Consider the following 72,089-nt stretch of genomic DNA (forward strand, 5'->3'; position numbering starts at 1 on the left):
GATTTTGATGGCGTCTTAAATATATTAGATTTATCATGATTTTTAGCATATATATTTTACAATCATTTGACACAAAATATACTGCACCAGTTACAAAAATATTTGATTATATTGTGCATTTTTTAAATATATTATATATTAAATACATGTAATTTAAAAGAAAAAGAGATACATACTTAAGTGGTGTCTCATGACAAATCATACTTTTTATGTTTGAATGTATGCGTGCATTGCATATATGCATATTGGCATATGATTTTGCAAAAATATATTCATGTGGCGGTGGGCATCTCTTAAAAGTACACTTATATTATATTTATATATATAATATTAGTCAAAACCCACATGGTGGTGGATTTGTTTGATTCAAATCTCTAACTGCAAATTTTGACAAAAGAAAATGGTGCCGCGTGCTGCAAATGTTAAAAGAGATGCCTCGTGATCTGTCAGAGAAGCATTTGCCTCTTCCAACGAGTATGTTTTTGGGTATAAATAGAAGCATTTTGCTTGGAAAAATATTAAGGAACTTAAAGAGAGAACATCTGTGCATTCAGAAATTTTGATTGTATTTTGCACTCTGCTCTTACACTTTGAAATCTGAGTGTTGTCCTTATTCTTACATTTTCATACTTACTCTTTGAGAGACAATCATTGTAAAAGATGGCTGAAATACCTCTTATTTGTATTAAATATTTTGTGAGATAATTTTATGAATGAGGGACATTTATTGTTGAGTGAGACTCAACAGATAAGAGTAAGACATGTGTAAAATCTACAAGCTTGGTGAAGTTTTGGTGGTGTATTGATTCATTTCATGGTGAAGAAATTCTCGAGAATGATCCTTGAGGAGTGGACATAGGCCTGGTGTGCTAAACCACTATAAATCGCTATGTTTGATTTTCTCTCCCAATCTCTTTTATTTTTATATTTATTATTATTGTTTTGTTCTTTGTTTATTTAAATTCTGATATTTCGATTATTATATTTAATATTGTGAAATTATTTTTAATAATCCAATTTACCCTCTTCTTGGTTTGCCTACCTGAGATAACAATTGGTATCAGAGCAAGGACTCTAGTTTTTGTGTGACTTAATCGGCTTAGAGTAGATTATGGCAACTCCTAGTTATTCATTACCTGAGGGACAAGTATCCAATAGACCACCATTGTTTAGCAACACAAACTTTAGTTATTGGAAAACTAGGATGACCATACACATACAATCTAATGATTATGAGTGCTAAAAAATCATTTGTAATGGTCCAAAATCCCTTACCAAAAGCATAGATGGCCAAAAGATACCAAAACCTGAAGATGAGTGGACGAAAGCTAATACGATAATTGCTTAAGCCAATATTAAAGCTACAAATATGTTGTATTGTACCTTAGATGCCAATGAGTTCAATAGAATTTTCACTTGTAAGACTGTAAAAGAAATTTGGGACAAACTCATTGTGACTCATGAGGGAACAAACCAAGTTAAAGAGTCTAAAGTTAGCTTGCTAGTTCATAAGTATGAGCTTTTTAAAATCAAATATGATGAAACTATTACTCAAATGTTTACTCATTTTACCGATATTATAAATGGTTTAACATCTCTTGGTAAAATGTATACTAATGCTGAAATTGTAAGAAAAGTACTCGGGTATTACCTAAGAGTTGGGAGACAAAAGTCATTGCCATCACAGAAACCAAGTACTTATCAAAATTAAGTCTAGACGAACTGATGGGTTCTCTTCTCACACATGAGCTCATCATGAAAGAAATAGATGAAGAAGAAGAAGAAGAAGATAATAAGAAAAAGAAGGGAATAGCTTTTAAAACCACTGCTACTCGTGAAGAGGAGGATGGAGATAATTCAAAATTTGATGATGAAGAAATGGCCTTCTTTACAAGGAGGTTCCATAAATTTATGAAAAAGGAACAAAGAGGAAGAATATTTTTTAAAAGAGATTTTAACAAAGGAAAAAATAATAAAAAAGCTGAAATCACTTGTTATGAATGTAACAAACCCGGTCACATCAAGGCTGATTGTCCGGAAATCAAGAAACAATACAAAAAAGAGAAAAAAAAGAGCCATGATTACTGCATGGGGAGATAGCGACAAAAGTGACTTAGAAATGATGACAACAATAATGAAGTTGCCAACCTATGCCAGATGATTAGAAAATATGGGTACCAAGAGAAAAATCAATTTTTTGTAGGTATGTTTCAAAACAAAATCCAGTAATGATAGATGGTATCTCAACAGTGCATATTCGAGGCACATAACCGGAAACAAAGCTACGTTCGCCACACTTCAGTCAAAGGATGGCGGCTATGTAACCTTTGGCGACAATAATAAAGGAAAAATCATTGGTGTAGGTAGTAATGGTAAAAATCATTTCCCTATTATAGAAAATGTTTTACTTGTTGAAGGTTTAAACATAACTTTCTTTGCATTAGTAAATTATGTGATAAATATAATAGAGTTATTTTTTAGAAAACTCACTTACAGTTGAGAACACCAAAGATAATAAAACTTTGTTTGTAGGACATAAGCATGAAAATGTGTATGTGTTTGATTTACATAACTTATCTTCTCATTTTAATGTTAAATGCTTATCTGCTATAAATGAAATTGGTTGATTATGACATAAAAGATTAGGACATGCTCATTTAGATTTAATTTCAAAACTTTTAAAAAATAAGTTAGTCATTGGTTTACCTAAAATTAGTTTTGAAAAAGACAAATATTGTGATGCATGCCAACTTGGTAAACAAATTAGAATTTCTTTTAAATTTAAAAATGTTGTTTCAACTAACCGCTGCAACTCTTGCATATTGATTTATTTGAACCATCTAGAACATTAAGTTTATGAGGTAAATTGTATGATCTTGTTTGTGTTGATGATTATACCAGATATACATGGGTATTATTTTTAGCACACAAAATGAAAAAAGTCTTAATATTTGTAGTATTAGAAGTGATCATGGTAGAGAATTTGATAATGATGATTTTATTATGTTTTGTGATGACCTAGGAATAGATCATAACTTCTCAGCTCTTAGGACTCCTCAACAAAACAGTGTGGTTGAAAAAGAAAAATAGAACTCTTGAAGAAATGACCCGTACTGTGCTTTGTGAGAACAATTTACCTAAATATTTTTGGGCTGAAACCGTTAACACTGCATGCTATGTTGCAAACCGTACCATGATTAGACCTATTCTTAAGAAAACCTCTTATAAACTTTGGAAATGTAGAAAACCTAATATTAGCCATTTGTGTACTTTTTATTGTAAATGTTTTGTATTAAATAACAATGAAGATAACTTAGGAAAATTTGACGCCAAATTGAATGAAACTGTATTCATTGGTTATTCGAATTTTAGTAAAGCTTATAGAGTATTCAATAAAAGAAATTTACTTGTTGAAGAATTTGTACACGTTGCCTTTGATGAATCTAACAATGTTGTTTCCAAGAATTGTGTAAGTGATGATACTACAGAAACACATCCAAAAACGAAGAGCATTTACACAATAGAAAATGAAGAAAACCCATCTCTTGAACATAAAAAGGAAATCACAATGGAGAATCTTCAAGAAAAATATGCTTGTCTAGAAAATAAATCAAATCTACCAAAGGATTGGAAGTATGTCAGTGGTCACCCTAAAGATCTTATTATAGGTGATGCAGCAGAAGGTATAAAAACTTGTTTCTCTATTAGAAATGTTTGTGGTAATCTAGCATTTGTTTCACAAATTGAACCAAAATCGTTTTTAGAAGCTGAAAATAATGAAAATTGGATTTTAGTAATGCAAGACAAATTAAATCAGTTTGAAATAAATGAAGTTTGGTTTTTGACCCCTCGACATAAGGATCATCCAGTTATTGGTACAAAATGGATTTTTCAAAATAAAATAGATGAATCCAGAATTGTTACTAGAAACAAAGCTAGACTGGTAGCCCAATGTTATAATCAAGAAGAGTGCATTGATTTTGATGAAACTTTGGCACTGGTTGCTAGACTCGAAGCTATTAGAATGTTACTTGCTTTTCCTTGTTTTAAATTTTTTTAATTATATCAAATGGATGTTAAAAGTGCTTTATTAAATGGGTACATTTCGGAGGAAGTTTATATTGAACAACCTCCTAGTTTTGAAAATCATAAATACTCGGATCATTTTTTCAAATTTTCAAAAACTTTATATGGCTTAAAAAAAGCTCCTAGAGCATGATATGAAAGATACGTAATTTTCTTATTGATAAAGGTTTTTCTCGAGGAAAAATTGATACAACTTTTTTTATAAAAACCAAAAAGGAAAACATGCTAATTGTTCAAATTTATGTTGATGACGTTATTTCCAGTGCTATTAATGAAATTTTGTGCAAAGAATTTGCTAAGGATATACAAGACTAATTCAAAATGAGTATGATGAGGGAGTTAAATTACTTTATCAGACTGCAAATTAAACAAACCAAGGATGAGATCCATTTAAATCAAACAAAATATATCAAGGATCTACTCAAAAGTTTGAAATGAAATCATCAAAGCCTGCAGCAACTCCAATAAGCACATGAATACAAAGATAAACAAAGTAAATCGGTAGATGAAAATAAATATCGAGGTATGATCGGTTCTTATTATATCTTACTGCCAGTAGACCTAACATAATGTTTAGTGTATATATGTGTGCACATTTTCAATTCGCTCCTAAAGAGTCACACATCATCGCAGTCAAACTTATTTTTAAATATCTTGTTGACACTCCAAATTTAGGTTTATGGTATCCTAAGGGAACCACTTTTGAACTTTTCGATTACTCAGATGTCGACTTTGTGGGATAGAGACTTAACCGTAAAAGCACTAGTGGCACTTGTCATTTTCTTGGATACTCACCCACTTCTTGGTTTTCCAAAAAACAAAAATCAGTGGCTCTATCAATTGCTGAAGCGGAATACATTGATGCCGCTAGTTGTTGCACACAATTACTTTAGATGAAGTAACAACTTCAAGATTTTGGACTTCACTATGATCATATTCCTATAAAATACGACAACTCAAGTGTCATTAACCTTTCTAAAAATCCTATTCAGCACTCACGCACTAAACATGTTGAAATAATGCATTATTTTCTAAGATATCATGTACTCAAAGGTGATATAGAACTCGAATTTGTGCCTACACATCGTCAATTAGCTAACATATTTACCAAGCCTTTTAATGAAAAACAATTTTGTTATATAAGAACTGAACTTGGTATGATGAATATTCCTATGTGATCTTATACATTTTTTAAAATTTACTCTTTTTTTTAAAAAATCTAGTTGCTTGCTTATTGTCAAATGCATAAGTTGATATGATTACATCTTTTAAAATGCATTATAATTGGATATTTAAAAAAAATATGGAGTTGTAGTAATCTTAATAAATATATATATATTCTCCAACATTTTTTTGTGATCTTTTTCGTTATAAATTCCTTCTCTCTCTCTCTCTTTCTTTCTCTCTCTCACTCACTCTTCATCTCTCTTGCTCTCACTCTTTATTTCTCTATCTCTCATCCACTCTCGCTCATTCTCATTCTCTGACACCATCTCCATCACCACCATCATCCATCCAAATTCATCTCCAATCCACATAAATCCATCTATGATCTACACCATCATCACATATCTACACCATCATCGTCAATCCTTACATCCACCAACATCATTTCTCTATCAAAATCCTAAATTTGTTTTTGCAATTTGTAATATTCCTGTTATGATTATATGTGCTACAAACTCTTTTTTCTTTTATACCAACTGCTTCTACTTGGTATGAAGCATTTGGTCTTATTTGTCATTTCTCTTTCTATGCTAGGGCACTTGTTATTGTGTTTGGCCGGATTTTGATGGCCCTATGTATTATAAATTTGTAATCTGTTTATTTATTTACTTATTTATCTATTTTTTTGTGTAACTTTTACTACATGAATTTTAGGGGAGATTCTTATTATGTGATATTTGAGATTGAAACAGACATCCTAAGGGGTGTTTGTATATTCTATGCTTAATTTTATGAGGAGTTTCTATATTCTAATTATATGCATAAATACATAAATAAATAAATGCTTGCATTTTTATTATAGAAGAAGAAAATATTTCTAGATTACATAAGAGTCCTGAGAAGGCTTTACAGATTTTTTGTGTTTAACCTCTCTCAATAGCTTTTCAAGAGCCTCTCTAACTTGAATCTCTCTATTTTCGACCTTTGTAAGTCCTGGCATTATCTAGACCATAAGGTCTCCTTTTTTGTTCCTTCTTCTAATTCGTTCTATAGCAATTTTGTAGCATCTGAGAATAAAAGAGAAGGTCCTGTGACCGATCGTGAGCTCTTTTCTTTTATCCTCTACTGGCTTTGTAAATTTCTTTTCTATGTTTCTTCTTAAACGATAATGCTTGAATTCGTTTCCCTTGCCAAGGCTCTGGCTTCAAGGAAGAGGATAGCCCTGGCCCCTTATGTTCTTGGCCATGTATACAGGGTTTGTTCTCAATTTTGTGAGAGGCCTCTAGAGCCTAATCAAGGGGGTCCCATTTGGATCCTCCAAATTTGGTTTTTTGCCTACTTCACAGACTTTCACTCTTAAAGTTTAAGATTTTTGGTATAGGAACCCACCATCTATGGAGAGAAATATGCTAGAGTTTCCCTATATCCCTCCAGTTTTGCTTATTACTTCTCTTACTTCCGTCACCTACCAATATCCATTCGTCCCTCCTTCTTCTACCTCTTCGATGCTATTGTGAGGCGAGCTTGGTTAAGGGCCTCATTGGCTGATACTACTTGTTCTAGGCCTGCTTATAAGGCGATGTGGGCCTCCATTCTGTTGCCAAAGGAGCTTTTCATCGGCACCCTAAATCCTAGGGCTTACAAGTGTATTTCTGAGGCCTACTACCCCTCCCAATTTGCAAGGCAATTCGGGCTTAGCCAGGGGATTCCTGTCCCTCTCTGCAGCCTCTCCAATTCTAACCTTAACACCAGAAACCTGAAGGTACCAAAATCTAGGCTGGATGATGCAGTAGCCAAGTTCATAAAAGATTCATTCCGCTTCAAATTTGTGCCTTTTACTGGCTACAGTAGGGCCATGACGAGGTTTAAAAACTGGTGGTCAACCAACTTGGAGGTGCAGCTTGCCACCCATACCCTGGATTTATTGAAGGAGTTAAATCCGTCATCCCAGGGTGGGCAAGTTAAAGCCAAGGAGGCTGGTATTACTATTGCCTCCATCCCTATTACAGCCTCTTCACTCATAATTACCAGGGCTACTGTCAAAAAAGGTACATGATTTGCCCTTTCTCTTGTCTTTCTTTTCCTTTCTTTATACTGTTCTTCTACTCAGTGTTTCTTTTACTGGTATAAGAGCCTCGCAGGAAGCCTCACCTCAGAGAGCACAAACCCTAGAAGCACTGAAGGGCAAACAGCAGAAAAGAAAGGCCTAAATCAAGCTCGAGCCTATGGAAAAGGCACCTAAGGTCCCCTCAAAGGAAGAAGAAGAAGAAGGAGAAGAGGCCCGTTTGAAAAGAAAGAAGAAACTAGCTTCTCTTATTTCCTAACTTAACATGGACTTGGTTCACAAAGCATCTGTCAAGGCAGTAGAATAGGAACAAGTCAACGAGGTCATTGTATTCTAAAGATCTAAGAAAAGAGGCAATAAAAAATTCTAAAAGAAGAGGCTGCTACTGTTGAGGCTGCACAACAAGAGGCTGTAAGAAAGAGCAAAGCTGCTGAATATCATACTCTTTGTAATTCTCCAACTATTACTACTACTACAGTTGTTGGTAATTCTTCTTGTCATGTCACAATACCTTTGGTTTTGGTATATTCCTTCAGCATTGTCTTTATACCTCTTTTGTTTCGATATACAACAATAGCTAGCCTGTCTATACCTTCTTTATTACCTTCTTCACAAAGAACTGAAAGGTCATTCTTGATCCCTGCAGATTTGAAAGAGGCTATAAAAGGAAAAGGAAAAGTGGACATTAATTTCCCAATGAGTGTAGAGCCTCTGCAAATGATATTTCCAACCCCTGCCTCTACACTCCTTATGGCCTCTTCCTTAATTCCCTTAAGGCTTGATCTACCAATCATCCTTTCCTCACCCACTCATAATCCTGTCAAGTTCCTAAGCTGGCCCTGATGACCATCACCTCACCTCTGCCTGCTTCCACACCTCCAAGAGTCTTGGTCACCCCTTTACCTTCTAAGAGTACCCCTGCTACCACACATTCTTCATTAGCATTTAGTACCACTAGAGATGGTACTGGTAGCGTATTAACACTTCCTTCAATCTCCTACTTCAGTCCCCCTTCCTTGGACCTACTGGTGGCCAGGACTATGGATGCTATTGAAACATCTTCCTCTCCTTCTTCTGCACCAATTTTTTCAGTACTACCTTCCATAAGTAGCTCATCCACACTTCCCTTGTCAGAAGAAGAGATGGACATTTTCGAAACTCAACTGGTAAGCTTATTTGGTATATCCTCACCAGTGCTTCCACCTGGCAGTGAGACTAAGCCACTGGACTTAGTTGACTCCTTCTTGAAGATAATTAAGGGCTCTTCTGCTGCTGAGTCCACCATCCCTCTTCCTCAACTAAACTTAGGCACCTGTCTGGAGCTGATGAGGACTTTCTCGAGGATTCCATTTGAGGCTTTACAAAAACCAATAATCAAGAATGGGTTCCTTAAGTGCTACCAAGTCTTTGAGCAAACCAGTGTTGTCTTCAGAGGTCACCTATCCCAGGCCGCAGCAACCATTGATTTTTACATCAACATTCATCAAATAACTAGGTTGCAGAGAAATAATTTTAAAAGACAAGGAGTTTGTCTCTCATGTCCATTGTAGGGTTTCAATACTAAAGGGACAACACTCCTCTGCCACACAGCTTCAGACCTAACTTCAGCACAAGAAGGCAGAGTTAGAGAAAGAATTAGCAACAATCAACCTAGCTTTGGAGCAAAATGCAGAAAAGCTACATTCTTCACACCAGGGGCTAACCAACCGTAGACAAGAGATGACCACCGACATTCAACTGTTCCCAGTACTTAGAAGTAGACAACTCATTGTTAGGGAACAGTTAAAACACTGTAATGAATTTTGGGCCAAGTTGTGGCAAAATGTACTTGACTTATTATGAAATGAAACATTGTCATTTACACAAGTGTCTATTGCTTTTTCTTGATGTTTCCACGTGGTGCCCCTATATTCCTTGTGCTTTCCACACAGTTGGGTTATAATGCTTCAAATATCTACCATTAATTTTCTTGGGATGCACATACCCATTTAGATTCTTCAAATGGTAAGCTCCTCCAAGCAAGACTCTATGGACTTGGTATGGTCCTTCCTCATTAGGTGACCATTTGCCAAACTTGTGGTTTTTTACTCTTATTGGAAGTATTGTTTTCCATACCAAATCCCCTTATCAAAGATGATATGTTGAACCCTCTTATTATAGCTTTTGGCTGCCTTTTTCTTTTGCAAAAGGATATTATTTAATGCCAAAATTCTAGATTCATCCACATCCTCTAACTCCAAATGCATGCTTTGATGATACTGATCAGTATTTAGATGGTCCTAGCATTTGACCCTTAAGGACTTTATATTGATCTCAACAGATAATACTGTATCCTGCCCATATACCAAGGCATAAGGAGTAACTCCAGTATTTGATCTTTAGGAAGTCCTATAAGCCTATAATACATCTAACAATAAGTTATGTCAATCTCTAGGATTGTCCTCAACAACCCTCTATATTCCCTTGTTCAAAGATTTGTTAGATGATTCTGCTTGGCCATTTGCTTGTACATAATAGGGGGTGGAATTAACAAGACAAATTCCAAATTCTGCTGTGAAGGTTTTTACTAGCTTTCCATCAAACACAGTCCTGTTATTCACTGTTATGGTCTGTGGCACACCAAACCTATGAATTAATTCCTTAATAAAGTCAATCACCTTTGTCTGATCAACAGTCTTATAGAGCTTAGCCTCAACCCACTTAGTAAAATAGTTTGTAGCCATTAGAATGAAACAGTGTTGTTTCAAAGAAGGTGGCTAAATTTTTCCTATCATGTCTATTGCCTATACTTTAAATGGCCAAGGCTTCACCACTGCATGTAGATCAGTTATTGGAACATGTCTTATCATACTGTGCTTCTGGCATGCCTGGAAATCTCTTGCATATTAGGAATGCCTTCGAAGCAACCATCTCATCTTAACCCCAGGCTAATGAGCACCACAAATGCCTTTATGCACTTCATCCATAGTAGTTAATACTGTTTTTGGTCCCAAACACTCTAATAGAAGACCATCTGTCCCCCTTTTATAAAGAGCATTCCCATACATTATGTACTGCATTGACTGTAGTTTAAGCTTTTTGCTGGCCTTAGAAAAAGAACTAGTCAAATATTGAATGATTGGATGTCGCCAATCCTGCTCTTCCAAGTCATTTTGATTGGCTTCTACCAATATACCTCATTTTGCTAGATGGGGTATCAGTTTCTGGTATGTTGTTTGGTTCATGTCTATTTGAGCATTATTCATTCTTATGAAATTCGAAGCTTTCTAGGCCACATCATTGACCTTATGATTCATGAATCTTGGAATGTAAGTTACATTTGTCACTTGAAAATAGGAAAGCAAATGTACAGCAGCCACGTAGTATGGCAATATGCTTGTACTTTGACATTTAAAATTTCCTTTTACTTGATTAGTTACCAATTGAGAATCTCCAAATATACCAACTGCATGAGCCTGTAAACCAATAAGTATTTCAAGTCTCATAATCAAGGCCCCGTACTCAGCTTGATTATTGGAACAAGCAGTCTCATCAATTCTGAAACCATGTGTGGTTTCTGCCCCTTGGGGTGATTTAATCACAACACCAATTCCCACTAGGCCATTAGCCTTTGATCCATCGAACCGCATCTGCCATGGCTCCAAATCTGTTGTCTCAAGTTCCATTATTTCTTGATTCTCTGTTTGGCATGGATGATTAGCTAAGAAGTTGGCCAATACCTGACCTTTTACTACCTTTTGGGGAACATATTCCAAATGAAATTCCGACAAAACTAAAATCCATTTGCCCATTCTTCCTCTTAATATAGGTCTAGATAACATATACTTAACCAAATCTGTGGTTGTAATTACCAAGACAACAGTAGGCAAAAGATAATATCTTAATTTTATTGATGCAAAGTACAAGGCTAAACACAATTTTTTAATAGCTCAGTATTTACATTCACAAGAGTTTAAAAACCTACTAAGGTAATAGACTGTTTGCTCCTTGCTTTCTTCATTGTCCTGAGCCAAAAAGACTCCTAATGATTCTTCAGCTGCAACTATATATAACTTCAATGGCATGTCCTTCCTTGGTGGCATTAACACTGGAGGCTTAGCCAAATAGGCTTTTATTCCTTCGAAAACAGCTTGATGCTTTGCTGCCCACCTAAATTATTCTTCATTGTTTGACTTCAATAAAGAAGAAAAAAACTTTAGTTTTCCCAGCAGTGTTAGAAATAAATCTTCGAAGAAAGTTAACTTGACCAAGAATTTTTGCAAGTCTTTCTTACTTGATAGAGGTTTGGCCTCAATGATGGCTTTCGCTTTGTTCTGATCAATCTATATTCCCTTCTTGTGTGCTATATATCCCAAGAAGGTTCAAGTTGATACACCAAAAGCACATTTAAGTGGATTGAGCTTTAACTTGAATTTCCTCATTCTTTCGAAGGCTACTGTCAAGTGGACAAGATGCTCTTCCATAGACTGAGACTTTACCACAATGTCATCGATGTAACATTCCAAGTATCCTCCAATGAGATCATGGAAGATGGTGTTCATTACTCTCTGATATGTTGCCCCAGCATTTTTCAATCCAAATGGCATATTAATCCATTCGAAGGTCCTAATGTTCCTAGGGCACCTGAAAAGCTGTCTTGTGAACATCCTCTTTTGCTATGCATATCTGGTTGTAGCCAAAGTACCCATCCATCATAGACAAGACCTTGTGCCCTGCTGAACTGTCCACCAGCAGATCCACTATAGGCATAGGGTACTTATCCTTTGGAGTTGCCAAATTTAGATTTCTGAAATCAATGCATACTCTTAATTTGCCATTTTTCTTGATCATAGGCATGATATTGGACAGCCACTCAACATACTTGGCTGTTCTGATAAAGCCTGCTTTGAGAAGCCTGGCAATCTCTTCATTCACCTTCTGAACCATCTCAGGACTCATCCGTTTAGGTTTCTGCTTGTATGGTTTAAAATTTGGCTTGACTGAAAGTCTATATTCCACTAATGACCTATCCAATCCAGGAAGATCATTATAAGACCACGCAAAGCAATCCTTATATTTCTTTAGGAGAGTCAATAATCCAACCAACATTGATGTAGGTGGGTTGTTGTATTGATGCTTCTCCTAGATTGACTTCTTCCAATGGATCTTGCATCTAAGTACTTACTAATGCTTCTCTTTCAGCTTTTTGAACCTTCGAAGCCATTTTTTTTATCTCGATCAACTACAAACCTTCCTGGTTCATCATCTTTACTTTCTTCTTCATAGACGAAATCCGTCCACAAAGCCTCTTCTTCTTATATTTCCTAGACTTTGGTTCAATGTCCAATATACAATACTTACTTAGAGCCAATGATTTGGCTTCCTGTTGCTTATGTTTGTAGCCAATCCTCATGGCTTTTCTCTTTTCTTCCTAAGCTTTCTAGACTATTGTTTCAATGTCCAATGTAAAGAACTTCACCAAAGCCAATGGTCTGGCTTCTTGATCCTCCTGCTTATAACCAGGCATCAATGTTGGTATCTTTGATGATGTAGTCATATTAATCATCCACACTTTCTTGTACCAAATGTTTCAGGTGTGCCATCTCCTCATCAGCCGTTACTTCGGCCATTGCATCAAGCTTCCTCAGCGCGCTTAGTGGAACCACTCCTTCGGTATACAACTTTGCTTCTGCAAAATCTATACAGGCAATGAAGGGCTGTGGGTCTTCATTTATTTCCTGTCTCCCCTTGCTTAAAAGCATTGTACTTGGCATTGCTATCTATAACAAAAAAGTCAGTCATACAATCCCTTGTCCCCACACTCAAATTAATAGATAGTATGCCTTGGGCCATCTGCTTGTCCCCAGCAAAACCAGTAATGGTCATGCTTGTTGGGATCAATCTGGGGTTCCTTTTGCCCAATTTTCTCAAAGATGAACGAAGGTTTACTACTGCTCCATTGTCCACTAACACAATGTTCATCTCTATTCCATTGAAGTATGCATTAATGTACAAACGTTTAACATTTTGAATCATTGATGATGTGGAATATTCAAAGGGGTATGATAGGGTAACTATGCTTATCTCTTCATTTTTGTCATCAGTCTCCATAGGTTTGGCTACTTCAGACTCATCCTGGACTATGCTGGCTTGTGAGACCTCACTAGAAACTTTTATAAGCTCACCCTCCTGACCCTCCTGATTTTGTTCTTCAGCTTGAAATTCTAGAGGCAACACGTAGACCATATTGATTAGCATTTGAGAGAATGAGCCAAACTGTCTATTGGTTGTATTTGCTCCCCTTTTGTGTTGGCCTGGCTTGATGCCTGGGATGCATCTTCCATGTTACACTCTAGAACTTCTGAGTTGGTAGGCTCCTTAATAGCAGTCTTTTGTTGGCTTGTCTTGAACACGGATATTGCTTGCTCAGCCATGAAGGCTTCAAACATATCTTCTTCAGCCAATACCTGTTCTTGGCCTGGTTTAATTTCTTCGTTTGTCTCATTGTCATCATCACTTTCCATTAAGGCCTTTTCGAGGCCTGCCAAACTTGATCTCTCTTTAGTTTTCAATTCAGTATGGACCTTAGCTAGTTTCTCTCTGCTGGCACTTCTGTTAATCCTAGGACTAGGCTTCGAATTCTTTCCTTCTCCCATTTGACCTCTTGATTGCACCAAAGAGGTGCCCTCACCAGCTTCCTTAAGATCCCTCTGGTATTGAGTGAACCTTCGTTGAATTTTCCTCCTCTGAGATCTAGAGATCACAAGAACCATATGGTTCCTGTGTCTTCGAGTTTTTAAGTAGGACCCAATTATTGGGAGCCACCAAAGGAGGTTTGATCATTATGTCCCTGCCCACAAAGCTCTTTCCCTAGGTTGGTATCATTTTAGATTTGTTTTGTATGACAAACCAGTCTGGTACTCCTAGTACTCGTAAACCCACTGTGTTGGCTGTTGGGTCTGCTGCTTTTGTCTTCGAAGGCCCATCATTGGCCTTGGTTCCCTCTGTTGAGTCGAGCTCAGGCTTATTTACAGGCTTGCTGACCATCCTATAGTAGTTTGGTGAACTAGTTTCATACAGAGGTTTCTTATCTCTTAACAGATTCCTAGCGTCTGGTGGCCCAACCAAGAATGGCTGCTCGTTAGGACCACTTAGGTATGCTCTCTTGTTGTGGATACTGACTGGCCTACGATCTTTCTGCATATCTCTGTAATATTGTCTTCTATCAACTGGAAGCCCTTTCGGCCATTCGTAACTCAGCCTGTACCTGGGACACATTCGCTGCATAACAGCTGCTTCGAGCGAGTCATCATCTAAAAGTTCTTCACTAGAACCATCTTCTTGTCCTGCAAAGCTTTGCCTACTTGCTAGTGAACCCTATGCGTTTCTTCTAAAGGTAGTTTGGCTGACCACATGTATCTGCACATTGACCTCATCCAATTCCTTTAGGGATAGGCTCTTCTCCACTTTTTGAGCAAGGAAGTCTGGTATGAAAACATTGGCTACTACTTCTCTGATCTCTGGAAATGGGTCGATGTCAATCCCCATTGCCTTTTCTACTTTGGCTGGGAATTTCAGTCTTTTTTTCCGAATTTGCTCTTGAATCCTATCTCAAAAAACAATACAGCTTTTAGTTGAGTGCGACCAAGAGTTATGCCATTTACAGTACATTTTGCCTTTTATTTCTTTTGAGGTTGGGATTTTAACTCCCTTGGGCAATTTCAGAAAATGTGTTAGTAAATGGTCAAATATGTCATCTGCTTTTGATATATCAAAAGAATATTTCTTGTGAAGATTTTTCTTTTTAAACTGCTGATTGATGGTAGTATCCTTCTGAATTAATGCTTCACGGATCATAGGCTCTTGTTCTATAATCTCTGCTGCATCAATTTCAAAATTAGGGTTCTTGTAATAGGTCCTATAGGACGCATTGCTTTGATCCTTTTCTTTCTCAAGGAGAGTCTCATATCTAGTAACTTTATAAGTTAATTCTACTAGATCTCGAAATTCTGTTGAGTCAAACTTCTTTCGAAGCCTAAACTCTAGCCCATTTTGGGCCAACCTCATACACTCAGGTTTAGGTAATATGACCCTACATTTGTTTCGTGCCCTTTTGAATCTAGCAATGAATTGAGCAACCTTCTCATCAGGTCTTTGGTTCACCCTTGCCAAGTCAACCATAGATACTTCAGGTTCTGTTTGGAAAAACTGGGCACGAAACACTTTTCCATTTGTTGTCAAGTCTGAATAGAACCATGTGTAAGGTTTATGTACCATACAAAGGCTGCCCCAGTTAAAGAATTTGGAAAAAGTCCTAATTTCATGTAATCATTGTTAGTAAATTCACCACATTGGCCTGTAAATTTAACAATGTGTTCAACAGTTGATTGGTTCCCATTCCATAAAAGAGGGCAAAATCTGGCATCTTATATCCCCTTGAGTATTCATGTAACCTATCTACCCATTCTGGGTAAGGCTATCTATAAACAGGGGTCTGGACCCTCTAGGCCATAGGTCCACAAATCTCTCTAACAATGTCAACAATTTGGTCCCTAGGTACAACATTCTGTGCTGGTTGGGCCACTATTGGAGGAACAAACATAGGGTTTGAAGAAACTCCTTGTGCTGGAAGTCCTCTTGGTTCATGTAAAGATATATTTGGGACTGGTTATCCCTGTTGTGCTGGTTGATGTAGAGGGTATGGCTACCCTCTTGGGGCAGGCATTTGTCCTACAAAAGGTGTTGCGAAGGGAACTATGAGAGGAAGAATAGGTATTGTTTCTCTTCCAACCATAGAAATTCCTTCCAACCCCTCGGGTGTGAGTTCACTCATAGGGTTAGTGAGCACTCGTATGCCAGGCATAGATTCAAACATAGGATTTGAAAATACTCGTATGCCATGTCCTTGTATTAGCCTAGACCCACCAATGTGTATGGTTTCGCAGGTAGGCAAAGGTGCATTCTGACTTATTAGTGATTTAGGAGGAGCTTTCGTACCATGATTGAGGCACATGTGATGGTCACTTATGATTTTGACTATTAGTTTGACCACTAGTTTGCCCATTATTTTGTCCATTAATTTGCATAGGCTGTTTATTTCAAGTCAATCTCTACAGAAGAAAATTTATGTTCTCTTCAGGCTACTTTATGACAGGTGGTTGATAAGAGCTCACTCGATCCAAAAATGATGTTGTCCATTTTTCCATCGTATACATTAATTGTTGTCCCATAACGTTGACCAATCCTCCCTATGGATTCATTAGTTGGGTAGAGGGAACAGTTGAAGGTCCAGTTTCATGGCTTTGTCCAATATTTTGGACATGTGTTGCATATCCTGAAGTGCTGGTCTTTTCGACCACTTGTGTAGGATCACTTGAAGTAAGCACATCTATAGGATGTGATACTATATTATCCTCTGGGCTTTGTATGTCTAAGTCTCATTCGACACATTTTTTGAGACGTTCATTTTCTTCTTGTCTCCTACATCTAGCCATTAACAAGGTCTCACTGGGCGTGCCAAAAATATATGTTGGCTTTTGAATGTTAGAAATGTAATTTGAGCGTGCCAGTAAGAATCAATGAGTCCTTACAAAAGTATTAAATGCCAACCAATTAACCAGACAATTGCTTCAAAATTCTTTTAGTCTCAATGAAGAGGACTTTTACTAGTGGCTTGTTTTTAGGAGAAAACTCAAAACGCTAATCATAAAAATAAAAGAAAAAAGGAGAAATAGTTGTCAGAAATCAAATTTTATTAAGTAAACAAGAGTTTACAATTGTACATTCGCACTTTCACAGTTTCGAAGGGGATTACAACAACAGACTAATTTAGAATTACTCCGAAGAATTTGAAGTGTAGTACAGGAAAGTAAAAGACTGGAATTTAAAGGACTGAAAAATGTAAAGTAAATTAATTGATTTCTGGATCTGGTTCTAGGTCCCTCATTATCAGCATCCCCCTCTATTTATAGGCTCTGATAATAACCGTTGAAGTGGCTAATAACCGTTGAAATAAATGATAATTGCCGAAATGATCTCTATGATCACTGGTCATGGTTTTGAACAATTTTCTTCCACTATACCACTCTTACAGTTAAGCTTTCCTCATGAATTTGAATTTAAATTGTGAGAAACCGTTTGTCCACGTCACCTTGTGTACTTTGACTGTTCCTATGTTATGTAGATCCATCGTCATTAATACAAGTTGCCACGTGTCTGTTGATGATTGGAGATCTTCACTGATTTTCCAAATTATCCCTTATAATTCATGTGTCAAGCTGTGATTAATTTGCACAAAATATACCGCCAACAATATTATATCCAAATAGTCTCACATTTATCAGCTCAAACCAGGAAAGGCAGTTGTACGCCTAAAACATACACTTTCCATGGATATAGTACATATTAAGGGATTGTTTGGGATGTTCTAAATAAGTATATTTTTTGTCTTTTTGGACTAAAAAATTGAGGATAAAAAATTGGATGTTTGGGTTAACTTTTTGATTTTTATGGAAAAATGTGTATTAAAAAATTGTATAAATTAATGTGTAGAGAAAAATTAAGATTGAGAGTTGTACAGCTGTAATTTTTGGCTTTTGATTAATAGTAATAACTTTTTAACTTTTTAAATAACTTTTAATTTTTTGATTTTTTTTTAACTTATCAAACTTGACCTAAGTCTTTGTGCATACATACATATACATGTATGTATATCCATGGACACGGAAAACCCCAAGCAGGTAGGATTACGTTAGCAACAAAAAGGAAATCTATTCTAAGCTGAGGCGCGTGGGTGGCCCAACCAGGGGCATGAGGGTCTTGGTTGTTATTTTCCAATTCTCCATAAATACATCAATATATATCTATCTGTATAAGAATAACTTTGGTGTTGGTGTCTTGTCTTTTTCTTCTTTGTTTTGAAAATTCCTATCGTTGCTTTAGGGAATTTGATTATGCATTGGATTTGTTGCTAAATTCAATTGGATTTGTTGATCATATTAAACCAAAATAAAACCCCAAAACAAAAAAAATCCACCCAAACTTGACTTTCACATTTTCCACTTAAATGAAAGTCTACATTCTATCTAAACAAGCAAAACCTATCGGAACAGTTCTACACCCCCCCCCCCCCCCAAAAAAACTTGAAGCCGGTGTATTTTGTCGGGACTTTTTTCAAATTAAGATAAAATAGTAACTTATTTTTAGACATAGTTTAAACGAAATTCTTAAACTAAGCTAAAATGCGGATACAAATCATGCTTTCATCGTTTTTGTAGCCCTCTCGTGGAAAATTTATAAAATTTTAAAAGCGTGGTTACAAACTACGTTTTTAATTAAGAAAATGTGATTACAAACTACGTTTTTAAAGAAATTTGATTTATACATAAAGCGTGGTTAGAAACCACACTTTTAAGTAATTTTTTTTTTTTTTTTTAAGAAAACGTGATTGCAAACAACGCTTTTACTGTTGACCAAAGAAAGTGTGGATGATAACCACGCTTTTAACTAAAATATAAAAACGTGTTTTCAAAACACATTTTCAATAAAAAATCAAAACCAGCACTCACACTCTTCTTTCTCTCTCTCCCTCTCTCTCTCTCTTTGACACACACACAACACCCACACACTCACATCAAACGTATATAATTTTTAATATATATAAATTTTATTTTATAAAATTGAGACCAATATTAAATATATATAAATATATAATAATAATTTATAATAGCAAATAATAATTTTTATATAATTTTTGTAAATATAAATCATTTTTATATAATTTTTATCTTTCGAGTGGTTAAAACTAATTTATTATAAATTAAATTGAAACAACCATACATACCTATATAACCTGCCCAAAAGTTAAAATGATAATTATTTTTTATCCTTAAATGATAATTATTTTTTATTTTTTATTTCTTAACCAAATTAATTTTTAATTTTTTTAAAAAAAATTCTAAAATCAAACCATACATAGCCTAAAAATCTTTTGATAAGTCATTTCTTACGTTGGTAACTTATTTAATTATTTGTTAATTTTATGATGTTTTTACCATCTAAGGCATGTTTGGTAATCATTTCGTTTTCAGTTTTCAATTTTTAATTTATATTTACAAAAATTTAAAAACTATCATAAAAACTTGTTTGGTAGTTTTTTTGGTTTATAAATGGTTGTCTCAATTTGTAAATTTGAGAAAAAAACGTAAATTCAAAAAATGAGTTTACGTTGGTTTTTAAACAAAAATTTAAAAATTTTACTAACAAATTTTTTTTTCAATTAATTTTTTTTTCAAATAACTTTTTTCCAATTAATTTTATTTATTTTTCAATGATTTTTTTTTTTCAAAGGTGAGGGGGGAACTGTCATAAACATAAATCTCAGGGGGTGCCAGTGTAATTTACCTAAATAAAAATAAATAAATTTTAAGAATTAAAGTAAAAAAGTAATCATTTTATATAGTTGATTATTATTTGCTATTATAAATTATTATTATATATTTAATATTGGTCTCAATTTTATAAAATAAAATTTATATATATTAAAAATTATATATGTTTAATGTGAGTGTGTGAGTGTTGTGGGTGTGTATCAGAGAGAGAGAGAGAAGACTGTGAGTGCTGGTTTTGATTTTTTATTGAAAACATGTTTGAAAACATGTTTTTACATTTTGGCTAAAAGTGTGGTTGTCATCCACTTTTTCTTTGGTCAACAGTAAAAGCGTGGTTTGCAATCACATTTTTTGAAATTTTTTTTTTTTACTTAAAAGCGTGATTTATAACTACGTTTTCTTAATTAAAAACGTGGTTTGTAACCACACTTTTAAGATTTTACAAATTTTCTGCAGGAGGCCACAAAAACGGTGAAAGCATGGTTTGTATCTGCATTTTAGCTTAGTTTGGAAATTTCGTCCAAACTAGGCCTACTTTGGGAAAATTCGCAATTTGTTAGAAGATTCGCAATTTGAAAATTTGAGGCTGTGTTTAGTTTAAGTGTGGAATCATAATTCCATCCTCTCATTTCAGTGCTATGTTTGGATATAGTTTTTAAAAATTGATTCTACACCCGAGTTTGAAAAATATTTTCAAAACATGTTTGGCAGAGTGAGTTTTTAAATTTTGAATTTTAAAATTGAGTCTACCTAGTCGTTCGCTTGGACATCTTCCCGGATACTTTAAATATATACTTTCCATATTTTAAATACAAAAAAATCCCTAGGATTTCCTGAATTTTTAAAATAAAAATTTATTTTTTTCAATAATTAGTTTTTTTAATTGAATTTTAAAAAGATTTTGGTTGTGAGTTTTGAATAAAATTTTTATTAGAGTTTTGAATTGTGTGTTGGATTATGAGTTATGAGTTTTTGAATTAAGTTTTAAAAACTTTTTTCCAAATTTATAACCAAACAACTTTTCTTATTTCAAAAATCATTTCAAACATTCAAAATTCAATTCAAAACTCTTTTCAAAACTTATAACCAAACAAATTTTCTCTTCTCAAATCATAATTCAACAACTCACAAACTCAAATTACAACTCTATTTTTAAATAATGATTCTAAAACTAAACTAAACGCTACTTAAATTTATCACAATAATAATCCTTGATTAGTATGGGTCTAAAAATAATTTAATTAAAATCAAACCAAAAGTATAACGGTGATATCACATAATTATTGGTGTGTTATATCCACCATTCAATTATTCCATCATAATCAAACTTAATATAAAATATATATATATATATATAAGGCAGTGGCTTTGGTCCAGTCTAAGATCGGACTGGACCGTGCTGTTGGGTCCATGGGGGCCCACCACGGGTCCCGTTTTGATAATCTGAACCGTTCAATGTGTAGAACTCGTCAAGTACTATATACTTGTAAAAAATCACGTTGATCGGATATCGATAGCTATGTGAACAAAATAGTTTTTATCAACCGTTAATTGTTTCGCCGTCCATTTTTTTTAATACAAAACTAATTTGATCACATAGCTATTTATATCCGATAAACGTGATTTTTTACAGGCATGTAGTACTCGACGAGTTCTGCACATTGAACGATTCGGATTATCAAAACGGGCCCAAAAAATAAATCCCATGAGCCAAACTGGATGGATCCAGTCTTGATCTCAACTTGAGACATGCTGGACCCTATATATAATTACAGATGTAATTAACCCCCAAAAAATTATCAGCAGAACTTATCCATAGTGCCTTAAATTCATTGCATATAATTACATTAAGGCAGTGGTTTTGGTCCAGTCTAAGATCGGATTGGACCGTGCTATTGGACCCGTGGGAGCCTATCACGGGTCCCGTTTTGATAATTTCAACCATTCAATGTGTAGAACTCGTCGAGTACTATATGTTTATAAAAAATCACGTTGATCGGATATCGATAGCTATCTGAACAAAACAGTTTTTTTATCAATCGTTAATTGTTTCACCATCTATTTTTCCTTATACAAAACTGATTTGATCACATAACTATTGATATCCGATTAACTTAATTTTTTACAGGCATGTAATACTCGACGAGTTCTATATATTGAACAATTCAAATTATTAAAACAAATCCAAGAAATGAACCCCATAGAACGAACTGAACGGACCCAATCTTAATCTCAACTTGAGACAAGCTGGACCCTTTTATTAAACCAAGAACCCCGTCAAAACAAAAACAAATCCCGGCCAAACATGACCTTAACATTTTGCACTTAAACAACTCTAGCTAAACATAAAACAAAGGTTAGGGTTTTATAAGAACTGTGCTGTCAACGCTCTGCAATTTGTGTTCTTGCTGAACAAATCTACTCCTTATATATTCAGCTCTTCCATCAGCGTAAGTTATTATATTACTCTGATTTGTTTCCTATTAATTTCTTAGAATCTCAAACGCGAATTATGTGTCCAGTCGCATTTTCTCATTTCTATGATTTCTGTGTTTGTTCGCAATTTCTGATTTGTTTGTTTGCGATTTCTGTGTACTCTCTTCCTCCATTCATATATTCTGGTTACTTTACAATTTCAGTACACAATTGATACAATTTTCTTCATGTTAATTCTATCCAAGGAATTTTTGCGAGTAAATTGTATGTAACAAAAAAATCCAGTATACTTTACAACCATATTGTATGTACACAACCATATTTTAATACACATTATGAACTTGAATCCATATTCCGTTTTCTTTCGAAGTTTGCGACAAGTTATAGATTTGCATGTTCATCATATTGTTGTTCGAGCTGATCCAACTTTAGATATTTGAACTCATAATGCGGAAAGAAAATGACATAATTGTACAAAAACATGAAGGCCGATTTAAGAGGATTAGGTACTATTACGGCTGCTACGATCCTCTTCAATATCCAATACTCTTTCCTTTAGGTGAACCAGGATGGCATCAAGGAATATCCAAATGCCCCAAAAAAAAAACCCAAAAAAACCTCGGCCACAATCCTTAGTTTCCAAAGCCGCTGACCTACTAGCGACAGAAGCTTCAGGTGCGCAACACAAATAGATTATACTAATATGCCTATTATTCGTTAACTATTTCTATATTCAGATATTGTAATTCCTTTCAGTTTTTACAGAACACTCAAAGAAAAAGAATATGGTCTCTGCTCGCGAGTATTATTGTTACCGATTTCAAAGTAGAAATGACAATGGGTCAATTCTGCTACGAACAGGCTGCCTGCTGCAACAATTCACTGTTGACAGGTACGTCAAAATTGAAACATCAAGATTGGACTATTTCCGTACAAACCAAAAGGAAATAAGATCCGATTTATACCAAGGTATCGTTGACAGCATCGCACTTGGAGAATCAAAAGGTGTTAATATTGGTTGAAGAATTATTTTACCAAGATCATTCCCAGGTGGTCCTAGAGATCTTGGCAAACGGTACGTTGACGCTATGACATTAGTGCAGCGATTTGGAAAGCCAGATATATTCTTAACCATGACTCGTAATCCAAATTGCTTTGAAATAAAAAAAGAATTGCTACCAAATGAAGAGGCTCAAAATAGACCAGATCTCTTGACTCGTATCTTTAGGAGCAAATTTGAACATTTAAAAAAGGAAGTCATTCAAAAAAAACTCTTTGGTCCTGTTGCAGCATTTACATATGAAAAAAGAGGTTTACCTCATATTCACTTGCTTCTAACTCTGCAACAAAGACATAAGCTCATGTCCCCTGAAAGTTTTGATTCATTTATATCTGCCGAACTACCAGACCCTATCAAATATCCCCATTTGCATTCAATGGTTGTGAAACACATGATGCACGAACCTTGTGGTTTTTTAAATAAAACTAACGTTTGTATGAAAAACGGGTCTTGCAAAAACCACTATCCAAAGGGGTTTGCTCGTATGACAACCATAGCAACGGACAGATATCCGATCTATAGACGTTGCAACAATGGCGAAGTGATAAAATTTCGAGGTCATTTGTTAGATAACGCATGGGTTGTGCCTTATAACCCATATCTTCTTGCCAAGTTTGATTGTTACATTAATATTGAGATTTGCTCTACTATTAAGGCCATTAAGTACTTATACAAGTATATTTACAAAGGCCATGACAAAGTAGCATTCAATGTAGTTGAAGAACATGGTAATGAAGAAATTGATGAAATAGCTCAATACCAATCAGCAAGATGGATATCACCTCCTGTAGCAATGTAGCGAATATATAGATTTGTTTTGAATGAAACTCACCCCAGTGTCATAAGCTTGCAATTGCACCTAGACGGTTGTCAAATGGTCAGCTTCACAAACACTTCAAGTTTGAAATCCTTAATAAACTCTGACTTTTGCTCCAGAACTATGTTGACAGAGTTCTTTGTAATGAACAGAACAAACAACAAAGCGAAAGATGGCCAACTTTTGTACGAGGAATTTCTCGAAACATTTGTATGGGTTCCAACTGATAGAATCTGGTATGAAAGAAAATAACAAGCCGTTATAGGAGGAATTGTCACTGCAAATCCAACTGAAGGAGAACGCTATTATTTACTGTTGTTGTCAAACCACGTAAGAGGTCCAACATCATTTCAAAACTTGAAAACAGTCAACAAAATAGAATGTGAATCATTTACACAAGCTGCTCTTCAACGCGGTTTTCTCGAAGACGATGATAGTCAGCAAAAATGCCTAGATGAAGCAACAAACTTCCAGATGCCTTCTTCACTAAGACAACTTTTTGCTACTATTCTTGTCTACTGCAATCCCAATGATCCAAAGGCACTATTCTAAAAATTTGAAATACCGATGGCAGAGGACTTTCTTCACAAAATAAACTTGTCAATAGACCAAGCGCGATACAAAGTACTACAACATATCAATTCCACTCTTGAATCTATGGGGAAAAACATCGTCTGATTTAGTTCTTCCAACAAATGAAACAGATGTTACTTGCAAAGAAATTGAGGATGAGAAAAATATTGTGGTATGTGAAGAAGATTTATCATGTGTATCAATGTTGAATGCAGAACAAGAACATGCATATTGTAGAATTATACAAGCTGTGCAATTAGACAAACTGAGCTTCTTTTTTTTTTTATAGATGGACCCAGTGGTAGTGGCAAAACATTTCTTTACCGTGCACTATTGGCTACGGTCAGAGCACAAAAAAAAATTGCACTCACAACAGCAACTTCTGGCGTTGCAGCGTCAATTTTGCCAAATGGTCGCACCGCCCATTCTCGATTCAAAATTCCCATAGATGTTGACAGTAAGAACTGTTGCAATGTTAGCAAACAAAGCGCTCTTGGAAAACTTCTAAAAGCTACTTCGCTTATAATATGGGATGAATCATCTATGGCAAGACGAGAGCCCATTGAGGCTGTCGAGGAACTTTTACGAGACATAACAGATTCATATATTCTCTTTGGCAGGAAAGTTATGGTTTTTGGCGGTGATTTTTGACAAGTTTTACTTCTTGTTCCTAGAGCTACGAGAAATGAATGCATAAATGCAAGTCTTGTCAAATTGAAAATTTGGCATTCATTACAAAAGATCAAGCTTCAATGGAACATGCGTGCTAGACATGATCCAATCTTCAGTTCTTTCTTGCTTCGTATTGGAAATGGATCAGAGCATCAAAATTCTGACGGCAAAATCACATTTCCGTCATCTATGATTCTTCCCTCTATTCAAACTATAGATCCTTTCGAACAACTAATTGATTTTGTTTTTCCACATCTTCATAAGTATTCACTTGATGCCCTATCAATGATGGATTGTGCCATACTAAGGGGTTGTTTGGGATGCTCTAAATAAGTGCATTTTTTGACTTTTTATGAAATATGGATTAGGTTTGAAGCGATGTGGTAGAGAGGTGATGTAACTTAAATAAGATGATGTGACTTAAATAGGATAGTGACTTTTTGACTTTTTAGATTTTCCAGAGTATGCCAAACCAGGCCTAAGTCCCAAAAATGAAAGTATTGATGAGATTAATCAATTACTAATCAAGAGATTCCTTGGAAATATGGAAGAATACTTGAGCATTGATGAAACCATTGATACAAACCAACAAAGTCAATACGAAGACTTCTTGAATTCTCTTTGCCCAGCTGGTTTGCCACCTCATAGACTGTTGCTAAAGAAAAACTTCCCAATTCTTTTACTTCGAAACATAGATCCTTCAAAGGGCTTATGCAATGGAACAAGATTAATTTGTCGTCACTGACAAGCATCTGATCGTTGCTGAAATAGTGGTTGGTACCTGTAAGGGTAATATTGTGTTCTTGCCTCGCATACCTTTGCAACTGTCAGACGACAAGATGTACCCTGTTCAATTTACCAGGACCCAATTTCCAGTTAGATTGTGTTTTGCAATGACTATTAACAAAGCCCAAGGTCAAACTTTAGACATTTGTCGGTGTATATTTGCCACAACCAGTTTTTTCCCATGGCCAATTATATTTTGCATTATCTCAAGCAACCAACGCAGCTAAAGTTAGAGTTTTAGTTGAATCACCAAATTCTAATAATCTCCTTACTGATCGTTCAGAAAATGTTGTTTATCAGGAACTATTATCTTCAGTGCAATCCATTTGATTCTCTAAGAAAACTATATAGTTAAGTACATTGCATACAAATAATCATTACATTAAACATGACTGCTACATTAATCATTTGCTTACTGTACTTTGTCTAAATAGTGTATTCTCTTGTGACAAAATTGCAGCCGACTACAAGACCCACTAGTTGAAATCAGTATACCATGTAATATGCATTTCTCTGATGGTGAGTCTGTTTATTTTCTTGCTCGTTCAATCTTACTGTTGGATTCTGAAAATGCATTTACATTATACATTATTATAAATAGTTGCAACAAAATATGTATGATGATGTGGACCTAATTGCTCTCTTAATCGGAATACGTAGCATAACTATGTATCCATTCTATAAAGTTACCTGACATAGTTATGTGTAGATGTGATCGCGATCCCTAATTGTGATATTGTCTATACTAATATCACAATTAAGAAGTCAATTCAATGCTTAGATGCTTAGCTTCTTTCAAGTAATAATTGGATGGATGTGAATTTTATGTGACATTTATAATGTAGTTGAACCTTTATGCTGAACATCCACATACCATGTTTGCATATTCATTTGATGACCACCCATTGAGGGCTTTGTTAGCTTTTTGCTTGCTTTTTACTTGTAAGATTACCCGCTTTCTGTGTCTGTGTATTTTGTGTTCTTCAGGTGTATTTTGTGCATATTCATTTGATGACCACCCATTAAGGGCTCTGTTTGCTTTTAGTATTATATATGCTTGAAAACCTGCTCTGTTTGCTTTTAGTACATGTAAGATTAAAAATTTCAAATGCAGTATATATGTACAGTTCTATATATATTAATTACACATCATTTTTTTTAACCAGCCTTTTTTTAAGATTTACATATATAAAAAAAAAAAAAAACCCTCTTCCTCAGTTTTTTTACATTTAAAGCAGCATTTTTTTGTAATATTTTAAATGAAGAATTTTTTGTAATTATGCACAGATTTTTGTTAGTTATGAAACATGATTCTTTTATTTTTGAGAAATGAAAAATATACCTCTAAAGTTTGTTTAAAATATAAATTGTCCCTATAATATTAGAAATTATAATCACCCCTTGTTCACAAATTTTCCCAACCTGATTCACAAGTCTAACCTGTAACTATTTCTATTTCAGGCTTGGAAAAATTGACATGATGGAGTTTGATCAACTGATCTTTTGCAATGTTCAGGTTTTTCCAATGTTTTCATCTGTGTTACATGGACTCTTCATTTCCCCCACAATACCCGTGTTCACCGGATATGACATGGATAAGGGTGTGGGACATGTGTTTGATGCTCGTACCTAATTTAAACATTCAGATACTTTAATTTGTGCCAATACATGAAGAAAAAGAAACTCACATTTGTTAGTAAAGCAATATTTTTAGGCTCCGACATGAATTAGATATAGAAATTTCATATTTTTTTCTAAATCATATTTAATTTCTAATATATTTCTATATAATTTAAATCATCTCATCCGAGAATATTATATAATATACAATATATATGTGCATATGACGTGTCTCCGTACCCATATCCAATTTTGGATACGTACCCCAAGATCCTAAGATTTAAATTTATGAATGTCTGACACTTGGATACACACCGCACCCGACACTTGTACCCGAGTCCATGTAACATAGGTTTTCATTAGTAGAAGCAAAAGATCAATCATCCAAAATTTTATCTTTCCTAAGAGTAGAACTGTCTGTACAAACTAAACATAATTACAGTTGCAACTTCTGAATATATAATGTAGCACATGATATGATATTCCCATATTTACAATTGTCATTTTCGTTGTACATATTAGTATTGACGATTTTCTATCTCCTTTAATTAAATATAAAGACACATTCAAAACGAACTTAATTAATCAATTTTTGGTTTTCTATATTCTATTTATAACAAATGAATTTTTAAACTCATTTTCTGCTTCTAAATTCTTTAATTTTAAATCGTTTCGTGCTTCTAAGTTCTTTAATGAATTTTTGGTCTTCTATATTCTATTTATAACAAATGAATACTTCAATCAAAAAGATTTTCATTGCTTGTAATGGAGCATCATACTGCATGCAACGATACTTACATTTTTTTTAATTCCATTGACATTGAAAATTTCCTCACTTTAGAAATAATGAAACCATGTCAATGTTTACATTTTGATGAGTTTATGATGCAATATGGTTTTCCATATCACCTCTACTTTCGCAATTTCTATCCACCACGTAACATCTTCAGTAATGTATTACAGGGAACAAACATACAAGTGCCAATCTTTGGTGATGAGATTGACATCTTCCAAAACACTCTCTCATTGATCAAATCCAGAGGGTTTAACTGTGTCAAAGTGGTATTTGAATGGAGAATTATGAAGTTGGAATGTTCTTGAGATTTAATTTGAAATTTTAAAAATTTTAAATTTATATTTGTCTCAATTTCGTGGGTGGTGAAAGATTTCTCATCATTATGAATGTATAAATGTTTGGAAGCTTTGGAAAGAACGTTTTAAGGGGGTGGTAAATAGAGTGTAAGTCCAGGTAGAGAGTCGGTTTTGGGAAAGTGTTGTGTGTTATTGGTACCCGCACGAGGAAAGTTTAGGTGCTCAATTGCCTTGTCTTGAGCTTATCGCTGGACGAATGTGGGAAAAGTATTTTTGGGTGTCCACTAGTCTTTACCGTATTGTAGTCGATAGAAGTGGAAAAACGAATGATTTTGGGTGTCCATTCCCTGCCGAATTAATAACTGGCAAATGTAGGGGTATTTTGGATATAAACCTATGTATACGTATGTGTGTTGGGACTTCCCTTAGGGGCTTCATGGTGTATTTACTCCACGGTGTTGAATTTGTGAAATTTGTGAAAACCACGTTTTCTCTTTTGAAGTAATATTATGAGTTGAACTAAATATGTTTTGGGTTATGATGATGCCATATGGATCTTTGAATAATTAAATATTCTGTTAAAAATATTTTTACTGGGCATCTAACTCATTCCTATCTAACAATTTCAGGAATTGGTGATGTGCAACCATCTCAGTGACAAGGAGGGGAAAACTTTCTTTTGTTGATAGAGCACGATAGCTCTTAGATGTAATATGTGAAAGATAGCTCTTAGATGTAATATGTGAAAGGTCCGAGCGTATATGTTTTGGGACTGACAGTCCATTTGTTGTACAAGGCTATGCTTTGTTTAATTGTAAATTATTAAGGCATTTATTTATTTATTCATTTAATTCACCCTCTAGCTTTTTGAACTATGTAATGGTTTATGCATTTAATAGATGAAAATGGAAATTGTATTTTGAAACCTTAGTTTAATGAGAAAGAAGACTTTTTAGGATAATGTCCATTATGATTATGATAAAATTTTGATTTAACCATGTTTTAAATAATAATTTAGAATAATGTTAGAGGTCTCAAAAATTTTACCAAAGTTTCTACCTAATGTCTCACAAGGATGTGGGACTCACACAATGTAGATCTCATATGAGACATTTAGTAGAATTTTTAGTAGAATTTTTGGGGTCTCTAGTATTTTTGCATATTTAATTTAAACAATTTGGGACATCACAGTTGTGATTGCAAAAAAACATCTTTTGATGTTTCAAAAATTAGATGAACCCTTACACTTCACTGACCTGCAACAAATAGCTCTGTTGTACTATTTCTATTAATAACGTAAATGGAAAACTACTGACCCCAAGATTTAAATTTTTAAAGGTAAATTATAAATACATATTTTGGAGTTTTCTTAAAGTATAAATTTTCTTTGGTAATTTTAGAAATTATAAATATCATTTTGTCAAAAAAAATTATTTTACAGAATTAAAAAAAATAAAAAATTCTAAACTACTGTCCTATATAATAATAAAATTACTTAAATTATTAATTAAAATTAACTCTTCAATAATTTTAAACTATTTTATAATTATCAATACTTCGTTATTGTCCAATTTCCTTGTTAATAAGCAAATTGGTAAATAAGAGCAAAGAGTACGAATCTCTTTTTGTATTCAAGCCTATATAAAGTGGAAATCTATATCTATAACCTATATAAAAAGTGTGTAACTATGTTAGAGCATCTCCAACGGTGACTCAAATTTTTCATCAAATTTGAATAAAAAATGACTCATTTTACTAATTTGATACCACTCGCTCCAACGGTTCACCTTTCACCAAATCTATCCCGGGACAACCAGGTGGTCGACCGGCCGGTTGATCGGTTAGGCAAAATTTTTTTTTTTTTTTTGCGAATTGTCTGAACTTTTTTTTGAACTTTCTGAACTTTTTCAGGACGACCGGGGTGGTCGACCGGTTAGGCAAATTTTTTTTTTTTTTTAACGGTTTGAACTTTTTTTCCTGAACTGTTTAAATCTTTTACTGGTTGACCGGTGTACCTCTTTCAACGGTCAGTAACAGTGATTTGGTAAAATCTGTGTCTCGTTCTCAGTTTGATACTTTTTTTGCTGAAATCTCATTTTGATATCATTCTGGTGCAACGGTTGGAGCTTGAAAAAGTAGGTTTTTCATCAAAATTTGAATTTGATGCTGGGTTTGGTTCACCGTTGGAGATGGTCTTATAACGCTCCTGCTTGGTATAACATTTCTGCCAACTTGTTTTCCTAATGTTTTTCTTACTTGGTTTCCAACGTTCTACAAGAGGACATATACACCGATTTAGCCTCTGTTTGGCAACTTAGGTTTTGAGTTTTTTTGACTATTTTAGTCACAAAAAAATAAAATAAACTATTTTAATTACAAAAAATAAAATATCACATCTAATCTATAATCATTATACTCTTCTCTCACAAAAAAAGTCAAAAATCCTTCCCAAACTAAGTTTTTTAGCCCAGGCTAAAATAGTCAAAAAAAGTCAAAAAGTCAAAAACTGACTTTTGGTTTGAGTTTTCTGGATTAAATTTTTTAAAAACTGACTTTTTTAGTTTTTTTTTGTTTTTAGTAAATATTTTTTAAATTTTAAATTTTTTTTACTGTTTTAGATGCACCTTAGTTAGATGTATCTAAAAAGTAAAAAATTTGTGAAAAAAATATTTTAAAAAATTAATAAATACATAAAAATACAAAAAATATATTGAATTCTTGTATTTTTTGTATTTAGTGAATTTTTAAAAGTTTTTTTTACAATTTTTTTACTTTTTAGGTGTATTTATGTTAAGTGTGTCTAAAAAGTAAAAAAATTGCTTAAAATATTTAAAAAATTTAATAAAAATAAAAAAACACAAAAAATAAAAAAATAAAATTTTCTGAAAAGTATTTTTTTGAAAAGTGAAAACAAGCAAATGATTGCATTCGGTTGCTTTTTTAGGTGTCAACTTTTTCTTGCACCGTCTGCATCTCTCATGCTTTGTTGTTTGAACGGTTTATGTGTCTTCCCATTGTCCTTCTAAATGGTTTGAGTAAGAGATTACATGGCCTTAACCGATGGCCTAGCCAAACTAGAATCCTCCACGCTTTCCTGCTACAAAAGCTTTCATTATTCTCATAAAGAATATGCAACATCCCTTTACCGCAATAAATCTCAATACACAACTCCTGCTCCTCCGTGCTCACCAGTCAATTTCACCACTTCTGGCCTTCACAAATATTGGTACAAGTATTACTTAGCTGATGAATGGATCGACGATGACATTGAGTGAGAGTATGGTGGGGATTGAGAGACTTACAGATTTAGATGACTGGAGAATGGAGGTCGTCCTGATGAGTCGATTTTCCTTTCATTTTCAGCACCACCGAGGCCGTCATTGTTGAACTCCAAGATCCATGTATCATCGACAACCAAGGGAGCAACTATTTGAGATCTTTGAAAATATTTATTCCAGACAAAACAAAGGTTAGAGATGGAGAAAGTTAAGAGAGAGAATTTGTAATATGTGAGAGATAGTATAGTGTTTAGAGAGAGAAAGTAATAGACTCTTTGAGTCTCAAAAAGTCTTCAAGTGACTTGAGTGGGACAATAGAGAGCTGTGCACAATTATGATTTCAAATAATAGGGGGAGTTGTGTATCATTATGATTTGGATGGATGAGTAGCTACATTTTATAATGTAGAGATGCTTATTTATGTATTTATTTATTTTTGATAGTATTACATGTATCAATAACCATATTAATTAGTTTACTAACATATATTATGATATTATTACTTTAAAATTATGACCCTATTCATTATACAAATTATAAATAGTTAAATTTTTTTAAATTATGTCACATCATCTATTAGTACACTAATTGATATATCAATTGATATTGTTGGACCATTTTAATATCTTATATTTATTTATTGGTTTATCTTTTTCATAAATGGGATTTTATTGCTTTGGTAACCTCTTGGTCATAAATGGAGGATAAATAGAATTCATGAACTTGGTTAATGGTTATTATTTTGGTGTAACTATTTTCTTGTTTAATGGTCATTATTTTTAGTGTAACTGTAAAGTCCTTATAGCCTATATATAGTCTACTCTTTTCTATCTATAGAGATCAACTATTTTCTATACAAGAGAGATTACTAGCAAAGAAGGGTGTTTTATTGGTGGAGCTTGGGTTCACCATCTTGTGCAGAGTTGGCCTGAACCATACGACAAGTGGTCGGGTTGTTGTATCCTGGACGGGACAAGTCATAGTGTTGTGACTGCTGCATCGGTATTTGGATCCTTCCTACTGCAGTGGGCTTGATCTCCTTAAAGAAAACGAGATATCCGTGCCTCAACCTGATATATTTGTATCTCATTTTCTTTGCATCATTTATCAATAATATAGTTTAGTTTCTGGTATTTTCTCGAACAATTTTAAGGAGATCAACCATGGAACAAGTACCAGAAAAAACCAATGATGGAATTGGAGATCTCAACAAACCTTTCAAGTTCAAAGGAGTTCATTTTAAGAGGTGGAAAGGAAAAGTTCTCTTTTACCTTAGCCTTTTGAAAGTTGCATATGTTCTTACCGAAAAGAATCCGAACAAAATCCAAACCAAGGAGATGAATGATGAAGACTATGAGGCACATGAAGCAAAAGTGGCTTCCTATAATACAGATGAGTATAAATGTCGCTTTTATCTCTTAAATTGCCTTGCTGATCAATTTTATGATTACTATGACACCACTTACACTTCCACAAAGAAAATTTGGAAACCTTTACAGACTAAGTATGATACCCAAGAGGCAGGAGCAAAAAAGTATGCAGCTAGCCGGTTTTTCCGCTTCCAAATGGTAGATGGAAAATCCGTTGTGGAACAAGCACAAGATTTCCAAATGATAGTTGCAGAAGTACGATCTGAAGGCATCAAGATTGGTGACAACTTGGTAGTTGCATATCTTACTTCTGCAACTATCATTTGGAAATCTTGTGCTTGTTCCACAACGGATTTTCCATCTACCATTTGGAAGCAGAAAAACTGGCTAGCTGCATACGTTTTTGCTCCTGCCTCTTCGGTATCATACTTAGTCTGTAAAACTTTCCAAATTTTCTTTACGGAAGTGTAAGTGGTGTCATAGTAATCATAAAATTGATTTTCTTTACGGAAGTGTAAGTGGTATCATAGTAATCATAAAATTGATCAGCAAGGCAATTTAAGAGATAAAAACGACATTTATACTTATCTGTATTATAGGAAGCCACTTTTGCTTCATGTGCCTGTTGTAACAAATAAAAAAGAAATGATTAATCAAAAGGAATATGCTAGCATGATTGGTAGTTTGAGATATGCTACTAACTGTACTAGACCTGACATTGCATATGCTGTTGGAGTACTTAGCAGGTTTACTTGCAAACCAAGTCGAGATCATTGGCTAGCCATGGGAAGAATTATGAGATATTTATTTGGAACAAAAAATTATGATTTGTTTTATAACAAGTATCCTGCGGTACTTGAGGGATATAGTGATGCCGATTAGAACACTTTGTCAGGTGATTCTCTCTCTACCTCGGGTTTTATTTTTACCTTGGGTGGTGGTGCTATATGTTGGAAGTCTAAAAAACAGACGATAATTGCTAATTCTACAATGGAAGCTGAGCTTATAGCGTTAGCTTCAGCATGTGAGGAATCGAATTGGTTGAGAGATTTGTTACATGAAATTCCTTTTTGGGAAAAACCAATTCCTCCTATGTTAATTCATTGTGATAGCACTGCTGCTATTGGTAGAGTGAACAACCATTTTTATAATGGTAAATCCAGACCTATTAGAAGGAAACAAAGTAATGTGAGATCCTTTTTGAATAATGGCATCATAACTGTGAATTATGTAAGATCTTGTGATAATCTTGCGGATCCGTTAACCAAGGCCTTGGCGAGAGATAGGGTCTGGAATACATCGAGGGGGATGGGTTTGAAGCCTATAAAATCAAAAACCATGTATGAGGATACCCAACCTAGGGACCAGAGATCCTGTAACTGGGTTCAATGGGAAGAACGAATCATATGGTGGTTGTAAAAATGCACTCTTTAATATTTTGTTATCCATCCCTATGATGTAAGTGCATTTGTCCTGTAATGTTGGAGGGTTGAGTTTTTATACTCTTAATGAAATTCTGTAGCTCTGACGTTGATCACTCGCATCCGAGTAGAAGAGGAGGCTAGAGGCCAAGATGCATTAATAACACAAGCGGGTAATGGCAATTCTACCACAAAGGTAAACTTTGTTTCAGCAAATAATAACTTACCCAAAGGTCATAATTCCAAGAATGCTTATTTGAAGCCTTATAAAAAGAATATGGAGAATTATGGTAAACCTCACAATAAGTGGATTAATCCAGATAAGAACCAAGGTCTATCACCTCCACAAAATTTTACATGCTTTGTCTGTGGCAAAAGTGGGCATATTGCTCGAACTTGCAAATTCCGAAAACGTGCACCTGCCCCAAAGGCTAACATTATCGAGGAGCCATTTGTGGCTAAGATTACAGACCTTTGCATGGTTAATTATGTGGACGGTTAGTGGGCAGATTCTGGTGCTAATAGACATGTTTGTTATGATCAAACTTGGTTCAAGGTGTATACTCCCTTTGATGATGAGAAAACAATTATGCTTGGTGACTCTAGTCAAACCAAGATACTTGGGAGTGGTGAGGTTGATTTAAAATTCACCTCTGGACGCGTGCTTACTTTAAAAGATGTGCTTTATACACCGTCCATGAGGAAGAATTTGATGTCAAGTTATTTGTTGAATAAGGCTGGTTTTAAGCAAACTATGGAATCTGATCAATATGTGATTACCAAGAAGGGTATTTTTGTGGGTAAGGGTTATGCTTGTGATGGGATGTTCAAATTGAATGTTGAGATTAATAAACCATCTACTAATTCGGTTTACATGTTGCCTTCTATTAATTTATGGCATGCTCGCTTGTGTCATATAAATAGTAAATATGTGGGAATCATGAGTAGTTTGGAATTAATTCCTAAAGTGACAAAAAATTTATCTATAGTTCCATTCGGTTTAAGTTTTTCACGAAGGACCCATTTACACCCAATAGTTTTACAACCTGGAAGTAAATCCACTAGCTTCCATGTTTTATTTGAAAGTAGTGAGTCTATCTCATCATTTACAGCCTCTCTCCAGAAAATAGCATCAGGTGATGATAAAACTTCTTGTATCGTATGAGGAATTTCTTCCACATTGTAAAGATAATAGTCAGGGCCAAAATCTTTTTCAACTCTAGCTCGTTTACTTCTTCTTGGTTGGATTTGAAAATTTTCTTTTTCTTGAAAAACTTGAGAAGGAGTAGAAGAGCTAGGCATAGATAAAATATTTTCAGATATTATTTGACCCCCATTATTTCTAGATTTGAAAGGAAATTTATTTTCATGAAGAATAGCATCACCTGATTCAAAAATAATATTATTTTCCATATCAAAAAATCTATAAGCTATACTATGCAACGCATACCCAAGAAAAGCATAAGTGGTAGCTCGTTCACCCAATTTAGGTCGTTTAGGATCTGCAAGCCTCACAAAAGCTAAACAACCCCAAGCCCTCAAATAACCTAGATTTGGTTTATGCCCCCGCCATAACTCATAAGGGACAATTTTAGTCTTTTTGTGTGGCACTCTATTTATCACATGGCAAGCTGTCAAAATAGCCTCACCCCAAAAATTTGAGGGAGCACCTGAATCAATAAGCATAGCATTCGTCAAGTCAATTAACGTTCTATTTTTTCTTTTAGCTACGCCATTTGATGAAGGTGAATATGGTGGCGTAGTCTCATGAATAATTCCCAATGACTGAACAAAAGAGTTGAATCCTAGAGATTCATACTCCCGGCCTCTATCACTTCTAATTCTTTTAATCTTTTTTACCGAATTGATTTTCCACTTCAAGAAGGAATTCTTTAAATTTCTCAAAAGCATCACTTTTATTTTTTAATAAATATACGTTTGTATATTTTGAAAAATCATTAATAAAAGTGATAAAATATCGGTTACCACCCCGAGTTAAAATTCCTTCAAACTCACATAAATCAGTATGAAATAATTCTAGCAATTCGCATCCGAGTAGAAGAGGAGGCTAGAGCCCAAGATGCATTAATAACACAAGCGGGTAATGGCAATTCTACCACAAAGGTAAACTTTGTTTCAGCAAATAATAACTTACCCAAAGGTCATAATTCCAAGAATGCTTATTTGAAGCCTTATAAAAAGAATATGAAGAATTATGGTAAACCTCAAAATAAGTGGATTAATCCAGATAAGAACTAAGGTCCATCACCTCCACAAAATTTTACATGCTTTGTCTGTGGCAAAAATGGGCATATTGCTCGAACTTGCAAATTCCGAAAACGTGCACCTGCCCCAAAGGCTAACATTATTGAGGAGCCATTTGTGGCTATGATTACAGACATTTGCATGGTTAATTATGTGGACGGTTGGTGGGCAGATTCTGGTGCTAATAGACATGTTTGTTATGATCAAACTTGGTTCAAGGTGTATACTCCCTTTGATGATGAGAAAACAATTATGCTTGGTGACTCTAGTCAAACCAAGATACTTGGGAGTGGTGAGGTTGATCTAAAATTCACCTCTGGACGTGTGCTTACTTTAAAAGATGTGCTTTATACACCGTCCATGAGGAAGAATTTGATGTCAAGTTATTTGTTGAATAAGGCTGGTTTTAAGCAAACTATGGAATCTGATCAATATGTGATTACCAAGAAGGGTATTTTTGTGGGTAAGGGTTATGCTTGTGATGGGATGTTCAAATTGAATGTTGAAATTAATAAACCATCTACTAATTCGGTTTACATGTTGTCTTCTATTAATTTATGGCATGCTCGCTTGTGTCATATAAATAGTAAATATATGGGAATCATGAGTAGTTTAGAATTAATTCCTAAAGTGACAAAAAATTTTGAGAAATGTGAAGTCTGTAGTAAAGCAAAAATTACCAAGAGGCCTCATAAAAGTGTTGAAAAAAATACCGAATTGCTAGAATTATTTCATACTGATTTGTGTGAGTTTGAAGGAATTTTAACTCGGGGTGGTAACCGATATTTTATCATTTTTATTGATGATTTTTCAAAATATACAAACGTATATTTATTAAAAAATAAAAGTGATGCTTTTGAGAAATTTAACGAATTCCTTCTTGAAGTGGAAAATCAATTTGGTAAAAAGATTAAAAGAATTAGAAGTGATAGAGGCCGGGAGTATGAATCTCTAGGATTCAACTCTTTTGTTCAGTCATTGGGAATTATTCATGAGAATACTCCACCATATTCACCTTCATCAAATGGCGTAACTGAAAGAAAAAATAGAACGCTAATTGACTTGACGAATGCTATGCTTATTGATTCAGGTGCTCCCTCAAATTTTTGGGATGAGACTATTTTGACAGCTTGCCATGTGATAAATAGAGTGCCACACAAAAAGACTAAAATTGTCCCTTATGAGTTGTGGCGGGGGCATAAACCAAATCTAGGTTTTTTGAGGGTTTGGGGTTGTTTAGCTTTTGTGAGGCTTGCAGATCCTAAACGACCTAAATTGGGTGAACGAGCTACCACTTGTGCTTTTCTTGAGTATGCGTTGCATAGTACAACTTATAGATTTTTTGATATGGAAAATAATTTTATTTTTGAATCAGGTGATGCTATTTTTCATGAAAATAAATTTTCTTTCAAATCTAGAAATAGTGGGGGTCAAATAATATCTGAAAATATTTTATCTATGCCTAACTCTTCTACTCCTTCTCAAAGTTTTTCAAGAAAAAGAAAATTTTCAAATCCAACCAAGAAGAAGTAAACGAGCTAGAGTTGAAAAAGATTTTGGCCCTGACTATTATCTTTATAATGTGGAAGAAATTCCTCATACGGTACAATAAGCTTTATCATCACCTGATGCTATTTTCTGGAGAGAGGCTGTAAATGATGAGATAGACTCACTACTTTCAAATAAAACATTGAAGCTAGTGGATTTACCTCTAGGTTGTAAAACTATTGGGTGTAAATGGGTCCTTCGTAAAAAAACTTAAACCGGATGGAACTATAGATAAATATAAAGCGAGGCTTGTCGCTAAAGGTTTTAAGCAATAAGTTGATCTTGATTTCTTTGATACTTTTTCTTCGGTTACTAGAGTAACATCCATTAGACTGTTGATTGCAGTGGCTGCAATTCATGATTTAAAAATTCATCAAATGGATGTAAAAACAGCATTTTTAAATGAAGATCTAGATGAGGAGATTTACATGGACCAACCTGAAGGCTTTGTGGAGCCTGGCCAAGAAAGCAACGTGTGTAAGCTAATTAAATCCCTTTATGGTTTAAAACAAGCTCCTAAACAGTGGCATGAGAAATTTGATTCCTGAATGCTTGAGAATGGCTATAAGACTAATGAATGTGATAAGTGCATATATTATAAAACTTGTGAGAATGCACATGTGATTATTAGCCTATATGTGGATGATCTACTTATCTTTGGCTCTAATTTGCATATTATAAATGAGACTAAAAATATGCTTAATAGCCACTTTGATATGAAAGATCTTGGTGAAGCTAATTTTATTTTGGGAATTAAAATTACCAAGACTAAGGATGGCATTTTTCTTGATCAGTCGCATTATGTTGAGAAAATTTTAAAGAAATATAATTTTCTAGACTGTAAACATGTTGCTACTCCTTTTGATGCAAGCATACACTTATCTGTTGTAACAAATGAAAAAGAAGTGATTAATCAAAAGGAATATGCTAGCATGATTGGTAGTTTGAGATATGCTACTGACTGTACTAGACCTGACATTGCATATGCTGTTGGAGTACTTAGCAGGTTTACTAGCAAACCAAGTCGAGATCATTGGCTAGCCATGGGAAGAATTATGAGATATTTATTTGGAATAAAAAATTATGGTTTGTTTTATAACAAGTATCCTGCGGTACTTGAGAGATATAGTGATGCCGATTGGAACACTTTGGCAGGTGATTCTCTCTCTACCTCGGGTTTTATTTTTACCTTGGGTGGTGGTGCTATATGTTGGAAGTCTAAAAAACAGACGATAATTGCTAATTCTACAATGGAAGCTGAGCTTATAGCGTTAGCTTCAGCATGTGAGGAAGCGAATTGGTTGAGAGATTTGTTACATGAAATTCCTTTTTGGGAAAAACCAATTCCTCCTGTGTTAATTCATTGTGATAGCACTGCTGCTATTGGTAGAGTGAACAATCATTTTTATAATGGTAAATCCAGACCTATTAGAAGGAAACAAAGTAATGTGAGATCCTTTTTGAGTAATGGCATCATAACTGTGAATTATGTAAGATCTTGTGATAATCTTGCGGATCCGTTAACCAAGGCCTTGGCGAGAGATAGGGTCTGGAATACATCGAGGGGGATGGGTTTGAAGCCTATAAAATCAAAAACCATGTATGAGGATACCCAACCTAGGGACCAGAGATCCTGTAACTAGGTTCAATGGGAAGAACGAATCATATGGTGGTTGTAAAAATGCACTCTTTAATATTTTGTTATCCATCCCTATGATATAAGTGCATTTGTTCTGTAATGTTGGAGGGTTGAGTTTTTATACTCTTAATGAAATTCTGTAGCTCTTGTTGAGTGGGGTGTGTAAATTACAGGAACATCCTTGACAGATTTCACCTATGTGAGCATGAAAGTGGGGCCGCTTTCTATGAGAACAAGGCTTATTCTCAAATATGCTCATGAAAACTAGGATTAGCACTAGGCCGTAATGTGATGGCTATTAAAGCTCATGTCAACACCTGGACTATTATGTGTGAGCAGTAATACTTTATTTCCCCTAAGCAGTCATAGTTCAAAGCTCATGTCAACACCTGGACTATTATGTGTGAGCAGTAATACTTTATTTCCCCTAAGCAGTCATAGTTCAAGTCTGAGACCACTACTGACTCTGGAGTAGAGGTTGCTGTTTCACTAATGAAGGTTCAATGTAGAGCACACCTTCATGATGCATACTAGTCTATCTTTGTTTGGTAATCTCTTTTATCCTTGTTGATATTAAAATGAGTGGGGGATTGTTGGACCATTTTAATATCTTATATTTATTTATTGGTTTATCTTTTTCATAAATGGGGTTTTATTACTTTGGTAACCTCTTGGTCATAAATGGAGGATAAATAGAATTCATGAACTTGGTTAATGGTCATTATTTTGGTGTAACCATTTTCTTGTTTAATGGTCATTATTTTTGGTGTAACTATAAGGTCCTTATAGCCTATATATAGTCTACTCTTTTCTATCTATAGAGATCAACTATTTTCTATACCAGAGAGATTACTAGCAAAGAAGGGTGTTTTATTGGTGGAGCTTTGGGTTCACCATCTTGTGCAGAGTTGGCCTGAACCATACGACAAGTGGTCGGGCTGTTGTATCCTGGAGGGGACAAGTCATAGTGTTGTGACTGCTGCATCGGTATTTGGATCCTTCCTACCGCAGTGGGCTTGATCTCCTTAAAGAAAACGAGATATCCGTGCCTCAGCCTGATCTATTTGTATCTCATTTTCTTTGCATCATTTATCAATAATATAGTTTAGTTTCTGGTATTTTCTTCAACAGATATATATATAGTATTATGTTTATTTTTGTATAAATTTTCTTCATGTTGAGCTACCCATTACAACTACTTGTTCTAATTTGACTCTTCAGAGTATGAATATAGACAGAAGATGTGAGATGTTGATATCAATTTTAAGATTGTTTTAGCAGGATACACAAAAGCAAATATTAAGGAATAGTTTTTACTAAATAAAGTATAAAATTTAACATGATATTCTATCCAATGTTTGTGTTTTTCTGTTTGTTTGTTTGTTTGTTTTGTAGTAGTAGTAGTTTATTTTTTGTTTTTATCTTGCGGTTCACTATGTTCGTTGTTGATCAATTATGGTTTCCAAATTGTATCATTCTTCAAAAAGGGTCTTTCCCATAGCTATTTATCTGATCATTAAAAGGCCTTTCTTTTATATTTGCATGTCATCTTTGATGGATGTTATGTTCTAATGTTCATATGTCAGTTATAGGCAAGTAACCAGTATAAAACATTTATAATTACTTTTCAAAACCAACAGTTGGCCAATTGCATCAAAGGGTATTTAACATTGACTTTTAACAAATTAACTTATTTCCCCTATAGTTTAACTAACATTTTTGTCATGTTTTTTACAGTTTACCTAACTCCACATATCACAGTTCCTCACAGAACCCCCAACATGAATAACACCAACTGCACACCTTTCAACATGAATACAATGTATAATTCATTACCTAACTACGACAATACCCAATATGACAATCATGACTACATCTTACTAACTAAAAATTACCACACATATTACTTCAACACACATCTCCTACATACCCAACGAACCACTTATATATCTCCAGCCAATTATAACTATTACTCAAACATACCTACTACTTCTTACTCAAATTCATACTATTATTACAATTCTGAAACCTACTACACCTTGCTCAACATCACTATCTCTACATTTGAAAATACTAGCGACCACCTATTACCCCAAATTTACTCATCGCACAAAGAATCCACCACATCATCTACCCACTTCACTGAACAACCACATCATGTATATTGGCAACCACCAAAAGAAGGATGGCTCAAATTAAATTTTGACGGTGGAATCTACTCGAACAAAGAAGTTCCACAAGAAGTAGATGCTATTCGCACAGAAATATTTCAAAACCACGAAAGAATTTGCGTTTATGTTTTTCCAAACACAATACCAATGAAATCTGCAGAATATGCTGAAGCATCAGCTTTATGTCGTGGTTTACAAATTGCAACAGAAAATGAATGGCCAAAAATATGAGCAGAAGGTTATGCAAAATTCTTAATCGAAACAATACTACACAATACACAAAGTGATTATTGCAACGTCGTATGGAAACTCAAAGGCAACATCTAAAGAAGAAGACAGAATGTCGAAGATTGTAAAATCACCTTCATTCGTAGAGAGGGCAACTTTGCAGCAGATGCATTGTGCAAGCACATCAAAGGAAAATATGGGCACTTCAAATACAATGACAAGACTTTACCACGCAAAATTAAAAATATTGTACATCTAGAAAGACAAGGATGTATGCTTCTTAAATTTTTAAGATCCTTCTAGACCAATTTGAAGAATTAATTTTTTATGCAAATACAAATTTCATAAAAAAAAAAAAAGCTAAACAATTTTTTTTACCAAAGATGAAAAAAAATGAATCATCATATTCCACTCACTAATTTGGGTAATGTTATAAAAACAAGCTACTGTATGGAGTGATATAATAAACATGTTTTTTTGTTAAACTTATGTTATAAGATATGTACCATACGCATATTATTATCAAATCATCAACATTAGTGTGCTTGTATGTAATGTTTGGACAAGATCGCATTGAAAAAAAGGCTATTGCTACAATATCTATTCAATACGTGGATGAATTATTTTTCTATTATTAAATAAATAGAGTGTTCTTCTCTATATTTTTGTCAACTTGGTTGTCGAAAATAATTTTCTTTTAATTCACTTTTCAAATGCATAAACCAAACACAATTTCAAAACTATTTATATTGAAACTGTAACACGACCCCACGTGCGGGGCCAACTAGTTAAGAAAAATAAAGACAACATTCTCATGAACCAAAACGTTTCTCTCTCTCATTGGGTTTTCTCTCACAACATAACATCATGGTATTACATTTATGTTCAAATAAATGATACAAGGTAATTTAAGAAAAGGTACTTGGTCTAAAAGTTCAAATTTCAATTTTACATGTCTAAAGGTCTAGGCGACTAAATACTTTGTCAAAAATGACAAGTTCAAGCAAAATGACTAACATATCCTCATATATATATATATATATCATATTAGTGATGGTGCTGCGCGGTAATAGTTGCCCACTATGAAATGTATATAATTTAACAATAATATTACATCTCTCAATTTTTCTCCTCCAAACTCCCTCTCCAATGATGTGGCAAACAATTTGAAGAGAGTGTTTGCCACATCATTGTGAGGAGTTTAGAGGGGGTAAAAAATAAGAGATGAAACATTTTTCAATTTAAAGTAAGTGAAGGAATCATATATATATATATATATATATATATATTATTAACAATTTGTTTTATTTATTTATGTTTTGTTAAAAAACATAGTTACATGGAGTTAAAGAATAGATGAAAGAGTTAAATGATATATGTTATTTTAAGGAGGTGAGAAAATCTACATAATTGAAAAAATGAGGTTTCAGAAATAATTTTGAGAATCTAAATTTTTTTTTTTATGGTTATATATTTAAAAATAGTATAAAATATCTGTTATAACATATTCACTTTTTCTGTTACAAGAAGTCTTTTAAACATTCAAAATTTATGGGTAAAAAGTATTGGGCACAACCCAATTTTTTTTAAAAATAATTAAATTAAATTAAAAAAAGTATTTGCATGTTTTATTTTTAAAATTCAGGTGGCATAAGTCAATTAGAAAAAATTCCATTCATATACAACTCTATCTAAAATCTGAAGTTAAATTTCACTTTTTTTAACATTTAAAAAAAAAAAATCTATGTTTAAGAGAGACAACTACGTGCACCTATAAAATGTTGTATATGGTATCTCTTTCCTAACTTTCTCATAAAATTTTGAAACATAAACTACTCCAAAATATCATAATTTTTTTTTTCTATAAAGAGTCACGATTTTTATCGCCATAAATATCATGACAAATACCACAAAGTATCATAATTTTGCTATTTGCAACTTTAAGGTGCATATTATAAAATCATTATTTGTAACTTTTCCACAAAGTTACATGATACGCCATAAATATTCATAATTTTTACTCTGTTTTAAAAAGTTTGTTCGGACTATAGGAATTTAGTTTGATATGCGAAAATTGACCAAAAAAACAAAAAACTCATAGCTTCCCATTCTTATTCTTCTTTTTCAATTTGTTTTTTTCAATTTTTTTTTAGCTTCTAATATAGAAATAACTTAAATAACCTAAAAATAATAATTATATGGTTGATTTTTGATTTTTAACTTGAGAAAAATTGCACCAAATAGGTCAATATCTTAGCACAATATAAATTTAAAATTGCTAAGTTATTGTCACCATAATGATAAACACTTGATTTGATGAACTGTTTTATTTGTATTATTATTGTAAATAGATGGTTGTCAATTTTAATTAAACCTAAATTACCTACATTTTTAGGTTACTAAAATTTTATCTAAGGGACAAAAATGTTGAATCTACTCTATCCACTTGCAATAAGATTTTCATAGTCTTATAATTCCTGAAATTGACAACCTATCTATATGTATATATATCATACAAAAGACACTTTTTACAAAATTGTTCTAGGAGTTTCAAATTTTAAAATAAAATTTATAAATTTTCATATTTTTAAAATATCAAATATACGTGTGATATATTTTCACAAGGTCAAAATTTGCGTATAAATTTAAAAATAATTTAAAACTTTAAAATACTTAAACTTATAAGTGTTTCAATTTCATTAGGTCAGAATATTTAACTATAATTTAAAAAAATCAAACTCAATTATTGTTATTTTTTTTATTCATATTCATTTGTCACGTTAGAAATAATTAACTACAAATTTAAACTATTTAAGCAGCTATTCTGAACTTATTTATTTGTAAATCAATAATGATTCATCCTCCTTTTCCTCCCACCCCCTTTGACCCCCTCTCTCTCTCATTGGTTACATTTTCTTTTTCTTTTTCTTTTTTATCCTGCTCCTCCAATCACCACCCGCCACGTGACAAAGGGGGGTGAGGGGTGACCCCCAAAAGGGGGTCCCAAACATTATTCTTTGTAAATATTCATTTTTGTAGAAGAGTCAAAACCCCAATTAACTAATTTTGCTAAGGGCAGTGGCTCATCCCCCGAAAGGGGGGAGCCCGAATCCCCCGAAAATGCCATTTCAAGTAAAAAATAGAAAACAGTTTCCAAAAAAGGAAATTAGGGGGATTAGGGGGAGGGATTTTAGAGCTACCAACCTTTACTCTTTTGCTAATTTTAACTTAAGTTTTGAAATGTTAAATCACCTTTTCTTTGTAAATAAATCTTGATAAACAATAAGATAAGGTAAAGAAATCATTGTGAAATATAAATATAAGTGTTCTCTAAACTAAGGCTTTGTTTGGCAAGTGACTTTTTTAGCAAAAAAGTTAAAAAGTCATTAAAAAAATTAAAAAGTCAACAATCTATAACAAAAAGTCAAAGATTCTCTTTTCTCTTTACTTTTTGCACATTTTTTCATAAAAAATTAAAAAGGTCATCCCAAACATATTTTTTTACATCATATTTTAGTTAAAAAATCAAAAAATTACTAAAAAAGTCTATTCCCAAACGAGGCCTAAGAGAAGAAAAATTAAAATATAGTTATTGCAAAGGAAAAAAAATATAACTTAAAAAAAAAAAGGAAAAATTATGATGGTAGTCCCTATATTTTAGCTCTTATGTTATTTTGGTCCCTGTAATTTCAATTAGCTCGATTTTAATATTGAATTTATGACTTTATCTCAATTTAATCCAATTGATAGTAACTCTTACCATTTTTTTAATAAAAAATAAACATATAAGTGGCATGTATCATATTGTTAAGAGCAAAATTATAAACTTATTTAACTCAGTGAGTTAATCTCAATCAATTCAATAATATTTTTTTTATCAAAATCACTAACGACATTATCAATTGAACAAAATTGACACAAAATCTTAAATTAAATTTTTTTTTTCGTAACAACCCCGGTTGGTAGCTCGAAATTAGGGGGAAGAAGAAAGAGAAGGAGGAGGAGGAGGAGGGAGGGAGGAGGAAGGAGGAGAAGGACTGGAGGGGGCCCAATTATTAGGGCTGGAGGCGGAGGAGGGGGGCGGAGGCACGATCGGGCGGAGCCGACGAGCTGCGAGCTACGACGGCGGACGGAGGCGACGAACGAGCTGCGAGCTGCGACGAGGACGGCGGGCGGAGGCGACGAGCTCCTCGCGACGAGGACGGCGGGCGAAGGCGGCGGAGGCTCCCTCTCTCCTCTTCCCCTCTGTTCTTCTTCTAGTTTCAACGAAGAAGAAGAAGAAAAGGAAGAAAGAAAAGGAAGAAAGAAAAAGAAAAAAATAAAATAAAATAATGGCAAAACGACGTCGTTTTGCCATTCGACCCAAAATCGGGCCACACATTTCGAGCTACCAGCCATATTTCTTTTCGTAATAGGGTTATGCGTACTATAATCTTTCTCGAAACAAATATTGGAAATGGTAAAATAAGGTTAAAAAAAAAAAAAAACTAATACATAATTATAAGGTGCATTTAGACTTTTTTTCAAATTACTTCTTAAATTAATGATTCAAATACAGTGTAAGTATTATTCAAATTGAGAGAAATAAAAAAAGTAGTTACTGCATTAAAAAAATAAAGGATAAATTACACTAACCTCTTTTAAGATTTTTTTTTTTAAAAAAAATATTGCATTAAAAAAATAAAGGATAAATTACACTAATTTCTTTTTAAGACTTAAAAATAATAATTAATCCCATACTTTTAAGATAATTGCACTAACTTCCGTTTTTAGGCACTGTTTGGAAACATAGTTTTTTGGTTTTTTTTTTTGGTTTTTTTTCACTAAAAGACAAATTGGTTACAAAACCATAAAAAAATAAATCCAAACAAAATATCACATCAAACTTCATAATCATTTCACTTTTTGTCTTACAAATATCACATCCAATACAAAAAAACCCAACTATCTTTCCAAACAAAAAAAAAAAAATTATTCAATAATATCCTACAATTAAAAAACTTACAAAAAAATTCACTTTCTAAACACCTATCGTGGTGTGTACCACAATCTTTCTCAAAACAAATATTGGTAATGGTTAAATTACAATTTAATGTAAAATAAAGGTTAAATTACACTCACCTCTCCTAAAATTTAGATATAAAAATACAATTTGTGTCACATCTTTAGCCTCTGTTAGGCAAGTTGGTTTATAGGCATTTTTGGTTATTTTAGCTACAAAAGACAAAATAGGCTATTTTAGCCACAACAAACAAAACATCACATCCAACCCATAATCATTACACCCTTCTCTCATAAAAAAAGTCAAAAAAGCCAAAAAATCAAAAAAATTTTCCCAAACCAAGCTTTTTAGCCCAGGCTAAAATAGCCAAAGAAGCCAAAAAGTCAAAAAGCCAACTCACTTCCCAAACGAAGCCTAGCATGATTAAAGTAACCGAAACTAATGCTAATAGTGGGTAGACATTAAGGCCTCGTTTGTTTTCCGTTATCGCAGTCCACTCCGGACTGTGATAGATGAACAGTAAAGATGACTCATGTTTGTTTTGGTTTTGGAGCTTCAGATTCGTAGTCCCTTCGAACTACGATAGGTCTTGGCAAGAGGTATTAGCAGTTTGGGCTAGAGAGATGGTATTAGTAAAATAGTTAGTTTAGATTGGGTGTTATCGAACGTCCGCCCGAATGCCTGGCAGATCAACTGTAATTTTTTGTTTCTTACTTGTTGGGCATTTTTTTTAAACATTAATATTTAATATTTTTTTTGTATTTTTTGTTAAGTAAAAATTATAGTTTTATTTGTTTTATTATTTTATTATTTTATATAAAAATAATTTAACAATTCCCACACTAACAACTATCATCAAAACAAACACAATTTTACTAATCTTCTCACTATCAATCCCTTCATTAACAATTCCTTCATTATTAATCCCCTCACTATCAATTCTTTTCATTCTACATCTAAAAACGGGGCCTAAAATAAATAAAGATGAATATATACTTTAATATAAAGAATATAGTAATATTATTTTTTATTCACAAAACTAACAAATGATGAAAAATGGTCTAAGTGTTTTGTAAGTTAAAATATTAAAAAAAATCTTAATTATATCAAAAGTGTAGAATTAACTGTATATTTTTCAAATTTGAAAAAAGAAAAATAAGTATAATTTATTATATGACATATCTTTCAAATTTCAATGAGGTGAATATAAAATAAAAAATAAATAAACATAAAAACGCAGTTTAATAATTTTGACAAAACTTATGAAATATTAGGGGTGTGTTTAGTTTGTGTTTTGAGATAAATTAAAAAAAAAAAAAATTAGAGAGAGAGTTTAGAAATTTTTTTGGTTTGTTTGGTTATATATTTTGAAAATAGTTGTGGAATTTAGGAGTTTGTGATGATTTGATATTTTGTTATAATTGAGTGGATGTGTGTGTGAGAGAAAAAGTGATTGAGAATGAAAGAATAGAGAGAAAAAATGATTGATTAATGTGTAAGAGAGAGAAAGTGATTTTGAAATTTTTTTTTTAAAAAAAATTTGAGCCAAACAAATTTTAAATTTTTTTATTAAAAATTGTATAGTGGAAGGATTGAGATTTGGATTAAGGTGAGACTCATTAATATTGCGTTTTGTTTTGGAAGATGGAGAGGGGATTCATAATCCCTTCTGGATTAGGATGAGCATTGGAGAGGGAATTACGATGGAGGTTTGGGGCCAGACTATTTTTTTAATTTTTTTTAATTTAATTTAATTTTTTTTTACATGTTAGACATTTTTTTTTGAACATTAATATTTAATTTTTTGTTAAGTAAAAATTATAATTTTATTTATTTATTTTTAAAATTTTTAATTTTTTATATGTTGGACAATTTTTTTTGAACAAAATATTTAATATAAAAATAATTTAATATTTCTTACATCAACAACTATTATTAAAAAAAACACAATTTAATTTAAGAATTGTTTGTGATGATCTATATAAGTACATTTTTAACTTTTAAGCTAAAAAAATTAGAAAAAAAAAATAAGTGTATGAGATAACTTTTTGACTTTTTATGAAAAAAAATATGTATTATAATATTATATTAAATATGCAAATGACCGTATTGCCCCTAGTCTCCTATTCGTACTGACTTTGCCTCATGTGACTGCCTCACGTGATGGTCAGTGAGAACTGTACACTTGTCAATTCTCCCTCTCACAGTTCACTGTACATTGTTTGATCTTTTGTTTTTGTTTCTTAAAGAGCGTGAGCTGTGCATATCAATGTCCCCCCCCCCCCCCCCCCCCCCAATTTTCCCGCCAAATTTTTCTTTGCTTATTGATTTTTTTATTTTGATTTTGATTTTTTTAAATTTATACAAATACTGTGTTTTGAGAAGTTGGTAAAAAATTAATTTTTCACTTTTTTTAGCTAAAAAAACTAAAAATTAACTTTTTGCTAACTTGTCAAAACAAGCCTTAGGCCCCGTTTGGGAACAGACTAATTTACTAATTTTTTGACTATTTGATTAAAATATGAATTAAAAAAAACTATTATGTTTGGAACGACTTTTTAAAAAAAAGTATACAAAAAGTAAAGATAAAAGAGAATTTTTAATTTTTTTGATATAAATTATTAACTTTTTGACTAATTTTAATAATTTTTTAATTAAAAAATTCAGTTGCCATATTATTACAAATTCTGTCTATTTTACCTCTCAAAACAAATGACTCCCTAGGATAGAATACAGGGGATAGATATGTTGGAACAATCTTCTGTGTAAATAAAATAACAAGAAACAAATTCAAATAAAATAAAAAAATAACATACCGGATTTATTTTATTGAACCAAATAAAATTACAAGACCAAGTCGAGTGTGTGACACTCTGTCCTTAAGACAGATTCGCCCCGCTATGGTACTTACGGTTGAGTGGCGTCTATCTCCCAGGATACAATGATCTTCACAAATTTATAGAAGCACTTCAAATAAATTTGTTCGACGAACCAAACCTGTGTTCTATCTCTCTGAATATTTATTCTTAAATCTAAAATGAAGAATAGTGCACTAAAAGAAATTTTGATAGCAAAAAGACGAAATTTGAGACTGTTTTTTCCATCCCAAAAACTGTTGGAAATACCAAATATTTATAGGCAATTATAATAGACCCGAAAAGGTGCAAAAAGGGTTGCCCAACTGTTTTGAACAGATTTAATCCAAATGAACAGGTGCACACCTTAAGTCAAACAATTTGGACCGTTTGTACAGGAACAATTTCCTTTCCAAATAATTTGACAATTAGCCAATGCACAAAATACTAACAGTGTGTTTGGTAACGTTTACGTTTTCAGTTTATATTTACAAAATTTTTATAAACTGGTTTTTGTTTATTTTTTGTTTATTTTTAGAAAAACATAAACTACAAACGTGTTTGGTAATTGACAAAATGTTTAAAAAACATTTAAAATATAAAAAAGAGTGAGAAATTGCAAGTGGCGGCTGAAAAGTGGTGACGGTGGGTGATGGGTAGCTGGTGGTGGGGGTGGGTGACGGTGGCGGGTGGTGGGTGGTAGCGAGTGGGCGGTGGCGGTGGCGGTGGCGGGTAGTGGGTGGTGGTGGCAGACAGGTGGTGGCGGGTAAGTGGCGGGTGGTGGTGGGTGGGTGGGTGACAGTAGCGAGTGGTGGGTGGTAGTGAGTGGGTGGTGGTGGTAGTGGTGGCAAGTGGGTGGTGGATGGCGGGTGGTGGCGGGTGGGTGGTGGGTGGTGATGGTGGGTTGATGGGTGACGGTGACGAGTGGTAGGTGGTAGTGAGTGGGTGGTGGCGGTGGCGGGTGGTGGTGGCAGGTAGGTGGCAGATGGCGGGTGGTGGTGGTGGGTGGGTGGGTGACGGTGGCGGGTGGTACGTGGTAGCGAGTGGGTGGTGGTGGCGGAGGGGTAGTGGGTAATAGTGGTGGTGGGTGGGTGACAGGTGGCTGGTGGTGGTGGGTGGCTGGTGGTGGATGGTGGTGGCAGGTGGCTGGTGAGTAGTGGTGGGAAGTAGGTGGCGGGTGGTGAATGGTAGTGGCGGGTGGATGGTGGGTGGTGGTGGTGGCGGCGGCGGCGAGGGATGTGTGGTGGTAGTGAGTGGGTGACAGGTGGGTGGTGGCGGGTGGTGGTGGCAGGTGGTGGTGAGTGGTGGTGGTAAGTGGTAGTGGTGGGGGGTGGGTGGTGGTAGCGGAAGATGGCGGTGGAAAATGGTGGCGGGTGGTGGCTAGTATTGGGTGGTAAAAAAAAAAAAACTGAAAACTCAAAATGAAAACACATTTTTTGTGTTTTCGTTTTTTAGCCAAATTTATAAACTGAGACCACTGATTTATAAATCAAAAATTTTACCAAACAAGTTTTTATTTGAGTTTTTAAAATTTTTGTAAATATAAACAGAAAACTGAAAACGTAAGTGTTACCAAACGGCACCTAAACTGTTTGGAATATAAAAATCTGTTTCACCTTTATTTAATAAATTATTTTGAACATATATATATATATATATATATATATATATATATATTAAACTATTGAATATATATATATATATATATATTAAACAAATTGAATAATTTAATAAATAAAGTAAGAGGTACAAATTTTAGAAAACCACTTAGGAATCCAAAAATTTGAATTTAGAATTAAATTAAATTCCCACAATTACAAATTTTAGAAAACCACTCAGGAACCCAAAATTTGAATTTAGAATTTAAATTAAATTCCCACAATAATTTTTATTGAAAAAATTCAAAGGAATTTTATCTAAAAAATTAATGTTAGACTCAAAAACGACGTCAACTTCCCATTCACTCATAAATGGTTTTGACGTTCCGTCTTCACCGTGTGACTTGCCACATGGCAAGGAACACGTCACCTCTTCGGACCCACCCCAAAAGACGTTTGGGGCCCACTCAATTTTGAGCTAATAAAAATATGCCTATATTAAACCATTTTTCCAACAATCCCCCACATGAAAGGAATTTGACGGAGAGAAAATGCAACAACATGATCTAATCAGAGAGTACAGAAATTGGAAATATTCTGCAAAGGATAGGTAGCTTTTGGCTTTAAACCTTCCCTTGTGAGACACTATCGGATTTACTAGCTAACCAGTGAACATGATGTCTTGAACTGTTCAGCCATTTGTGTAAACCAAGACAATAGAACTCACACAGTATATCTCCAGACACAGTTTAGTTCTCACTATTGTGTTCATTTTGGCCCTGAACAACCTGGTCTTCATGAGTGCTTTAGAGAATTGTAGCCCTTCACAAATCTCATAGAACCGGCCCAGTTCATACTCATATAGGTAATTCTTATGAAGAGTATCCTGCCATACTCCACTAGGTTTACCTAGATATAAGAATTATTAAAAGTATTACTTATCCTAAATCGCTGCAGACATCACTTTTTCATCATAGAAATGGGTAGGAGTTGGACTCCACAGTGATCCTTCTGAGTCAATCACAACTCGGTTGTCCCTTTGAACCTAGATCTTGGGATCTCCAGTCAACTAGGTTGGGTTGCCGTTGTGGTAACTCTTATTAAATAGGCTTTAGTCCCATTCCCCTCGATGAATTCTCAACTAACTCTCTTGCTAACCCTTTGGTTAGTGGATCCGCTATGTTGTCTTTAGACTTAACATATTCTATGGAAATAATTCCATTAGAGAGTAGTTGTCTTACGGTATTATGTCGACGACGAATGTGTCGAGACTTACCGTTATACATATGACTCTGTGCTCTACCTATTGCTGATTGACTATCACAATGTATGCATATAGCAGGCACCGGTTTTGGCCAAATTGGAATATCTTCAAGGAAGTGGCGAAGCCATTCTGCCTCTTCCCCTGCTTTGTCTAAAGCTATGAATTCAGATTCCATAGTAGACCTAGCAATACAAGTCTGTTTTGAAGATTTCCAAGATACAGCCGCCCCACCAAGAGTAAAGACATACCCACTGGTGGACTTCGAGTCTCTTGTATCCGATATCCAATTTGCATCACAGTATCCTTCAAGTACTGCTGGATATCTAGTATAATTCAGCCCAATGTTACGAGTAAATCGGAGATATCTTAGAACCCTTATAATTGCTTTCCAGTGTTCTACTCTCGGATTACTCGTATATCTACTTAATTTACTTACTGCATAAGCTATATCTGGGCGAGTGCAGTTCATCAAGTACATTAAGCTTCCAATAATTTGGGCATACTCTAACTGAGAAATACTTTCCTGTACATTTTTAGAAAGATACAAATTAACATCTACAGGTGTTCTAGCTAGATGATCATCATCTTTGCTGAACTTGTCAAGTATTTTCTTAATATAATGAGATTGTGACAAAGCATATCCTTCTGATGTTTTGGTAATTTTCATACCAAGTATTACATCAGCAATGCCCATGTCCTTCATGTCAAAATGTTTATTCAACATTTTCTTGGTAGTTTTAATCATGTCATTATTACTACCAATGATGAGCATATCATCTACATATAGACATACAATGACATAACCTTTATCTGTGTTTTTAATATAAACACATTTGTCACACTCATTAATTTTAAATCCATTTGACATCATTGCCTTGTCAAATTTCTCATGCCATTGCTTTGGCGCTTGTTTTAAACCATATAATGATTTAACCAATTTACACACTTTCTTTTCTTTCCCTGGAACAGAAAACCCTTCTGGTTGTTCCATGTAAATTTCTTCATTTAACTCACCATTTAAGAAAGCGGTTTTAACATCCATTTGATGAATTTCTAGATTGTATAGAGATGCAATGGCAATTAGCATTCTAATGGATGTTATTCTAGTAACCGGTGAGTACGTGTCAAAGTAATCAAGACCTTCTTTTTGTCTAAATCCTTTGACTACAAGTCTTGCCTTGTATTTGTCAATTGATCCATCCGCTTTCATTTTCCTTTTGAAAATCCATTTATATCCAAGAGGTTTACAACCTGGAGGTAAATCCACTAATTCCCAAGTGTGATTTTGTAAGATGGATTCAACTTCACTGTTGACAGCTTCTTTCCATAAAGGAGCTTCAGGACTGGACATAGCCTCTTTAAAAGTTAAAGGCTCATTTTCTATCATATATGTTAGAAAATCTGGACCAAAAGATTTTGAGGTTCTAGCACGTTTACTACGCCTAGGTTCTTCTTCCTCATTTTGATCTAACTCTTGTTCTTGATCATGTTCTTGATCATTACTAGTAATAGCATCAAAAGATCTTTTCTTATTACTAGTCTCTTGTCCAATCTTATTCGGAAATACATGTTCAAAGAACGATGCATTCCGAGATTCAATAATAGTATTTACATGCATTTCGGAATGTTTTGATTTATGAATCAAAAACCGATATGCACTACTATTCTTGGCATAACTAATGAAAATGCAATCAATGGTCTTAGGACCTATCTTAGTCTTTTTAGGACTAGGAATAGCCACTTTAGCCAAACACCCCCACACTTTTAAGTATTTGTAGGATGGTACTCTTCCATGCCACAATTCGTAAGGTGTTTGATTCACTTTCTTTCGGGGTACTTTATTAAGTATATAATTAGCAGAAAGTATTGCTTCCCCCCACAAGTTCTGAGGTAATCCAGAACTTATTAACATGGCATTCATCATTTCTTTTAAAGTCCTATTTTTCTTTTCAGCAATTCCATTCTGCTGAGGTGAGTAAGGAGCAGTGGTATGATGAATTATTCCATGTTCTTTACAAAATTCATCAAAAGGTGATTCATATTCACCACCTCTATCACTTCTAAGTTTCTTGATTTTCTTACCAAGTTGATTTTCTACTTCATTCTTATATTGAATGAAAGTTTCCAAAGCTTCATCCTTGGTTCGAATTAAATAAATATAACTATATCTAGTATAGTCATCTATAAAAGTGATTACATACTTTTTTCCACCTCTGGTTTGAATTGATTTAAAATCACAAATGTCACTATGAATTAATTCAAGTGGTTCCGTACTTCTTTCAATTGAATGAAAAGGAGTTTTAGATAATTTTGCATCAACACAAATTTCACATTTATGATTTGAATCAATGTCAAATTTAGGTAAACATTCCATATTAATTAATCTACGCAAAGATCCATAATTAACATGTCCTAGTCTACCATGCCATAAATTTGAAGACTCAAGCAAGTAAGAAGAAGATGTAGTATTATTAATAACTGAGGGTACAACGGTCATTACATTTAACTTGAAAAGGCCATCAGACATGTAACCTTTTCCTACATACATCCCATTCTTAGTAAGTACAAATTTATCACTCTCAAATACTAGCCTAAACCCATTCTTACTCAACAAAGATCCGGAAACAAGATTCTTACGAATGTCTAGTACATGCAGCACATTGTTGAGAGTGAGTTCCTTTCCAGATGTCATCTTGAGTACAATCTTTCCTTGTCCTTCAACTTTAGAAGTTGAGGAGTTGCCCATAAAGAGTTGTTCACCATTATCCACTGAAGAATAAGATGTGAACATCTTTTTGTCGGCACAGATATGGCGAGTAGCACCAGTGTCCACCCACCATTCTTTAGGATTTCCAACAAGATTTGCCTCGGAAACAACTGCAGAAAGATTTATGACATCTACACCATTGGAAATTATATCCATTTTGGTTATATCGGCTTTAGTAACCTTGTTACTTGTTCTTCCTTTGCCTTTGCAAAAATTAGTTCTTAAGAACTTCTCTGCCTTTTCACTATTATTCACTGGCACAGTCCCAACAAAAAGAAGAAATTGGCGTAATGGCAATTACCATACCAGTACTGGTTTGAACATAAGTTTGACCAGTTTTAGTAGCCATAAATTCTAAATTATAAAAACAAAATTATAATTAGAATTTATACTACATAGAAAATTAAACCAAATTCACAGAATTAAATTCTGTAAAAATAAAAGAAACAAGAATGTAACTTTTATTTTTCAATTAATTTGAAAATAAAATAAAATTTTATTTAAACAAATTAATTCCACACAGAAAATTAAATTCTGTAAAATAAAAGAAATAAAAACTATAACTTTTATTTTTCAATTAATTTGGAAATAAAATAAAATTTTATTTAACCAAATTAATTCCACACAAGGAAATTAAATTCTATAAAAATAAAAGAAATAATAACTATAACTTTTATTTTTCAATTAATTTGGAAATAAAATAAAATTTTATTTAACCAAATTAATTCCACACAAGAAAATTAATTTCAGTAACACTTCAATAATTAAAATACTGAAACAGAATTTTAATTAATGAAAACTCAGAAAATAATTTCTAAAACCCAAAATTAATTTTCTGACAAAATTCCACAAAAATATATTCTGAATTGTTAATGACACCAGTATCGTACTACTAGTTGTTGTCAAAGAAAAGAGACAGTATATTACTACTATCTGTCAAATAGCATATAATCACTATTTGTTTTTCCAACCAGAATATTATTTTGTAAATTCACAGAAAATAATTTTTCTTCCGAAATTATTTACGAAGAATGAAAACGGAAAACAAACGAAAAATCCTGTAAACAGAATAATTCGAATCTGTCTTAAGAATATTGGAACAATCTTCTGTGTAAATAAAATAACAAGAAACAAATTCAAATAAAATAAAAAAATAACATACCGGATTTATTTTATTGAACCAAATAAAATTACAAGACCAAGTCGAGTGTGTGACACTCTGTCCTTAAGACAGATTCGCCCCGCTATGGTACTTACGGTTGAGTGGCGTCTATCTCCCAGGATACAATGATCTTCACAAATTTATAGAAGCACTTCAAATAAATTTGTTCGACGAACCAAACCTGTGTTCTATCTCTCTGAATATTTATTCTTAAATCTAAAATGAAGAATAGTGCACTAAAAGAAATTTTGATAGCAAAAAGACGAAATTTGAGACTGTTTTTTCCATCCCAAAAACTGTTGGAAATACCAAATATTTATAGGCAATTATAATAGACCCGAAAAGGTGCAAAAAGGGTTGCCCAACTGTTTTGAACAGATTTAATCCAAATGAACAGGTGTACACCTTAAGTCAAACAATTTGGACCGTTTGTACAGGAACAATTTCCTTTCCAAATAATTTGACAATTAGCCAATGCACAAAATACTAAACTGTTTGGAATATAAAAATCTGTTTCACCTTTATTTAATAAATTATTTTGAACATATATATATATATATATATATATATATATATATATATTAAACTATTGAATATATATATATTAAACAAATTGAATAATTTAATAAATAAAGTAAGAGGTACAAATTTTAGAAAACCACTTAGGAATCCAAAAATTTGAATTTAGAATTAAATTAAATTCTCACAATTACAAATTTTAGGAAACCACTCAGGAACCCAAAATTTGAATTTAGAATTTAAATTAAATTCCCACAATAATTTTTATTGAAAAAATTCAAAGGAATTTTATCTAAAAAATTAATGTTAGACTCAAAAACGACGTCAACTTTCCATTCACTCATAAATGGTTTTGACGTTCCGTCTTCACCGTGTGACTTGCCACATGGCAAGGAACACGTCACCTCTTCGGACCCACCCCAAAAGACGTTTGGGGCCCACTCAATTTTGAGCTAATAAAAATATGCCTATATTAAACCATTTTCCCAACAAGATATACGGTCCAAAACAAACCAATCACAGATCCATCTCTCTCTCTCTCTACTCCTCCGCGCCACCACCACTGCCGCGACGCCGAGTCGCTGTCTGCTTTCCGCAAACACCTCATCCTACACCTGCTCCCATCCTCGCCATCCTCCTCCGTCGTTCGTTGTTGCCGCCGCCTCCGCCGCCGCCGCCGCCTCCGCCGCCGCCGCCCTCCACTCCACTGCCGGCGAATGGTATTTTTATTATTACACCCCCCATTTTAAGAAAATATTTATTTTAATTTTATGCTTAAACCAAATCATAAGTAGCAGGCCTTTCCCTACCACTTGCTCCCACGGATTCTCCACCATCAGCACACCTTCACGACACCCCTCCCTCAAATCATCTCCCACCCCCCATCTCTCAAATCCACCACTGAAGTCCCTTTTCTACTTCCCTTTCCCTAAGATCCACCACCTCCGACCTTTTCCATACCCATTCTCTCAGATCAACTCTGCCGGCCTATCCCTCCATCGTTTTCATCAAATCCAGCACCTTTTGCCTCCCTCACCAACCCCTCCATCAGATCCATATACATTTTGACAAACAAAAAAAAGTTGAGTGACTGGACTAAGTAGTGAATGTATGTCTGACTTAGAGTAAAACATGATCTAATTATAGAAAGGGGTCTGGACGGTTCCCAGTTGAGATGGGAAATATTAGGAAATATTAGGAATCATGAAGAAAATTTTATGAAAATAATCATGAAAGATTTGTGATTTTTAAATTACTTTGATTAGTGTGTTGTGTTTTATTTTAAGCGTAATTTAAAGGTTATAAATATTTCATGATCATTTTCATAAAAGATTTTTCATAAAATCTACCATTGCTGAGTTGAGATATGGGATAGTGCATTCCAAGGGGCCTATTTTTGAGTCTTTTTTCCGTGATTCAAACCATTTAGGATTTGTCCAAAATCTCGGTAAAAAATTACAGATATTATGTATTTAAGGCCAAGTTTGGCTACAAAGAAAAAAGTGCACTTATTTCATCTTTTTATCTTTTTTAGGTCACATCAATCAACATCTTCTCTCTACTTTTTCTACACATAATACAAAAAAAGTCAAAAAGTGCACTTATTTAGTCTTTCCAAACTAGGCCTAAATCACAATTTTATAAAAAGGTGATTCAAATACTATCCGATCGACGTGATTTTTTTATAAGAATAATATACTCCACGAAGTTCAGATTATTAAAAAAACCCAAAAAATCTACCCAATGGGCTGGACTGAATCCTCCTGTCTATCAACAATGATAGAGACCACTAATTTTGGAACTCTAAAAAGACCACTAATGACATGGCACTCAATAAAAAAAGAAAAAAAAATATAACATCAGGACCAAAACATCAAATCATTCTTGGTGGGACCCACTACCACATCATTAGTGATAGCACTAATTAGTGTTCTCACTCATTTTCCCATGTGTATATCTGGAGCTGAAGCAAGTCACTGCGACATTTTGGCAATATAGTACAAAGTCAATTTTTGACTTTTTTTTAGTTAAAAAAATTAACTTTTTTATCCTAAATCACTACTTAAAAAGTTAACTTTTTTTGACTAAAAAAATTAAAAGTTTATTTTTTTACGAACTTTCTAAAACACCACAGCCGTTTTGGAAATATGTAATATTCAAATACTATTTCATGAATCCCAATGAGTTCATTTTATTTTAAAAAATAAAGAAGTTAATTTGTTTTAATTTCTTAAAAAAAAAATTAAATAATATAAGTATTAATTAAAATAATAAATTTATAGGTCTAATATTAAAATATTAAGATGTTCTCTGATATTGATATTATTTCTTTTTTGGTATTTTATTAATGGTTATTAGCTTTTTTCTTGTTAAATTTTTTAATAGAGTAATGAGAATTTACAAATTTATTCATAATGATGTGACAAGAAAGTTGGGTCAACAGTCATTAAATATGTAAAAAATTAAAAATCAACACATCTTGTCATATTATTATGGGTAGAATTGTGGAGAGTTTTTTAAGATTTTAAACATTTTCCTTTTTAATAATATTTTAAAAATTTAGGGATTTTGTTTAATATTGTGGGTGTTTGGGAAGTGGATTTTTTTATAAATTTTTTTAGTTGTAAGATATTATGGAGGAATTTTTTTTTTTGTTTTTGAGAAGATAGTTAGGTTTTTTTGTGATTGGATGTGATGTTTGTAAGAGAAAAATAAAATGATTATGGGGTTTGATGTGATATTTTGTTTGGATTTTTTTTTTTTTTTGTTTTGTAACCAATTTGTCTTTTAGTAAAAAAAAAAAAAAAATCCTTTCCAAACACCCCCACTATATAGAATTTAAGAATTGTGTTCAACATTGCTAAAATATGCATTAGTGTTTGTTAATTTCTATGCAAAACTTTAGGAAGGTGAGTTAAATTTACCACTGAATAAATAACGTAACCAAGGGGTTATCTTGGCATTTTAGGCCTTACAATGTTTGACATCACCAAATTCCATTAAATGGTTTAATGGAGGATTAATTGTTGGGAAATGTTGATAATAATTTCGAAAGTAAGTTTGGTCAATGTTATTATTAAAATCACAACAGAGGTTATTGAAATTATGATAAACCTCAAGGGACCTAATAAGTGCAATTTATCCTTATTTTTCAATTTTGTTGTTATATGAGTATTCAACATTAAAAATTATATTTTATTGTCTTGTTCATTGTCTTTTAAAAAACTCAAGTCTGAATTTGCATTTTAATTCATATTTCATAGCAATGAAAACCAAGTTGAGAGAGACATGCAATTTGTACATGTGGTTTCATTGAAGGCATGAAAATTTCTACAATTATTTTTGACATATGGTCTTGGAAATTTGTGTGTGACAGATATTGAACATGGCAGAGATTAATGTCATTCATGAGCTCGATATTGTTAGAAAGCTTGCTGAGTTGACTCCTATACCATCTGAACGTAGCATCTTTAGAGTACATGATCGATGGCGCAACGAAAATGAAAATGCTTATGAACCACAAGTAGTTGCTATTGGTCCTTATCACCATGGTAAGGACAATCTACAACCGATGGAAGAGCACAAATTACGCTATTTGCAACAGCTTTGTAACCGAAGAAATGAAGGTACTGTGGAAGGATACATCAAGGTGATGCGAGAGTTTGAACAAAAAGCACGTAAGTTTTATGCAGAACCCATTAGCCTTGATTCAAATGCGTTTGTAGAAATGATGCTTCTTGACAGTTGCTTCATCATTGAGTTCCTTTTCAAGTCTATGAGAGGCCCAAACGACCCCATTTTTCGGATTGAACATATTAGACGTGGCATATTCCGTGATTTAGTGTTATTTGAAAATCAACTTCCACTCTTTATCGTTGAGGAGTTGTTCAACATGACCAACAATTCTACAGACTCACTACACAACCTCCTTCGCACGTTCGTTGGGTCTTTTGATTGGATAACACCAGATAAAAGTTTACTAGGTTCTACGTCTGACATCAAACATCTTCTAGGCCTGTTGCATTATTGTTGTTGCTACCGATTTCATTCAAAGGTATCCCAAACTGTTGAACTAAAAGATATGCCCCGAAAATCTGCAACAGAGCTCCATGAAGCCGGGATCAAATTCAAGAAGATTGAGAAGATTGAGAGAGTAGAAGGGTTTGACGGTTTTATGTCTTCCACTCGTCCTGTTATGTCCTACAATCACTGTGTTATGTGTTACGCTCACCCAAAAAAAGAAAAAAAGAAGATTTGGGAAAGGAATTTGTTCGACATAAGGTTTGTAAATGGGACAATGGAAATCCCAATTTTAGAAGTTGAAGACGATACAGATTCTGTTTTCAGAAATTTAATTGCATATGAGCAATACCTTCCAGATAATACTTGGCATCATTTCACTGCTTATCACAAGTTTATGGATTACCTCGTGAACACCTCAAAAGATGTAGAACTACTTACTCAGCATGGAATTATTCGTAACTTTTTAGGTGAAAATGAAGTGGTTGCGACTATGTTAAACAACCTCGGCAACAATACCACAGCATCTTATATAGGTTACGAAGAAGTTTATAACAAACTGAATGAGCATTGCAGGAAGAAATGGAACGTATGGTTGGCGATCTTAAGACGGGATTATTTCAACAATCCATGGGCACTCATCTCGTTTCTTGCCGCTGCTGGGTTGCTTTTGCTCACTCTGTTAAAAACCATATTTAAGGTTATTGTGGAAAGATGATTATAATCAGTTTTTTTGGTTAAAAACTGTTTATAAACAGTTTTTTTTTTTTGTGAGAGAGGAAGTAGGTTATAATCTGGGAAGTTGATTATAACCCACTTCTCAAAAGGGCCTTACTACTCATCCTGTTAAAAAATGTAACTAGATATCTGTGCTTCAAGTCTTGCTTTGTTTCTGGTTATGCCACTAAATAAAAGAAGCTAGACTGTATGAATGAGGTAGGTAGGTTGGTTGGTTTTGTTACTCACTACTCTTGTTTTGGCTCCGCCATTCTTTGTCGAAGAATGGGAGCCTTGTGTGATGGTTTCTTTTCACTTATCAATCATATCTGTTTTTATTGTTCAACATACCAAAAAAAAAAAAAAAATGTATATATATAGTGATCAATTAGTTGAATGGTTTTAAAATTGCAATCAATGCACAAGTTGTGGTGGGCAATTTAGGTGTTTGTCTAGGTATTATAAAAAATCTTTCATGAAAATAATCATGTAAGTTTTGTGACATTTGGATTACACGTAGAATAAAGCACCACACAGTAATAAAGGTAATTTAAAGATCATAAATCTTTCATGATATGAAAAAATTTTCATGATTCTTAACTTTTCTCGTTTATTATATATTTCTTCTCTCTTTAATATTCACTATACTGAGCATACACCCCCCAAAAAATAAAATAAAATAAAATTATAGTTACAATAAGTTTTGAAATAATAAAAAAAAAGTAGCCAAAAAATCTCTCAATAAATAAATAAAAGTATTTAAATATTAAATTATCAAATAAGAATTCCATTTCATCATTAGACTCTCAATAAATCAGACAGAGAGCAAGCATCCTCTTTTATTGGATACAAAAAGGGCCTCCTAAAATTATGATGACACAAGAATAAATAAATAAATAAAATTGTAAAAAAATGCTCTGACAAGACTTTTGTCTTCAATCTCAAATAGGTTTGAGTAGCCTCTAACAAATTGACTTTCATTAACGTTCAAACTAGATAATAACAAACACAGATGACTTGTAGATTGTGTTTATTTGGATAAATGAAAAGGGAAAAGAAATACAATTTCACTTTTTATTTGGCTATAATGAAAACATAGAAGAAAAGAAAGTGAGAAGAAAATGTAATTTCATTTTTTTATCTTTTAGATTCGCTTGTGTCTTTTTTTTTTTTTTCTCTCTATTTCTCAACTAAATTAAATATAATTTGAAATTCAAATCCTATCAATTCTTACTCATTTTCTTTTTATTTTTCTTTTCTTTTCCATTTCACTCATCAAATGCTTCAACGAAATGCATCTATAGAGTTCCTCAAGTGTAGAAAAGAAATTGAATGGTCAAGTTGCTTCAAAATTCACTTTGGACAACTAGGAACAGGTGTAATACTCTCTTCTTTTTACTCTTCTTTTTTCTTTTTTCATGAGCGAACCAAACAAAAGAACCCCTAACATGAACAAAAATAAATAAATAAAGGAAACCAAGCTCCTCTATTCAAAATACATTTAGTCATATGGAATTAGAATACTGGACAAACTCTGTTGTTGATTTTCTGACAGGTGTAATACTCTCTTCTTTTTTTCTTTTCTTTTTTCATGAGCGGACCAAACAAAAGAACCCCTAACATGAACAAAAAATAAACAAATAAAGGAAACCAAGCTTCTCTATTCAAAATACATTTATGCTGTGTTTGGTTGGGAGATTTGAGGAGGAATTTGGAAAGGGAAATGGAAAAGGTAGGTGAAATGTGAATAAAACATGCCTAGATTTCACCTAATTTTACACACCTTTTCCCTTTCACTTTCCAAATCCCTCTCTAAATCCCCCAACCAAACACAACATTAGTCATATGGAACTAGAATACTGGACAAACTCTGTTGTTGATTTCTGCACATTTCTAAAGTTTTTATTTTTATTTTTTTTATTAGCATTTCTACAGTTTTATAGGCTTTTGTACAATGTCTTTTTTTTTCTTTTTTTTTTTTTTGGGGGGGGGGGGGTTTAGAATTAATTTTTTTTTTTACATGGTTTTTGAACAATGACAGTTAATTAGCACTTTTAATTTAATGATGGTACAGTGTCACCTTGTTGTGAAGGTTACACATTCAAATTCTATAGGGGAATTTGATACCTATTATTTCTCCTTATTATGTGCTTACTAGGTTTGGTGATTGTTGAGAGGCTAGGTAAATTTTTTGTCATAGTTGGACACGTGGTTTAACGGAGGTGGGCATGGGTGATAATTTTTTTTTAATTAATGAACACGTGGCAGCTTAGGAATCCCGTGACAGGGAGTTGGGATAGAAAATGGGTACAGGTGATCTCAACCCCGTATTTATGCTTTATTGGATTATAATTATGTAGTTTGATTTAATTATTTTTATATTAACAATTAATCTCATACCAATCAAAAAAAGAAAAATTTATCTATAAATCCCATATTGAGGAATGGCGATCCGATTTGTCGCAAGAGTTTTTTTTTATAAACCAATTAGTCCCATTAATTTTAGAAAGATAAATTTCATATATTATTTAAAAATTAAATTTACAGTTATACTCTTATTTCTATTATGTTGTTTTTTTTTTTTTTAGTGTGGTAGAAAGGTAAGATACACCACTTTTTTTTTTTTTTACCAGTCATTCTCTTCATACCATTTGATATTCGTTTAGAATAATTCCATAAATACTAACACTTCTACTTAAAAATTTTACTAAAAGTGTTAGAGGATAAATTTGATTGATTGTAAAAAAAAGTAATGATACTTCCACATCCAATAATATTTAAACTCATGTTTTTTTTAAGAATTTAGTACATGTATTGCTTATTTTGTTAATACATTTCTCTTTTTCTAATGATCTACTATAATCTTTTCATATCTTCCTCCAGTTCTGCTGGAGACCGCAGCAGAACACGACCCTCAGCACCCCCACCTCCACATGGGGGGCTGCCACTGGCTGAAACCAAAAAAAAAAAAAAAATCAATTTTTTTGGTCAATCAGGACAGACCACTAGTACCCCCACTGGGGGTCTTAAGCTTTATTCCTCCATATATATGGTAATTGTGTTTTTGTCCTGATCAATATACAGGCATTATATTTCTAAATGTATATTTTCATATGGAGTTATAGGTTCTGAAAATAATAAAAATTTACATAATTTAAGTGAACTTTATTTTGGCAATTCAAAATGACTGCCATATAATATTCTCAATGCAATATGAAAGGAATGTTGAAGATATTTCCAATTTACAATTAAAAAAAAAAAATACTACAATAATCTATTATTATGATAATTTTTTTAATTTAATTTTGTTGTGAACTGTATCATTTCACCTAAATATTTTCTTTCATTCAATGTTGTAAAACCTTTGTCTATGCAAATTTACTCCAAAACTCAATCATAACTCATACTCAATTTACTCTAAGATTTCGTTCAACAATATGTAAATTTGTACGTCTGTGAGTTAAGAGATTTATTTATATTGAATTTTATTTCCTGTTTGGCTATTAATTATGAACCTAGAAGTTTGCTTAAGAGAATATTTGTATGGGATTTGACTCCCGAAATTACAACTGCGGAATTACTTTTAAGAAAAGATTTATATAAAATCGAGTATTTTTTTTTTTGGGATCATTTTTTGATAAATCCTCTTTCTAAGTCTTTTATTCCATCCAACTCATATTCTTTTTCGTAATATGACCAAATCATCCTTTTTAATTTTTTACATATGTTTCTATTTTGAAACTAATATATAACAATAGTCCCTCATTTTATAGAGAAAATCTCTCTCTGATTCTGAAGAGAAAATCTTTCCCTTATTTCATGAGAAAATCTCTCTATTGTTCTAAGGAGAAAATCTCTCTTGCATTCTATAGAGAATATATAAAATTATGAAATTTGAACCTTTTTGTAATTTGAAAATTTTAATAATAACGCAACAAAAAACCTAAATGAAAATCAAAATACAATGTGAATGTTAACAGTAAATAACAAATATATAACTAACTTTTGAAAAAACTAAACATATATAAAAGTACAATGTAAATGTTCACAATAAACAACAAACATACAATTAACCTTTGAAAAAATAAAATTCATACCAAAATACAAATATGTATGATGAAATTATTAATCATCAGGAGCAGTGGGTTTTAGGTAATTAGGTACCTTAAATTTTGAGCTGTTTGATTCTTCAAATGTTCAATGATTTATTATGAGCTCAAGGAAGGTGATTTGCTGTTAATTTTGTTGGCTGGTAGTTGGACTTTATTCATGATTGAGACAGCAACAGGTTTTCTATTTTCTATTTTCAGAGTCATATTAGCAAACAGGGCGGTGTGCATAATTTACACACAAATGTAATTAAAGAAAAAAAAATCGCTCCATGAATTATTCACAACCATAGAATTCATTCGAGCATATTGTCGAGCACATGATGGGCAGAAGGCTTGACATTGCGACAGAACATAACCGAACTCCAAACAGAGAAATTAAGCATAATTGAATAATAGACAATAACAGGAAGATGACATACCTGAGTTTCTGGAAGATGTTGCACATGGTAGAACATGCACCAGATAGAGCATGTATGAACATACATATAATGAGCTATTGCTGCATGACCCTTGCGCATACACCGACATCACCGTTTGAGCAAGACAACAAACCACACCATTTCACCTCCTTGGAACTCACAGGTCAACCAGAATAGTCATTAGAAGAAACTTCCAGCGCTTCAAGGTGCAGGTATTTTGTTTTTTTGTTCCTATATTGAGACTTCAACCATCTAATATTATATATATATATATATATATGCTGGACATGTTAGGAAAGAGTAAGGATCCTTGGTCGCCCTTTCCTGCAGCCTTCCCTGCCACTCTTACCAAAACAACGTCGTTTTGGTTAGTGATTTTTCCCCCCCCCAAAATTTGATTTCCCGCTTTTTCCGCTTTCATCTTCCTTTGATATGTTCTGTTTAGCCTTAACAACCATCACTATGGTTTGCCTCAAGTCGTTCCAAGTCGTCCTCGTTGGTTTGCCTCAAGTCATTCCAAGATATTCAAAACTTCATTGTTTCTCTCAAAATCATAATCATACTCGCTCTCATCTTCATTCTTCATATGAATAACTTTACTTCTCCTTTGGATATTTGATGCATTCCCAGTAGGGAGCCACTCCCCACGCAAAGTAGTCCCAAATCCTATCTGGACACTTGAAATACAACCTCCCTAGATTTTTCTCTGATTCTGATATGTACACTCTTGTTTTTTCCCCACATTTGCATCGTTTATTTTGCAAGAATTCAACATCATTGTTTGATGTTAATCCTAATTACAAGTAAACACAAAAGTCAATTTCAGATGTAACCATAAAACCTTAATCTAGGCAGCTAATTAAGCATGTAAAAAATTAAACAGTTATGACCACAATAATTATCTATTGTATCGTACCAACACTTGTACCCGTACACGTGCTTCATAGAAAGCCATCAACAATGCAACACAGATCTAACCACAGTTGAAGTTAAGAGATCTAGGTAACTGTGGGAGCCGAATAATTTTTAATGAATAAGAGCCAAATGAATTTTGGGAAAATTAGGATATAGGTTATTCGGCTTCACCCAGGGGGATCATCAAGCCGAATAGATAAATCGGCCATAGAACTAGTTGAACAAGGAGTCGAGTGGGAATTGGCATACGACAAAAGGGCCGAATGAGCAATCATGCGATGGACTAATAGTGGGCTCGACCCTAGGGCCCAAAAGCAAATATAATAGAGGAATATCAACCAAAGAGAGGTATGTGAGATCAGACTCAAGAAACTTAAGACACAAGCAAGCGAAAGACATATACTAACTTGTTCGTCAGAGTGCTAATTCTGGCACCCCTGATTGGAGTGTTAATCTTTTTTTCAGGTGGCAATCAGAGGATTAGGAACATCCATCAGGATCCAAGAGTATTTCCAAACCACATAACCATAATTGGCGCCGTCTGCGTGAATACTCAAGCATATCTATGGCGGTCGTCACAGAAGATCGTCCGATAGTCACTGACAAAACTACGCCAAGAGACGATTTCACTCCAAGAGACATGCTTAGACCGGAGAATATCACCGCACGACGGGCCTTGAACTTCGATTCAGTAGCTCAGACCTCACCGTCAACCTCAATGCATGAGACAATGTAAAGGATTATGGATCAAGCAAAGCAAAATGAACAGCGGCTGGAGAATATGATGGCTGAGAATGAGCGCTCGTGCCAGGATTTGGCCTTGAAGGTGGCGAAATCTCAACAAGCCGCATGCTAAGACCGGGGTTGACCTTCGGGAAAGAAGGATGGTCGAAGACGTCGACTTCGGAAACGTAACAATGACAGTGATTCTGACTCACCATCCCCAGAGCCCAGAAAGAAAGGATGAGTTAATGTATCCAGCTCATTTGAAGGAAGTCCGTATGTACGACATAAACAAGGGAGGAGCGATAACTTGGATAAGGAAGATAAGCATGACCCCTTTGTGCGACAAATTGTAAGGGCTGTACTACCCAAAAAGTTTAAAGCACCGTCGTCCACCCTCTATGACAAAAAATCGGACCATACCGATCACATTCGCCATTATAAGCAAGCAATGACACTTCATGCTGACGACGAAGCCCTCATGTGTTGAATATTTCCAAGTAGTTTGGGACCGCTGGCCATCAGGTGGTGTTATAAACTAGAGCTAGCGTTGATTAGGAGTTTCCATCAGCTCCAAAAGTCCTTCAGGGCTAGATTCATCACTAATGAAGTCCAGCCAAAGTAGGCTGATTCCCTCTGGGTGATGCAAATTAAAACAGGCGAAACCCTTTGTGAATATTCGGTGCGCTATTGGGAATGCTTCAATCTGGTAGACGATGCTTGCAATGACTCCATGGCCATCACCGCCTTTAAGATGGGATTGCATCCTGATAGTCCCCTCCTCAGCTCATTAACCAGACAGCCCCCTAAAATAGTTTGGGCGTTAATGAAGAAGGTTGAAGAATATTGCAAAGTGGAAGATGATGCCCTGTGGGTCAAAGCCGGACATAAATCCGCTGAGACAGCCACGCCGGAAATCGTTCAGCCGATTAGTGTCATGCCATTTAGAAGCCCCGAGCCGCGGAATCGAGCTAAACGAGACAAAAGGCGTGACTCGGATCGATCAAACAATTAATGTTCACATCGAGCTAATGAACAATATCAAGTGGATAGCAGGCACACAAGGCGCTCAGGTGAGAAATACATAGAGCTAACAGAGCTGATCAGTAAGATTCTGTCGAAAGTTCAACACCTTCCGTTCTTCAAATGACTGTCCAAGATGACAGAACCTCCCAATATAAGAAAATGGGATAAACGGTGTGAGTATCATAAGGACCACGGTCACAACACTGATAGTTGTTATGTACTAAAGGATCACCTGGAGGAGTTGGTGCAAGACGACCGTCTTATGCAACACGTCCGGAAGAACAATCCAACAAATACGGTAACTCTGCGGCAGGACTCACCTCCTCTTGGTGTAATTCATATGATATACAGCTTGCCGACGTCATCCAAGGTGCATACACTTCAATTGCAATCTAGCTCCCATAGCCCAATCACGCCAGTGAAACGGCCCCATGAAACTAGAAGGATCAGTTTTGATGATAGTAATTTAATCGGAGTAACTCACCCCCATACTGATGCATTCGTCATCGAACTATGCGTAAACAGGTTCACCATTAAGCGTGTTCTCATCGACAAGGGCAGCACTTTGAAAATAATGTATTACAAAACTTTTGCCAAACTTGGCCTCACTGACTCGGCTCTGTCTCCGGCTGATTACCTGTTGTTCGGCTTTAATGCTAAACCAGAGTATCCTTTGGGCAAAATCATACTACCGGTTCGGGCGGGCACAAGATCAGTAGATATAGAATTTCTGGTTGTCAAGCTTCCTTCGCCGTATAATCTCACCATGGGAAGAACTTGGTTGAATACCATGCAGGTCGTGCCAAGAACCTACCATCAACTACTTCGTTTTCCGACTGAATATGGTATTGAATAGATTCGAGGTTCTCAGAAATCGGCACAAGTATGCTAACTTGTTACAAAGAGGCCAAAGGAGTTGGCAGTGCGTTCAATTGAGGTATCGGATAGGGAGAGCCTCGAAGACATTGGGAAGACTCCAAGTGAAAAGGCAACCGAAGCCCTGGATCAAGTTGAAATTGACGGGAATCCTGACAAGTTCTTCGTGATCAGCGCTTTCCTAGATGAAACTGAAAGGCAAGAGTTTGTATCCTTCTTACTTGGCAATATCGATGTGTTTGCATGGATACCATACGAGATGCCAGAAGTGGATCCATCTGTGGCCCAGCACCGCTTAAATGTTGATCCGAAATGTAAGCCAATTATTCAGAGAAGTTGACGGTCAGCCGCGGAGCATACTTCGGCCGTTGTTGAAGAGGTAGACCGGTTACTTGATGCTGGGGCAATTCGTGAAGCAACTTATCCTACACGATTATCCAATACTGTGGTTGTAAAGAAGAAGAATGGCTCTTGGCGTGTTTGTGTGGATTTCACGGACTTAAACAAAGCTTGTCCCAATGATTGCTTTTCCCTGCCCAGAATAGACCAACTCGTAGATGCAACGGTACATCATCAATGCATGAGCTTCTTGGAGGCCTATAGGGGCTATCATCAAATTTCCATATATCCGGAGGATCAAGAAAAAACCGCATTCCTCACCCCAAGAGGAACCTATTGCTACAAGGTTATGCCTTTTGGGTTGAAGAATGCGGGGGCAACTTATCAAAGATTAGTGACTGCCATGTTCAAGAAACAACTCGGCCGTACCATGGAAGTATACTTCGACGATATGGTGGTCAAATCTAAGGAAAAACACTCCCATCTAGCTGATTTGGCAGAGACATTCGGTATCCTTCAAAAGTACAAGATAAAATTGAACGCCTCGAAGTGTGCACTCGGCATTAGATCTGGAAAATTCCTTGGCTACATCGTTAACCACCGTGTAATCGAAGCCAACCCGAGGCAAATAACAGAAATTCTAGAGCTTGGCTCCCCTCGATCAGTCAAAGAGGTCCAGAAGCTGATGGGAATGGCCGCTGCACTCAACAGGTTTATTAGCCGTTCCACAGATCGCTGCCGACAAGTCTTTCACACACTTCGGTAAGGCAGAGCATTTGAATGGACCCCCGAATGCCAGTTCGCTTTGGACGGCTTGAAGTCTTATCTCCGATCAGTACCATTCTTGGCAACACCTGCGGCAGGTGATCCACTCATTTTGTATATGGCGGTATCTGATCGCGCGGTTAGCGCTGTATTGTTAAGGGAAGAACTTGGGGAGCAATGACCAGTTTACTATGTGAGCAAAGCCATGGTCTATGCCGAAACACGTTATCTTCCATTGGAAAAGCTTATCCTTACTTTCGTCCTGGCTGCAAGAAAACTGATGCATTGCTTTCAGGGGCATACCATTGGGGTACTAACGAACTATCCCCTCCGGTTAGCGCTCCGCAA

At 34.1% G+C, this 72,089-nt stretch overlaps 1 protein-coding gene and 1 long non-coding RNA gene across 2 annotated transcripts in view; both read left to right on the plus strand.

Annotated features, from left to right (window-relative positions):
* The first annotated feature begins 21,966 nt into the window (after positions 1 to 21,966).
* LOC145795139 (uncharacterized) lies at positions 21,967 to 29,604 on the plus strand. The gene is made up of 4 exons (XR_014335453.1): positions 21,967 to 22,136; positions 26,491 to 26,549; positions 27,492 to 27,546; positions 29,372 to 29,604. It is a non-coding gene; the product is annotated as an uncharacterized LOC145795139 (long non-coding RNA).
* Positions 29,605 to 71,406: 41,802 nt separating this feature from the next.
* Positions 71,407 to 72,089, plus strand: part of LOC145795865 (uncharacterized) — a 1,434-nt gene continuing 751 nt past the window's right edge. The window contains exons 1-2 of the mRNA XM_082880792.1: positions 71,407 to 71,649; positions 72,037 to 72,089. The exon at positions 72,037 to 72,089 is cut by the window's right edge and continues 751 nt beyond it. Coding sequence (XP_082736918.1) covers positions 71,407 to 71,649; positions 72,037 to 72,089 — 296 coding nt within the window. The remainder of the gene's footprint in view (positions 71,650 to 72,036) is intronic.

This window comes from Camellia sinensis, chromosome 7 (assembly GCF_055761805.1).
Source record: "Camellia sinensis isolate YWXY chromosome 7, ASM5576180v1, whole genome shotgun sequence".
Classification (NCBI taxonomy): domain Eukaryota; kingdom Viridiplantae; phylum Streptophyta; class Magnoliopsida; order Ericales; family Theaceae; genus Camellia; species Camellia sinensis.